The 60,966-nt window shown below is 36.8% G+C and overlaps 1 protein-coding gene across 2 annotated transcripts; it reads right to left on the reverse strand.

The window, feature by feature from the left end:
• Positions 1–4,023: 4,023 nt before the first annotated feature.
• Positions 4,024–60,702, reverse strand: COG6 (component of oligomeric golgi complex 6). 2 transcript variants are annotated; one of them, XM_086771921.1, is made up of 19 exons: positions 60,561–60,702; positions 59,782–59,925; positions 59,379–59,450; positions 55,815–55,873; positions 43,868–43,979; positions 41,775–41,857; positions 41,469–41,539; positions 40,202–40,295; positions 36,744–36,872; positions 36,549–36,640; positions 32,122–32,186; positions 27,963–28,054; positions 26,126–26,243; positions 17,331–17,462; positions 16,610–16,777; positions 14,449–14,556; positions 12,881–12,934; positions 10,268–10,347; positions 4,024–6,556 (listed from the first exon to the last, which is right to left on the reverse strand). In XM_086771921.1, the coding sequence occupies exons 1-19, from the start codon at positions 60,690–60,692 to the stop codon at positions 6,409–6,411; spliced, it is 1,953 nt and encodes a 650-aa protein (XP_086628047.1). In that variant the 5' UTR covers positions 60,693–60,702; the 3' UTR covers positions 4,024–6,408. The 2 variants fall into 2 exon arrangements, with proteins under 2 accessions (XP_086628047.1, XP_086628048.1); XM_086771922.1 differs by lacking the exons at positions 10,268–10,347; positions 12,881–12,934.
• Positions 60,703–60,966: the final 264 nt, after the last annotated feature.

The following is a 60,966-nucleotide window of genomic DNA, read 5'->3' on the forward strand; positions in this document are numbered from 1 at the left end:
GGACCTATGAAACTGCTGGATCAGTAATTCAGGACTAGAAATGTATTTGGATAGTTTCTACAATGGAAGGTACAACGAGAATCAAGGAACTGGGATGACCATGCAGAACTGATACAGACAGTGGGGACAAGACCTTTCTCTAATAACTTGGTCCTTCTGAGGGGCATTTTCTGAGCCATTTCTAAGGGAGAAGGACCTTTAAGAGCTTAGCCAGTCTTTTAAGAGTCATCTTCTGAAAATCATTCATAAATTCTTATTAAAAATTCATGAGGCTGCTAGGCTACAAACAAGGACACAAAAAACACTAAGGAAAAAAAAAAAAGCTTATAATAAAGTATGTATCCTCTTCTGACTCCTACCCACTTCTGCCTCTGATCTTTCAAGGTCAACTGCAGATCCAGAGAATGAGCTCATGTCCTGCCTCTGCAGCCTGGCACCACTGCTGGGACCTCTCGCAGAGCCAAGACGCGGCACAGCTTCAGCCCCATGCTCTGCCCCTGCGAAGCCTGCCCTCGCCCAGCGAAAGGCGCATGGCTGGACAGGGACTGGCACCAGATGCACCCAGGCAACTGTGTTTCCATCCCTTTTGGCTTTCTCCGTGACTCCTGGAATGTGTTTGCACATGGTGGAAAAATGCAAAAAGCAGAGCAAAGCTGCCAGGAGAGTCACCCTCCCTGTCACCCTCCCTGTCGGCGCTCGGCTGTGGGGCCAGCAGGCACGGTGGCTCATGCCAGCATCGGTACCCAGGGAAGCTGGGGGAGCCCCTGATGCCTGTAGCAGGTGAACTGCCCAGAGATGAGCTGAATTTTTAGGGTAATCCATTTTGGAATTAAAAAAGGAAAATGTACTGTCTGCATAAACTCAGTTAACGTAGGCTCGGAAAGAAAGAGGCAAAACCTGTTTTGATCAGAAAACTGGCTTGCAAGGAGTGCAAAATAATTCACAAACTTTCGAACCCGTCTTCTCCTCCCCATTTTCGTTAATGGGCATCTTTTATCCTGTCCTAAGCAACAGCAACGAGACTAATTAGTTTAACAAGTACAACAAATGGTTTTATTGATAAAAAAAGAACCCTTTGAAATATACATTACATTCACAAAGGATTACATTACACCCTATTACTCATTTTCCATAAAATAAAGATTACTTTGATAAATCACGACTAATGTTATCTTTGGCTGATAAGACTCCGTGCTTATTTGCGTGGCTTCTATAAATAGTGTGTTCTGAATATTTTTTTTTCTCCCTAAATATAGTCAATGATACAGTCTGCCAAGCATTTTCCTGCAATTTGACAATACCGCATCTGTGAACTCGGCAGCAAATGAAAGCTTCGTTGTCTTTCAGATGTGTAACAGTCGTCTTCGCCAGCTGCTCTGCAGTCATGTATCAAACACCTTTCAGCCATGTCTTGCTCGATCAAGGTTTCCTTACTGCTAAAGCAAGGTAGTCAAAATAAACTTTTTTAAAAGAGATTTTTTTTTTAAGCCTTTGTGGTTCGTCTTTTCACTGTCTGCAAAGTCTGCGTGACAATTTAGTGTGAGCTCATACCCTGATTTAAGCATTAACCTAGGGACAAGTGTACATTTTCAGGTGTAAAGGGTTCCTTTGCACCCTGTCTTTCCTCAGCTTTGCACTAGAGGACTCTGCAGAATACTGAAGATTTACCTGCATCATCTCTGAGGGGTTGAACCCCTCAAGGTCGAGGACCAACACAGAAGCAATGTCTTCAGTTTACTTCAGCCCCACACCACCTCCATGGAAAGTGGCTCTTTGCTCAAGGATGTAGACAGCTGGGATATCGGAAGGCGGACTTTGTGACAAGAGGTTCACCCAAATTCCGAGCATTCAGTAATCTACTGGGCTAGTGTGAACATTCCACTGGAGCACCAGCCCAGGAACCTAGCTGGGCAGCAAACGCCCAGTTTAGTACAGCACAGGGGCACATGCTCACTTTTAAAATGCTTTTTAAAAACTTTTGAAGAAATAGTTTGATTCTCATGAACTGAAGTTGGCTTCCTACCATGCAGCAGACGTGTGGAGAAACTTGCCCCGCCATAGGAACAGCATTGCCTCTCCTACCCTTCAGGACAAATATCCAAGTTCAAGTTATATTAATTTCCCCTTTTTAAAAATGATTTCAAGAAACAAACTGTCTCCGAGTTCAACTACTGCTTTGTATGTCACTGGATGACTCAGAATTACCCAAGGGTGAGAATTGTGCAAACTGAACTTCAAGGCAGTCTTGCAAAAGTGCTTAAGAGCGGTGAGGAAAAGACGTAGAGATTCTGGAAACCTTTAACAAATAAATCTGATATGCGAAGGAGTTCAGTGATACGACGTACCTTTTACTTCCACTGCCAGTTTCTGACAATCTCCATTTTAAAAATTCTCCAAACTATTCAAACAGAGCATCAATTTACGGTGTCTAACCCAACCATGGCAAGTTTTGGATTGGTGCCCTCATCATAAGCAAATGGCTCTTTTGCTGCATTTTCCCCTCAGAAGCAGGTGGCATTAGATTTCAAACAAACCCACACCCATGTCTGTGTTGCTTCCGGAGGGTGTGTTTTACTCATGGAAATATGTCTAACCCCTTTGTCTAATTTTCAAAATTTTATAATCTTCCCACCCCCTGGGTTGCCTGCAAAGTGACTCAGCACGGCAAGAAAAGGGATCAAAGAGCAACTAGAGTTTTTTAAATGAATGGAAAAGTTTAGCGGTTCTGAAAGTATTTTCCTCCAACACGTATTTCAAAAACTTTAATAGAAGTAATTACAGCTGAGTCTATTAACAGACAAAATGCAGGGCTAAAGTCATAAATCTCAGAGAAGGGAGGAACACTCTGAAATGCTGGGGAAAAAAAAAAAAAAAAAAGTATTATCACCTTTCCAAACCTCCTTAAGCTTCTTTTTTCCTATACTAGAAACAAACAAACAAAAAAATCACTGTGTCTGGGCTGCTACGTGCTCGCTAGAATGAAACCAACTTTTATATTTTATTTCCATGGTGGTGTACATATTGACAAAGAGCAGAGGAGAAAATTATACACATAGGATTGAACGCAGAGGCTTGGTCACCAGTGCAGATGAAACACTTTGGGTCCAACCCAAACACAACTCTCTGTTGTTGCTGTTTGCTGGATATTCTGTGGGTGATAAAATCCTGGGATCCTGATTCTGTTTCAGGGACTCATATATTAGAGGTCAAAGATAAGGTCCCTACGTAACAACTGGAGGAAGATCTAGACCTTGGAGTCCTCAGGAGAGCCCTCTCGTACATGCCACACGGCCAAACTCCTCCTTGCTTATTTCATCTCATCCCTCTCGTATTTTGCACTGATTTATGCACGATGTTAAATTCAAAAGAGAAGAAACAGAGCTGTCCCATCTCATGCTACACAACAGCCAAGGGTTTGGGTGCTCTCCAGAAAGGCGGGACATGTTGATTCCAAACTCCTTTGGCCCAGAACCCAGCTCTCCCACTTCCCACAAAATTGCTCTTTGCATCAGACAACGATGCAAGAAGAGGCCTTTTACGCATCTGTTCTCAGAACTGAGTTGTCAGAGTGTCAAATGCCGAGAGCGCTGCCTGCTATAGGTAGTATGCAAACACCTCGCTTCACCCAGTTTTCCCAAGCATATGCTGCCCAGCAGAGTAACGGACTCACTCTTGGAAGGCAGGTCCCTCCATAACAACGTGTTTAAGGCCCAACAGCAGAAGTGCTGACTAACTCAGCCCCGCCCTGTGAGCATCTCTTCATGCACTGTGACTCTCAAGTCAGACCTGCAGTAACTGGGCTCAACACGGACCTGGTGCCGACACCCAGAATTATTCAATTTACTGCAACGCTTATGGGTCATTCACCTAAGTGAGCAACTAGAGGACTGCAGCTTTACTGTTCCTGGTGTGGAAATCCTGGGAGTTTGTAAAATAAAAGGGCTAGAAAAGGCAGGTCAAAATCTAATCACCTTTTCCTTCACCTTTCCAAGCAAGAGGAAATAACAACATGGAAGACAGAAGTCAGTATATCAGCTTTTATTGACATCCTTTCTCATTTGTGACCCTTTGACATTTACTTTAATTGCACAGACCAAAATTAGTGACTGACTTTAATTTTTGTAAGTTACAACTTTTACAGCTTTTGCGTTTTTATTAAGAGAAGATAAAATCATGGCTAAGTCTCTACATGGACTCCAAGATAGGAAGCAACTTCTTACTAATCCTCATGCAAACTACTGGCTGATTATTGGAGACTGAGGTGGAGTGCAATTTCAGGAAAAAGTTCACTCTTACGAGTATGTTAATCTAATAACAAGCTAATTTATAATCCTTTCACAACTGATGTAATTTTCACATATTAGATTATAATTATAGGTATATTAAGCAATATTAACATTATTAAACAACAATGAACAGCCTCCTGAATACATACTACTGTAATGCAAAATCTGAGTAATTTCAAGTGCCTTACCTAGTAAAAGAGCATAATTTTCCATTAGAGCTTTTGTAAGCTTCTAGAATTTTTTGTCTCACAGGTCTGGAGTTCTTAAACAGAATAAATCTACCATTCACATTTACAGAAGAATTTATGCCTGATCCAAGAACTCCAGGGACACTTACACTTTCAAATCTTTTTCTATTATACCAACAAATTATGCCCATTTGGAAAAGGAGCTATTGCTTTATTGTGGTATTACCAAGGAAGCTGATTCAGAATGCACTGAATATATCTTCTGCAATGAGTTTTCTGAGAGAGTAGAAGGTATTGCTGCTGCTCCTCTCTACTTCTTGCTCTTTTGCAAGCATACACTAAACTGCAGACTTGGTGGCCACTACGTATCTATTTTATATGGGGAATATTGTTACTGATAAAAATAAAATATGTAAATTATTCAATATGAATGACTGCTCATCTCCCCCTTGATGTATATAAATAAGCCACATCTAACATGAGTGTAAACTCAGGCAACTGTAATAATTCTGTGGCACCCATACAACAACGAAGAGGAAAAAAGAGTTAAATGCTTCCAACAAAACAGCTTAAATTATCCTTAAAAAAAACAAAAACAAAAACAAAAACCTAACTCCAAAACATCTCAAATTCTTTTTACTAACTTTTTGTTTCCCAAAGGTTCCTCTATAACAAGGCTTTCCTAAAATAAGAATATATTTAAGGAATTTGCAGAAAATTATCACAAGGCCCAACAGAGAACAAGTGTCCTACTTATCTATTTTCCTCTTGTACTGGAAGCAAAGGTCCCCTAAATCCTAACTATCTGTATAATTAGGGTTTCTACACAGATCAGGTTCAGCTTTGCACTGAAGGAGGAAAAAAATGAAACCTTCTCTCATGGCTTTCTACACATCAGCCCAGAACAACCACACTCCCCGGCTCTCCCACATAATTCCCAGAACAACCTGTGGTTGCCACAGGTGAACTTCACTATAATTTTTAGGAGCATCATTGCAGACATATAAACCACGAAAATCTCTTGGTGAATTATTAACTGAATAAATGTCTGTACTGGAGCAGAAGGACTTCTTCTGTAATTAAAAAAAGCAAAACAAAAAATATGTACATGTGAAGGAGGAACAGTCATACTGCTGTGCAAACCATTTCTCTAACCTACATTGTTATTGGTCCCAGCCTTAAGAGATCTGCAAGTTTCAACTGATACAAGGATTCCTACAGAACGATTGCACTAAAACAAAATCTTTCCAGTAAAACAAAATTAGACAAATAATTTAAAGCATTAAGTTCCAGGTTATATACACACATATGTAGTTCAAATTTCTTTTTCTTACAGAAAATACCAGAACTAGCAACAAAGATAATGGATTCCAAAAAACACACAAATTTTGCCCCAAATATTTAATCAACAGGATTTGAAAAATAGCATCAAATATTCCAAATTTGTGAGCTGTAGAAGTGACAGACTTGAGACATTCAAAGTATATCCGTTGTATTAGAATTACAGTTATGAGCATTTACTGATGATAGGATGAGAAAAAGAGTGAAAGAAGAGGGAAAAGAGCAAATAAAAATACTGGTGATGTCGTAAGAGACACTGGTTCAATCTTTAGTTGAAAGGATTATGTGCAGCAAGGAAAAAGCTTCTTTCTCCTTTACTCCCTTTTTCAAAGAGATTGCATATTGTCAAGGTCCATTTCCATTAGAGGAATACATTTAAATAATTTTTAATCTATATTCTATTTTCTGGCCTATAGAGGGTATTCAAAGATACAGGAAAGACTAGACTTCTGCCAAGCAGATTAAACAAAACCGCATTCCTACATATTTTAACTATACAGTTACACATCAAAATTCAAAACAGAAAAGTAACTCGATGCAAATACTCAACAAATACAGAATTATGGATTCTGATAAATCTGAGGGAAGCAAAACTATGAAAGGAGTGCCTGAACTTGATGAGGAGATCTGTGTAGTATTGTTTCTGGATCCTTATATTCATTTGAAGGATTCATCACAGCTGCATATATCTCACTGTAAGCTCTGCAGACCAGTTCTGTTGACTGTTTTATTATCTGCTCTCTAAAAAACAGAAAAGAAAAACATAATTTGCAAATTGTAGGGAATATAACTATTACATACAAAGAATTAAAGATATACACTGAAAATGCACATTAAAAATCAATGTCAGTTACATTAAAAAGCCCTTTTACTTCAACTGTGAAAACAGCTTAAACTTTTAAAATATCTTCATCTCTTGGTATCGTACACAGATAGACTCACATATATGATCCCGATAACCAAGAAATTAAGTTTCTTTATTTCTGCAATCATGAAAAAAATACTAGAAGGATTTTATTCGCATACATTAGTTTTTCACCTGCACTCCCTTGCATTTTTTAAAAGACTGATAGACTTGGTGATCTACCTTCCAGCTCCAGTGGCCACTTGCTGTCCTTCGTAAATACACACTTTTTTTTCTCTTCCCCACCTACCAGCAAATACATTCTGTTTGCTTTATCTCAACAGCACCTAGTTCCATAATCAGTCAAAAAGGAAGAGCTGAAACAGATAGTGGTCAGAGATTGAAAACCTGCTACAGCCTTTTACCAACAATGCTATGAAGTCTGTATCCTGTTACTTGTCTGGATCTACATAAGTAGCAATGCACAGAGATTGGATGCTAAATGTAACTGGAAAGTTTGATATTCAAGGCAAACTAATATTTGTATTTTACACTGACCATTCAATCAGTTTACTTTAATCACCATGGTGATGTGTTTGCAGTTGTACATGCATTTTTATCTATCAAAAACAGCAGTTACAACTATTTTACAGTCAAACTCATGCAAGTGGAACACCAGGAGAAGCTGAGGAAACCAAGGTAACCATGAACCCAGACTCGGCCCTGCTGTAATACGCAGCAAAAGAATAAAGACACCCAAACTGCATCCACTAAAATCAAGTGATTTTCAAGTGAATTTACCAGATGTTGGGAACTGACAACTTAAAGAAATCTCAAAAATGGATAGAACTTTGTGTTTTCAGGAAATATTAAGAAATGGAAGCTATGAGAAAGAAGATTCGGAGACAAAATCTGCATTGTATTCTGATGCAAAGTTCTGATGCAGTTTTTTGATATACAAAAATCAACTGCCAGTATCACTAGATCATTAGCATACCCAAAAACCAGACTGGCCTTATAAGAGCAAATTTAGAAACGCTGTTGTAAGGGAAATATAGTCAAGGTGTCCAGATATAACAACTGTCTCTGAACACAGTCTGGGATCACTAAGCTACTGTAACATGACAATCTGTTAAGAAAGTACTGCACACAGAATTTGTACAAAATTAACAGTATTGCACCAAATAATATTAAATTAAAAGAAAAGGTTCATTACAATATTCCAGAGGATTGAACGATATCAAATGAGTCTTTCCATCACATAATGTCAGTGTCATTAATCAGTACATTAGGATTTCAGTTGCCATAACAACATGATACATTTTATCACTAACACAAATGGCAGCATTTTCTAAAAATAGTAATTCCAGCACTTAGCTTCTGTGATCTAACACACATGAAAAGAGCTTTTCAAGACCAGCATCAGACAAATAAATAGCTTAAAACTTTTTAAGTGAGCAAAGGAATTTGAAAGACAAGAGCATGCACTGGCAAATGTTGCAAGGAACGTTCTTCACAGTTGTAAAGCTTAAATGCTATTGCCAGTGAGAATACCATACCCTGGCCCCTTATCAAAAGCACGTGGTCTGATTTTGAGAACCAAAGAACTCTTTGGTTCCAGCTCAACTGCTGCAACAGCGGATTACAATTATGCAATTTCACAGAAGACATCTTAAAAACTGTGATCAAACATCCGCAAAACTAACTTGAAAATTTAAACTATTATAGTCAGAGATTAAAATTATAGTACTAGTTAAATGTTTTGCTTGAATTTTGAGAAACTTTTTAATTTTGAAGGTTTATTTACTACAGAAATATTAAGAACCTGATTCTACAAACATGCATCTCTAAATAGGTATCTATAGGTATCTTAATTTCAGAAGAATTGTTTGTGTTTAAAGCTACGTGTTTGAAGGCTAAGGGCTAACAGACTTTTTTTTTTTTAATTTCAGAGTAAAACCTGACCTATAGCATTGTGTTATAGCAGGTTAATAAACTCCTGCATGTTAGCTGAGCTGTAGCAGCTATAGCAATCATCCTCACACAGGCTCCGCGCACCTCCCAGCTGCCCACTGTTGCAGGAGAACATGAATTCAGCTGAAATTGTGCTAGGAGAGGTTTAAAAAGCTTATCAATGGGATAAGGCTAAGAGTGCATACATGACCAGTTTATCTTGGTTCATCTGGCAGAAGAAATTATTCAGTCAAAGTAATTTCACTCTCTCTGAGTCTTTATGGTAGCATAAAGTCTACCTGTGAAAAATTGCTTCTGTGTTAGCAGTGAAAAATTGAGGCTTTCAAAATACATTTACTGTTATTATGATTTTTAAATAGACCTACATTTAAAAAAAAAATACCAAAAGCTAAAATACAGGTTTAATAGCTTGACACCTACAAGCAGAAGTTGCAATGCTTCACAGACATTACTGCTCAAGCTACCCTGTTTGATCTGTACTGGAGCAGAACAGCTCTCACACAACAGGGCCAGCTCTGCTGGCTGAGCTGCAGGAATGGCAACCCTAGCAGAGAGACCACATTAACTACTGAAAAGGACCAACATCCCCCATGCCAAGCCATGCACTAGGTATATGGCATGAAAATGGAAGTCTTTGGATGAGGGGAATCTGAAAAATACAGCAGGAGAACCTGGCAGTTGGACTAGCTGATCATTGTAGGTCCCTTCCAATGGAACTATTCTATTCTATTCTAATAAATTCCCAACAACAAATATTTTTCCCTTGACATACATCATTTTTCAATTGCACGATGCTGTAACACAATCCCGCTGAGGACAGGTACCAGTAATGAGACTCCAAATATTGTTGCATTACATGAAATGTGATGTGCTAGTTTCAATTTCTTGTATATTCTGTAACCTGCATTCTTTACAAAAGTGTGAAAAATAATGTCAAGAAAAGTTTTTGATCAGTGCAGCATATAACTCTCTGAGTTTAAGTATCAAAAAATGTCTTCATATGGTTCACATTTAATTTGAAAGAAATTTGTGGCACTTTGCCTAGCCTTAGGGTTCAGTTATATTCAAAAAACAAGAGAAAAGATAAATAATAAAAGTTCTTGTTTTCATCCTTCAAAGAAGATATCATTAAAAAAACGCCATATTAAGTGAAAAGTAAAGTAACCTCAGCAGAATATTCAATGAGCAGAATGCCAATGCCCTACAGTAGAAGGCAACAAAGTTGAAAATTCTAGACCTGACGGAGCAGTGTGGATAAAAGAAATCTTGAGTGGAGAATTACATATTTCATCTGTCTTTGGAATGCTTACAAAATAGTTCCAAAACAATTTACAACTAAGTTGACAAAAACTGCTGACACAGCAGAACATGTTGAAAATAGGTGAATGTAATTAATTTTGATGGTGTCCGTTAAATCAAGAGTAACTACTTCAGAAAGTTACAGAACTACATATTCCTTACTGCTTGTTCAAAAAGAGGAGAGTCAGAACAAAACTGAATTGTGACCGGAAGGACAAAGCAAATATGATCACAGCTGATATCTGAATTCTCACCATGATTCACTAAAACCTAAACAAATTAATCTTTCTGATCATTATGCAGGTATAACAGAAATTCAAAGGCAAAGTACTTACTTCACAGTGGCACTCAGAAGGAAATTCAGCTGGGACATTAAGAGACTATCTGGAGCAGACAGATAGCGATCAAACTGAGCCTAGGGGTGGGGGGTGGGAACAGAATATGAGATGAACATATTAAAAACTTGCTGTTATATGAAAATAGGTAGAAACAAAGATCTCTGAAAAGTGATTACATTAAAATGGCACTTTTAATATATTTAAGATAGAGCCTAACAAAATATACAAATGTTTAAGGCAGAACTTAATAGTCCAAAACAAGTGTCTAACTTCAGCATCTCTGTCACCAAAATTTTAAGTTTCTGACTCTGAGGAGTATAAATGGAAGGGGAAATAATGAGAATCTAGCTCCCATAATTATCCATCTAAGTTTCCTATGCAGCTGGTGCACGTATTCATGCACCACTGAAGATGAGACCTAGTCTACTCAGCGCACAGGGAATACAGTAGCCTCCAGACAGAAATTTAGTCTGTCCAAGTTAGACATGTTTCTTTTTACATGTTTCTTTTTACGTTTTGGCAGGGAGTCACTGCTCAGTAATCTAATCAGCACTTATGCTGGGAAGAAGAGGAGCAAGGGACTTAGTTCAGGCTCCTCAAACTGCTTCTAAGCCCACTTCTCCTCCCTCATAGAATACAGTGCAAAAAAATGTGGTGCTTTGATTCTAGTAGTTTGCAGAGGAAAACACTAAGAAACAACAATACTGCTGTCTTCAACTATTTATCAGAGAAGTTGTGGATGCGCCATCCCTGGAAACGTTCAAAGCCGGGCTGGATGAGGCTTTGAGTGACCTGGTCTAGTGGAAGGTGTCCCTGCCCATGGCAGGGGGGTTGGACTAGATTACCTTTAAAGGTCCCTTTCCAACCCAAACCATTCTATGATCAAATGGGTGACTACAGAGAAGATGGAGCCAGGTTTTCTCACAGGTGAAAACATGAGGAATACCAAACATATATTACACAAAGGAAAATTCTGATTAGATAGCAAGAGGAAAACTTCTCATCAGGAGTGTCATCAAACACTGTACAGGTTACCCAGAAAAGCTGTATGATTTCCATCCTTGGAATTACTCGCTCAGGCAAGGCTCTAGGCAACTTTATCTAATGATGGCAACCTTCCTGAACACTGGATGAATCTTCTCAAGCTGGTACACTCTAAAATCCACATCCATCCATCATTTAAATGTGCAAAAAGTGGGCACATATGACTAATGAAGTCACAGTAGTCACTCACAGTTCTCACAAATTAACGTTTTGGGGTTATCTTCCCTCGTTCAGAAAGCAAGGGAGCTTTAGCTGAGAGACAGGTACGGACTTTACTAGAACAGCACTTGCAAGCACACGAACAACTTAGAAGGCCAGGACTTGGAAAACGTTCAGGTTAAGCTGAGAGGCAGTGAATCTGCCTGCAAGTACTCCCTCCACATGGTTTAAATCCTGGAAAGCCAACAGATTAGGCTGATAGGTGGGATTTATGTGGGTTTGATTTCAGCATACTGGGTTCCATTCTGGTTAAAGTGTGTTCACACAAGCAGACATTAAACAGAGTTATGAAGAAAATAAAACAGTTGGATTCTTCTCTAACTATTCAAGTGAAATTGTAATGCACTGCTATATATAACAGCTACATATATATAATTTAAGGAGATGGTCCCCAAGCTGCAGTCTTTAAATTCCTCATTGGTTTACAAGACCATGATAAATAGAAGATACTTTAAATACAAAATTTCTAGATATTGATAAGAATGCATGTTGATCTGAATAAGCCTCTGAATGCTCTGTGCCAGAGCTCTGTTCATCCAATCATCTTGGGAATCACTGGTTCAAAGCCTGAACAGAGGGAAACAGGCTACACTGACACAATCAGGATGGATTCAACATGCAATTTTATTTTTTTTTTTTTAATTATTTTAGAAAGACCTTTTTTTTCATAGGAGTATACATGTACTGCTGGATGAGGAGGCCTTATTTATGGTGAAACTTTCAGAATAAATCTAAACTTGGCTAAGCAAAAAGTGTGACAGATCGTACATTATTGCCTACTGAACTGTGATATTGCTATCTCTATGCAAAATAGCCTTCACACACCCTAAGAAAAAACATGAGTTGATAATTTGTTTTAAAATATATTGTAGCTTTCAACTTGAAAAATATAACTGTGACATATGCCCACCACCTAACTCATGAGTTTAGCTGAACTATTTGCATAAAATCAAAGCCTTAGAACTAAAATTATAAATGATAGCAGAATGTATATTTCAAAGCATACAGGCAAAAAAGAAACTTTAGTGATTAAATCTAATTAGAGCTAAGTATTTGCTTTTAGCAATTTAATGTGACTCATGGGATAGCATTCTTGTAAGTAAAGTTCTGTTTCTCAAGGCTTAGAAACTAATATTCTATTACTACCCGTTCATAAATAATTTATGTATTTACTACTTCAAGCGGTCAAATTACTACAAATGAAGAAAGTATTCCCAGACATGTAATTTAGCTATTCTTAAAGAGTATGACTGGTTAGATTACTATCTACTACATCACATAATTAACAGTATTCTTTCCCATGTCATAGCATCACCACCATAACATGAATTGTAAAATGCTGCTTACCATTGCAACCTTCAGGGACACTGCATCCATACTTGGCAAATTTGAAAGAGGACCCTAAGAATGAGCAGTCAAAGGGGAGGTAAAAAGTCATACTAGCATGTGCAAAAAGATAAGAAATAATAAATTCTACAATCAGTTCAGTACTAAATTGTTATTTGGTCCTGCTACAGTCTCTTAATTGTTTGGAAACTGAATCACAATATCAATACTGAAATGCTGTAACAGTTCATTTGCATTCTACTGCTCTCTTAAATTAAAAACCCAAAATACTGAGTTCTTAATATATCCTTTCAAGTCCTTTTCTTCTTTCTTCACCATTAATGATAAAGCCCCAAAGAAGCCTTTCACAAGATCTAGGATAAAAACTGAACTCCAAAATGGCAACATCCCCTTGGTGTTCCAGAATTACAGAGGACAACTTCCCTCTGTTCACCATGAAGAATTCAAGTCTGCTTCCCCTAAGTCTTCTGTGCTGGCACAGCATTACAAAGTTGCCTAACCCCCTAGCAAATCCTGTAACATCACCACCTCTGCAGCCAGGCAGCTGGAGAGACGTATACGAAAACTGCTGCATTCCATTAACAATCTGCCCTGATCGATTTGAAATTTCTTTTAAAACAGGAGATAGACTTGTGAATAGGAAATCAAGCTGAGCTATTAATCAGATTATTTATACATTTATTTATTCATCTTTATACATAAAAATCTGTTGAGTTTGGGCACTTTATGCAAAATTACTGGCTGAAGAAACAAAATAAAGCTCTCCGACAGAGTTCTGCTTTCTCCAGAAAACGCAGTTCTTCACCTTCACATAAGATCACAAAAGGACAGAGGTAGAGCTGAAGGGAAGAGGGGCTCTGTTAACACCTATATTAACACCTGTGTCTCCCAAGAAAGGAAGAGCATGAGGGCTTGAATTACAGTTTCCAGCTCCCTCTAAGGAACCTAAAATATTACTTTTAGAGTCTCACCGTCTTGGTGCTAGAATAGCTACAGCAATAAATAAGATAAAAGAAGAAATTGTTTCAAATTACCACTAAACTCATCTGTCAATTTTTTACAGAAGAAAAAAACAATATTTATCTAATGCATGCAGGGTACCTATCCACTCCATGAAGCTGCTATAGCATGCAATGGAACAAACCTGAATGCTATGTGCATAGCAGGTCCAATATGTTCTAGGTACCGTGGTACACAAACTCAGTATCTTTGTTTTAAAGCCAGCCTGACTCTGACACTTTCTGAGGCATATTAAACTACCTATACGGTTATTCTGAGAACGTACAGGGTGTCTGTGGTGTATAGAGCCTGCTGATGGTATGTGGATAAGCTGCACAGAAGGATTACTGCATACCAAACCTGACAGGCTTGGTGAACATACAGTGTAGGGGAAATCTGCATTTGCAAGGTGCCTTTGTCTAATAGTCCTAGCCCGGTGTGAAAAATCAACAGATATTACTGACTTTTTGTTTTCAGAGGAAGCTTAATCTGCAAAAATACCAGTGCCAAAATTATTCCAGTAGGCAGCTATGTAGAACCTCCTCAACATTTACATTACATCAGCTTACCTGTTCCGGTTTGTGTTGCTGCACGGAGTTGTATATGTAACTTAGACCAGCTCTTGTTAACACATAGGAAGCTTGTTCATTTATGAGTGTATCTAAATGAGCTTCAATCTGAAATTTTAAGCATAAGTGGTTTATAAAATGTGCATGAGAATTTTAAACAGAACAAGGTCTAGGGTTAAAAGGTCTAGAAATATAAATGAGAAGAAAAAAATAAGACAAAAAAAAGAAGAAAAAAAAAGAAAAAAAATAAGAAAACGTGAGTGATCAACAGACAAGGAAAACCCACAGATACGTACAGCATAATTATTTTATCCATTTACATCTTCCATATTATAAAGAGCCAATAATAAAAATATTGATAATTCTTTCACGTTTGACTAACAGAAGAACCTAATTTTTTTTATTTGTAAATTCAACAGCACCAAAAATTAAGAATACCAAAGCTCTAATCTTAGAAATTGCTATATGATTTTATTTTGCTATACTTCTTTGAAAATATGTCATAAAAATCATTCAGCTCTTATTTAAAATATTTACAATACCATGGCAGTTTTACAATAAACAAGAGAAAGAGACAGGTTTTCACAAGGAAAATAAAACTGAAACTAAATCATAATCAGTAATGCTTTTAAATTCAATACTGACAAACATATATTTGGAAAAAAGTTAACTGAAAGAACAGTTAAGTAAGAGTTAAATTAGAATTTCATTAGACAATGATATTACAGCTATCGATTTTGCTTTAATTATCTTCATATGAAAAAAGATATAAAAGTATTTTATGTTCTTAGTATAATCTTCACTTTGCAGAGAAACCTAATCACTAAATCCAGTTACAGTAGTAGCTATCATTTTTTAGTTTGAGTACTCTTGAAAGATATTTGGGTATATATACATTATTACTTCATTTTTACAGAAGACTACTCACAGTTCTTTTACTTTTCTTCCTAAAAAAACCCGAAAAATTCATAATGTATCAAACTCTAGTAATATATTAAGACTTCCATGTCTGATATATTAAGACTTCACCTTTTTACTTCCTGAAATTGTTTAGAAAAATGCACTTTTTTTTTTAAATCATGAGGGAAATTTAATATTTCAATTTGGAGATTTTAACCATCTTAGAGAGTTCTTTTTCTCTATGAAAAATGTTTCTCTTATTAAATATGTCATTCTAACTCCACTTTAATAACCTACTTATGTATAATCTTAAAGATATTTTTTCAGTCTGTTCCTGTATTTGTAAAATGTTCGAAGAAAGTAAATGGTATTAAATGCATAACCTTCAATTCTACTGCTTATTTGAAGAATAAATCAATTGCAACATTTACTGTGGAAAAAGGAACTCTGATAATGGAAATTAGAAATGCCCCAGACAGTTTGGTGGGGTTGTCTGTTTGGTTCAGAGCTAAAAGGTGTTAGAAATTCTAATTAGGAGTAGAAAGTGAAAAATGGCTCACAATCAATCTTAGTATACTGATGCCTTCAAATAAGAAGTTATAACTTTCTTCCAAGCCCCCCACCTCCAAAAGCTCTCCTGAGACATTGCAGAGATGTTCATGTAGCAAAACTATAAATGGTCAGTGCCTAAGTTTTCCAAGGTCAATGGTTTATAAAACACATTTCCAGTCCAAAATGTTACCACACAGGAACTACTACCCTGGGACATTAGATGAAATTACACAAATGAGAAAAGAAAGGTAGAAAGAAGGACTGAAGTAGTAACTTCAGCTATACTATATTCTAGTATAAACTAGCTGATAATTTAGTGTTAATGATAAGATGAAATATAGTCAGTTATTTGATTGTTTGAGCTTTCAACTTTCATTTGCTTCATCTCACACAGTTTGCGGATAAGTATTAGAATGACTAGGACGATGAACATGTTCACTGATATGGGTTTATCTGCAACTAAACTAAAATAATAAAACAATCTTCTAATAATTTTTTGTCTGATTAAAATAAAAGATGCTGTGTATTAAAAGCTCTGATACCTGCTATTTGTTTATGGTGTCTGATAAGAACCCCTCTAATCCCATTTCCTTGATTTAGAATTGACCCAAAGCCAACATTATCAAAGATAAATATGTTCACATCACAACTTATAGTCTGCCAAAAATGAGTAACAAGTTCATTTTTTTTTCAGGTTGTTAAAGCTTACCTGAAACTGTAACATTTCTAGACGTTTGTCAGTGAATTCAAAGAGAGCCAAAGTAGTCTTCATCATATAAAGCGAATTTACCATGAAGGTTGCCATATCAGCTGTGCCCAAATTACTAGCAGACATAGTACACATCTGTAGCAATGGATCTAGCACACAAGACAGAACCTAAAATAGAAAACACATAGAAAAGAGGGAGGGGAGGGAGGAAATCATGTCACACAAGGCTTCTAAGCTCATTCTGTCTCTATCACGTATTTATTCCCCAAAGTAGAAGAAGGAGAAATGAGAGTTTCCAACTGTGAAAGCAGTTTTCTACTGGATTTGTCAGCAGGTGATCAGCTACCATAGTGATGGGAAAAGTATAAAAACCTGAGGAGAATAGAGTCTAACCTAGCAGGAGGAAGAGTAACCCAGATTAGATAATTGGTAATTGTACAATCTTAAGCGTGTATTTACTTAATGGAGTAGTAATTGGATAACAGAATTTAGATACTGTGTTAAGAGTAGCAATCCATACAGTACTGTAATTATCCACTTTGTTAGTCACCATCTTATTCACATTACAAATCCTGCTTTGGTAGAGAGCTCCAAAAAGGGACCAGACAAAAAAAAAAAAAAAAAAAAAAAAAAAATGTTTCACCCGTCTTTTTTTGTACCAGGACTAATCTACACATACTTCTTTTTCCCTCCTCTTCAGAGCAGTCAAGCATTCTTATACCTGCACAAAGTCAGCTTGACGGGCATCAAGTGGAACAACAGATGAGTCGTGAGATGCCAGAACCTCCCGCAGCAAGTTAAGTGTCTGATTTAGTGCAGAGCTTGGGCCAAGATCAGGAGGTGGGAGTTCAACCTAAAGAACAAGAATATCTGTTTGTGGGGGGTTTTAAATTTCATTTACAGCAAGCACCATCCAATCTGTTAGCACAAATGCAACCAGCTAATAATAAAATTACATGTAGCCATGCAGAGAAGAACTTTAATTTGACACTGAACAAACCCAGCATACTTCAGATAATAATTGGATGCAGGGAGAACTAAATTTGGCCTGGTACTAGCCTGTGCGTCTCACTCAAGGTGTTTGGGTGCAGCAAAGCAAGGCAGTGTGCACTTCTGCAACACTCCTAAGACTCCAGCTTTGTGTCTTTTGAAACATTTGAGATGCCATACATGTCCCCACTCTGTTACCAAGACAGATCAAAAACTTTTTCGCATCCTTCTGAATACAAAGTGTTCCTCTATTCTCACTTTCCAAGAGACAGTATACTGAATTGTAGGAATTAATGGAAAACTAAATCTAATAGGTTCAGAGAAGAGTAGTTGTTCTCTGAACATGTAGTCTTGAAAGCATTAAACAAATATTCTAGCAATGAGATAAGAGTAATTCAGAAAGAGGCACTTATTCAGTGCTGATCAGTCGCAAAGTTTACTGAAATTTACAGCACTGGGTGACTTCTTGTTTATTCCTGTTATTATTAGGGGTATTGATTGTGCCCTGAACACACTGTTCTCAGACTTGAACTGGACCGTGTTCAGGGATATTTGGACATTAATTTGAGGCTACAGTTTGATGGGGTTTTCACTTCCAACACACACATAGATCATGGCAATGGTAATTTCAGGCTTCTTTGCACAGAGTTTTTGTCTCCTGAAGTAGCTCATGGTCAGAAGCTTCTAAATTAGCTTCATCTTTCATTTAATCTGTTCTTTTGAAATCCACTGTCTTCTAGATGGGAGCAAGGAACATTATGGAAGAAGAAAACACAGCAAGGAAAAAAGGTTTAGATTGTTAGATTCTATTTGGTTTAGCTTAAAATTCCTGACTACTGCCAACAGAGCAAAAATTATCAGTAAGTGGAAGGAAAAATAATGCAGTGCTATATTAATTTTGAAAATTCAAACTTTTTGCACAAGTATAGATTGGAATTTTTTTAAGAAATAAAAAGGAAAGTTTTAAAACGGACATCTAATTTACAGAGGAACCTATCGACTTTGTGAGAGCTAAATCGCTATTCTAATTTAAAAAAAAAAAGATGCCTTCATGTTTTACGTGCACTAAAAGATTATCATAATCGATCCTACTTCCAGAAAAACAGATCTGAAACGCATGTGGAGTTCTACTTTTGGAGTACCTGTTTCAGATGCAAGCTAGACAGGAGGTAACTAAAAAAATCAGGGAAGTTCTGTAGCAACTAGTTCAATAGCACTAAAACATACTCTAACATAGTATGGAGTGTCTAATGAGTTATAACCAGCAGTTCAGTCATGCAGAAACGAGGACAATCAGCCATTCAGCCTTTCAAAGACAACAAGAAGAAATTCCCAATTTTTAAAATCCAATATACAAAACTGAAATTAATTCTCCTAAAATTACAATGGACACTAAAAGTGCTACAACTAGCTCAAAGGATGACTTGAAGGATTTAACAAACAGCAAAGGAAAACAGGAAAAAGAAAAGGCAGTATCATCAATCAAGAAGAGAATGCATGTATGTCAATTGTTTCCCTTTTTCATTTACAAAGAAGGTTAAATTAAAAAAAAAGTGCAACTTTTGTTCATATTAAATACAGCTAATTCCATTAAGGACTGGAGCAAATACTAAGGAGAGAAGCTTTGTTAGAAGCTCATATGTGCACCTGCAAATAATAAAATTATTGTATAGGCAAGCAGTCAAAACTATTTATATACTATCCTACCTGAACATTAGAAAGTTAACAGTACAGAAAGACATGGACATACTGGAGTGAGTCGAGCAAAGGGCCAGGAACCTCATGAAGGGACTGGTCAAAAAGAGGTTGTGTTCAGCCCAGAGAAGAGAAGGCTCAGGGGGGATGTTATCAATGTGTATAAACACCTTATGGGAGGGATAAAGAAGAGGGAGACACATTCTTCGTAGTGGTGTTCAGTGCAGGTCAAGAGGCAATAGGCACAGATTAAAACATAGGAAAAAATTTTTTTACTGTGAGGTCGGTCAAACACTGGAGAAAGCTTCACAGTGAGGTTGTGGAGTCTCCATCCTTGGAGACATTTAAAACTCAACTGGAACCAGTCGTGGACAACCTGCTGCAGCTGATGCTGTTTGAGTAAGACAGTTGAACTAGATGATCTCCAGAGGTTCCTGCTGACCTCATCCATTCTGCAATTCTCTGATACTAGTATTAAATAAAACAAGACAGTAATTTAAATCGTAGAATCACAGAATAGTTTGGGTTGGAAGGGACCTTTAAAGGTCATCTAGTCCAAGCCCCCTGCAAGCAGCAGGGACATCTCCAACCAGATCACGTTGCTCAGAGCCCAGTCCAACCTGGCCTTGAACATTTCCAGGGACGGGACATCTACCACCTTCTCTGGGCAACCTGTTCCAGTGTTCCACCACCCTCATTGTAAACACAGATCTCCTCAGAGAAAGCATTGCTCAGAGTGACAAACAAAAGGTTGGTGGCTTTTTAAAGGACCTAATAAGCTTTTAATAGCTTTTTTAAAGTCTTTTTGGAAACCTCACTGGCAGAGGGTGGAGACAAAGCACTACAGACGTGGACCCTTGTAAAAAGGCATCTGGATATTCCATCCTGTCAGTTACAACCGGTTAGTGTCAACTACAGAAGGTCATTCTACAAACTGAAACAATATTCACCATAGTTAAGCAGTAGTAGCCTAGAAAACTTGAATGCATGTCTACAAGAGAAGCTTCAGAGAAACTGTTCTAAACTCTTTGGAGCCCTGTTAGGATCCTACAGAGATCACTATGGGCTCCACAGTAGAATGCTTAATGGCATGCTTTTCTTTTCAGGTGTCAAGTTGGTTTTGAAAGAAAAGACAACAGAAAAATTCTTGCTCGGTTTGTTTTGTTCACAGGGATCCATTCAGACCACAACATCAACCAGTCTCATTTCATCTATCCCATATCTGGTTTCCCAGAAACCTAACAGGTTTCATTCTGACAGGAATCAAATTACAAGGGATAAGTGTACAGTTTTCTCATGCAATGTTTCACTACCTCTCCCACTGACAAACATAACAGATAATGCGATCACAACATTTTATTTTCACAGATCTACTCTAAAATGAACAGCACTAAGGAATAACAATCCCAAAGCTTGGTTTGCGGTACTCTACTAACAGTCTTTTAACAGCTCAGATAGCAGTTTGGCATCATCTCTCTTCAGTACTCTTACAATAACTCTCATTCAATTTAATTCAATGTTTGTAATTATGCTTTACTTTAATAATTGTTCTGGAGTACTACTGAAGCCAGAATAAAGACAAGAGTGCTTGAAAATTCCCACTCTCCTAATGTATCAGCTGATCCGATAAAACACGCTGGCACAGGTCAGCCGAACAGGTTTGTTAAAATGCCTCACCAGTGGACTCATGATTTTAAATGACCACTCTCTCAATATGAGAGAACTGAAAGAGCAGTCAATCCACTCCAGTGCATTAGGCGCTTTCAACTTTGCCTCCAGTTTCATTGGAACAGCTTCTATTGTTCAGATAACTATTTTCTTTTCGTATTTTCTCCTAGATTTGTCATTATCTCTAAAATGGTAATTGTACCAGGTTGTTCTTAATTAGATCCAGACAGTGAGGAACACAAGCAGAATCCCGAACCCCTAAACATTTGATTTTTTTAGTGCAGGGTCAAAGGAAACATATAAAAGGATATATAAGAACTGACCCTATAATTCTGATCTGCTTTAATAGTATGGCTGCTAGACCCATGGCTGGGTCCAAGAAAGCTAAAAAGAAACAAACACTATTTTTCAGTACAGGGACACAAACACGGGCCAAAAAAAACATTCTAGTTGAACCAAAAACCAGAATAAACCAATTGTTACCAGAGCTAGAAAGTACTGGCAAGACTGCCCAACACTGCCTTTGAAGGGTAACAGCCAACAACGCAAAGGAGAGACAGCGTTTGCAGTGAAAGCTGATGCACTGAACCTTCAGTGACACAGGAGAAGGGCGGTGATGCACAGCTTCTGTATGATGTCAGTGCTGAGCTCTACGATGACCTGAGAATCCCAAAGCTGTGAATGACATTCTAAACCCTGTAAACAAAGTGGCTTTGCAATTATTCTGTTACCAAGCTTCATGACAGGTTTCAAGGAGTATCAGAGCCAAAGAGAATCCCTTGTGTGTTGCCTTTCTGAGATAAAAATGGACTAATTTTCAGGCAGTACCCTGGATATTTCTGTTACATAGACTTCAGACTGTGAAGAGCTACCTGAGAAGTTCTGAATGAGAACACCATAAAAAGGGTTTCTCAGACTGAAGAGTCTGAAGTTGTGAAAACTGCTGACTACCTTATTTTCAGAATACAACCAGGATGCTTGAGATTTTCTGATGTAATGGAAAAAAAAAAAATGTTCATAGGAAAGTGCCTCTGAGCAAGTCCCTAAGTACTGTGAAGTAACCAGGGATTTCCCTGTATCATTTACACTGATGGCTTGACAACCAAGAGGGAGAATCCCGATCTAAGACTGCCTTTAAGTTTCCATACAGCTCCACGCTTGTAACGTTCCTTATGTAACATGGGACTCTTCTCAAAAATAGATCTGAAGAGGAAGCTATTTTCTTGTCCTAGAAAGAACAGCCTGAAGTCTCAAGTTTCCCACTGCACTTCACAAATCAAATGCCAGGCAGTTTGAAAGCAATGCTCAACTCAGAATAATCAATAACCTAGGGAATTAAATTGTCTGTGGTGATGAGGGACATCAGAGTTAAATTACCATCCTGTCATTCCTCCACATCCAAAGGAAGGGATCTTGAGGAGTTAGCCTATCTAATGAAACCTGGTTTGCCTAAAAAAAGCTCCCAAGTAGCTCTACTTAAGAGAAAGATTTGCTTAAATACTATTTGGTCTATCAGCTACTACCTAGATTGTAGATATTAAAAAAGCACACAATAGCAAGACATAGTAACACACCAGTGTTATCTAGACAGTTCTCCCCACACTACAGTACAAGAGAATTTGCACAGGGCTAAAGGGACCCCTAACAAGTTACAAATTCACTGGTAATGACAACTAAGTCTCCTAGAATTTTGCAGCTATGAAGAGCAATTAAGAAAACACTTATATTCTCTTTAAATTAAATAAAAAATGCAGAACTGATTTCCATTCAGAATTTCTTGCTTACCATTTTAAAATTATCAGCAACAACTGATACTGAGGGAATACTATTATTAAAATGGTGTAATTCACACAGGCTAGGTTCACCACTTTGTAATAATCTAAACAAAAGAGGCACGTAAGCTTATAGAAATATTTTTTTATTTAAGAACATCCTATTTGTATTTTAATCTATTTCCAAAGTTATTTAAATTGCCTTAAGAATCACATTTTAATCATAGTAAGACAGCTGATATTCTTTGAAACAGGCTTACCAATGCCTTAAGAAACAAAATATAAGTAGAAGTAAGGAACCGTGATTTCCAGACTGTCCAAGTGAAAAGCAATTTAATAATTTTACAAGTGAGTATTCTCTTTGTGCATAACAGGACATCAGCAATGAAGCCTTTGCAATCACATATGTAAGCACAAAGGGTCTTGTTTTCCAGTCCTTTCATCCTCTCTGAAGTAAAAAAAAAAAAAAAAAACCAAAAAAAAAAACCAAAAAAAAAAACCAAACTAGAAGCAGTTGCAGTGCACACACAGTTAGCAAAAAAACTGGTAAAAAGGCTGGGACGTGAAGAGAATCCTCCTAATATACATACACAATTTTGGTCTGAACACACACGAAGAAAAAGGATGGTAAAAAGCAACCCTGAGATTCCTCAAAATGTAAAAGCATTGTGACATTCACTGCTTAATTAATGAAGACATATGAAAAGGCATAAAAGCTGGTTATCTATATACTAACACACAATAAACTAAGTAATAAGAGAATTAAATTTATTATAAAATATAGTCTTTATCTCATGGAAACTAATGTTTCTCTGAGTGTAATTCAGTCTATTAATTTTGTATTTTTTTATGAAGCAAAACTAATTTCAGTCATGAGGAGATAAGACATCATTCTATTAATTCAGTAGTCCACTCATGAAAGGTAATAATATAAGGTGCTTCAGAGGACTGTCTAAAACTCTCAGTTACAAGAACTACACATCAGTACAGTAAGATTCCTTCTCACCTATAGAGTTACCTTGTCGTTAACTACTAAGCACAGAGAATAATAAATAATTGTGGATGCCTTTGTTACTCATATATCTAATCTTCCGAGTCTCTTTTAAGCTTTTGACTTCAATTATATTCTGAGGAAAGATCTTCATAGGGCACATATGCAACGTAAAATTGTCAATGTTTCAGATCTGATTTATAAAATGTGTTTATGAGAAAACCAATATTATGATTTTTTTACATTACACAGTAGGCTCAGTATGCCATTCATTATTTATAATAAACCACCACTGAAAGTGGTAGTGCAATCACTGCCTTTATTTAATGTCAGTACAACCAAATTTGACTCCTTTATAAAACAATGGCAGCATCTAGAGCCAGTTACATCCAGGCTGGGGGCTGAGGGAAGGGGAACTAAGAGGGTAAAGAGGATTACACAACCTTCCCATAGTGACAATACAAAGAACACACACCATGAACTGGAGGATCACAATTCCTTTATCACTCCTCCTTCTTCTGAATTCTACTAGTCTTCAAACTGTAAACAGCATATCACCCAAAACTAAAGTACAAAGGTTTTGAGTTACACAAGCAGAAAAATTATGCTGGATCCTGTTTGGGTATAGATTTAAAACCCAGCAGGATAAATACAACAGATAAGCACAACAGAGATGAATACAGAGTTGTCTTACAGTTTAAAGCCAAGAAAATGTCTTTCCTTAAGCACTACTGTGTCTGCACATTCTTTCTAAGTAGAATGCATTCATATATCTTGGCTAAGGTCTACCACTGATTTCTCCTCACAGAAGGAACAAGTACACAGGCATTTTATTTTAGCTTATGGATTAGGAAATAAAGCATTTTGAGGAACTTGTATACAATAGTGTATGCCCATAGCAAGCCATAAGCTTTATTTATTTATTTATATTGGTAAATTCATACTGTCCCTGTTCATTGTACATTTTAGGAACTCAAGCTTTAACGGACCCTTGAAGGAGCATTAGTAGCGTAGGAACTACTATTCCAATGACATCACATTCAAATGGAAATATCCCATGACATCAAACAATGTACTAAGTGGACTTCAGCATTACGGTGTAGCAACTAACAAGTAACCCAATGAACCATTCGTTAACACTGAAAGGAGTCACTGGGATATACTGAAGGGGAGAAGAGGAGGAACAACTGTTCCTTTGAGAAAATAATTCCTCAGCCCTTGCAGAAAGACAGGAAATTGGGACCAGATGCAAACTGTGCAGAATGAGAAAATTACTTTGAGACCACAGAACAACATTGACCAAACTCAGAAAATCCCATTGAATGGTCAGTGAACTACAAGGCTTTGCATAAAGAATAGTTTCTTTAAATCTATGTATTTTTTTGTCTTTTCTTGTAGGCTAAGTATAAATAATCTAGAAATACACTTACAAAACTTTGCTGTTTGTTTTCCACTTTCAAACTTTTTTTTTTTTTTTATTTTTAACTGGAAATAACAGTAATGTGAGGGCTTTTCTGAATTCTAGGGTTGGGCAATTAACTAGGAACAAAGAAAGGCATCTCTTCTTGGCTTTAGGACTTAGTCAACTAATCATATCTCAGACAAGGATGCTGGATGAAGACCAGATCCCTACGAAGCAGAAAGGAATGTGTAGCCTAACAATTTTCTTTGACTTCACTTAGATTTTAGAAAGGTGAGATTTAATGGGCAGATCCACCACCAGCAACACATACAAATACAGCGGGAAGAAATTAGAAAGAACTGCATTAGTTCTTGAACAATGGGAAGTTCACTGAAATGCAAATCGAAGAGATAAACAGGAGATGAAAAAATACCAGGAAAGTGACGCTGGCTTAGATACAGTTGTTTGGTGTAACAAATGTATATTCTGCTTTCTGCTTTTAACTGCAGCAATATTCATGTGGTAAAACTATTTTTATAAGAGACAGAAACCCCCAAGTTTTATTTTTATTTAGCTTACCATCTTGGGATATACTTCATAACTTCAAGAAAGGAATTATGCATGTAAGCAATTAACTACTGATCTAATGATGCATTAATAGAAATTATCTAGCTCCATCAGCTGACTTTGCTTTATTGCAGTCAGGGACATTTCCTAATGTTGTTCCTTCTCATAGATTTTAAAAATATGTAAACTGTTCTGTAAACAAATACAACAGTATTGTAGTCATATTTTCACAAAAATAGAACTATTAAAAGAATTAAAACATAAACAGGAAGTTTTTAAAGTAGTTCCATATCTAAAACACAGAAATTAGAAAACTTCAGTTTTAGGAAAAGTTGACACATAAAACAGCTATTCCTCTAATAATCTCACTAGACAAAAGAGAAATGAAAATGTGTTTTGAAACATGAAAGCTGTACGACTTTGAAACAAACCTTGTCCATTAATTTACTTGCATGAAGACTCAGGCTATTGAAGAATATCTTCTTGCTCAACAAATGCATTTCTTCAATTGTTGTCAACAGTGTGGCTGCACTGTTTCCTACAATACCACTGAAAACAAAATTAAGATTAATTAAATAATCTGAAGTGGCAGGGAACATGACAGGGTCAGATACTTTAGACAGCATTTCAAATATGACTATTTTCAAAGTTGAAAATTCACAACAAATGACTGCAAGGAACAGTTCTCCCTATCAGATGAGAGATTCACTCATAATATGCCTGTGAGAATAAGCATTATCAATCATGTTATTAAGCAGATATTAAGTACAAGCTATATAAAGCTTTGCACAATTTTTTTCACAGAATTCTAAAACCTGCTGTATTTTTGTTTTGTTATTCTGTAAATCTACTTCTGTTATAGGAAAAAGATTACATAAATAAAAAGGGTTGATAACTATTCCGTCATACTGTCCTTTAGGGATAGTATAATCTTTCTTCTCTCTTCATTGCGATGTTAGACGTCTCCAAAAATACCAGAACTCATACCTTGCTATTCCAAGTGTCAAGCTATTATGCTTAGCATGAATACCACGTAAACCTTAAATGGCACTACATGACTATGCTCCTCTCACAGATATACCTTCTGTCTAAAGTAAGAGCACTTTTAAGCTACAAAAATGACAGTAAAAATTAATTGCACTGTAATAGGATTAATTTAAACTTGTAGCTTGATTTTTTTATCATAATCTTGTTGTATTTGGTGTATTCATTTCTCAAATTGAATTTTCCCTTCATTAGTCAGGTGTACTTCCTCTATATAGAGGAAATTTTTCAGCTGACAGAAGGCAGTTCAATAGCCTTCAAACAATATATCATTAGCAAGACAGAAAGCAACAGACAAGACTGCCTAAGATCTTCCATTTTAACATCACATCGTCAATTGCACTAAGCTTTATAATCACTGGGAAACACAAACTTTGGAGACAGGAAAACGACAGCAAAAATCTTTCAGCTTTTTTTAACTATAAAATTAGGAATAGGTCTTATATGTGTCCTACCAGAGACCTGTAGCACCATCAAAACTGAGGATTTTAAATACAGTGGGAGAAGCCCAAGAAACACTTATCCCGGTCTGCTCAACATCTAAATGTCTTTTCAGACAGAAAAGAAGCTCAAGTAGTAGTAATATTCGCGATTCAAATTCTCAGCAATTCAGCTCAGGGCTGAGGAGGAAGATTTTCCTGCTATTGCTTTTTCAAACCAATATAAACTACTGCAAATGTCAAAATGTATAAAACCAGTGGTTCTGAGTTTTATCCAGTTTCTGTGTTCCCGGTGGCATCTGGAAGGTTACAAGATGATTCGTCCACCTTCAACAGCGAGATACAGAATAAGGCAACGATCTTCCCAATAGAAAAAAGTAAATGCATAATTAGAAAAACAATGTATCAAAACGTAGTTGTTTAAGGAAGAAAAGGAAAATTGAATTTCTAGAGATAATGTAATTCTAGTGTTTTTCTCAAAGGGGATTTGACTTTGTCATCTTAAATGTTCTGTGTAGTTTTTTTTGTATATTATTTGTATCTACAGAGAATAAACAGTTTCTGTGGCAAATTGATGCTATATTCCAAAGTAGATTAAATATGAATTGAGGAATGACAACAGAAAATGGCATCTGCTTGATATCATGCACATTTCTCCTTCATTCCATAGTACAGAGTATAAAACTAAGCCACAAAAATATTTTTTGCTATATTACTCTTTACATACACAAATTAAAAAAAAAAAAAAAAAGACATCTTAAATATACCTTGTAATTTTGCCTACCTGATTGTATGGTGGTAGAATTTGAGAAGATTAGAAATCTTGTACAGTAAAACTGCTCCTGGCTCAGCAACAATCACCTGCTCAATTCTAACCTGCAGAACAAAGAAATATAAGCATCCTTCGGGTCATACATTTCAAAAGTCAACCTCTATGCTTTTATATGCAATATACGCCTGTTTTTTAAAAAAAGAAATTTAACCAGAAATAAATTTAAAAGAAAAATGTCCAGTTAACTATAACATTCTGCTTGAAGCAAGTGCTTCTTGGTTGTCAAGCCTCTGTGTAGAAAAAAAGGTGTATGCGGTCTTAAATAAATAAATAAATAAATAGACCTAAGTCCCTATAGATTTTTATTGCAATTTGTTAGTGAAGATTTCACAATAATGAGCTCATCTGATGAAGTAACACCAGTACGTACTGGGATTCTCCCCAGCACTGAGTAGCAAGATCAGTTGCAAAGCTGCAAAATCCCCAAAGTACAACAGTTGATCATTAGCATCAATGCAGCAATTCGGAACATCCAAAGTATTAAGTATTTTACCCAAAAGATACTTGGATTATATCTTCTTCACTTAAAGGAGAGGATGTATACTTCCTACTGGTATTTAATTAGACATATTTATAACTAGTGACCGGCTATGTTGACTGTTTATCTCAACCAGGAGATAGACTACACAGACCAAAACAGTGCTGATTGTCTTTATAGTTGGACAGCTGATGTCTCATCTGCATCGTGCACACAGTCTCAATCCACTCATAAAAGGCTGCCCCAGGGTCAATCTTTGGGCACTCACGAAACAGTGATAGACAATGACTTACCACTGCCCAGCTCTCCCACATGCCTGTGTGTGAAAGGGTTATACACAAATCACCAGCCGCCACCCGCTCTCCCAAGTTATTTCTCTACTGCTCAATGGAGAACAATGTGCAGCAATTCATGAGACCCAGTTGCAGGGAGAATTAACTAAGATTATGCTTCCTCAATCCTCTCCCTTTGCATCTAAGTCAGAGACTACAAACGAATAATATTTTTTGACTCTTGTTCGCAAAGCTCAATGCACAAAGCTAATTTCAACATTCAGGTGAACTTTGCTCTTCAATGTATGCACAGGCGTATATATACAAATGCCTATCTCCAACATTGCATAAAAGATCATTTGGGCAGGGATACTGAGTATACTCTAGGTATACAGCAAAAAGAAAATAAGAAAGGTAGGGGAAAAAGATGAAAATCAAAATATTGACCAAAAAAAAATAGCAATAACTGAAAATAAAGACTAGAATTAAGAAACAGAAAAAGATAGAACAGGCAAAAGGAGGGAAAGAAACCCAAAACATTTTAGAGTTAGGAAACAAAAATGAGAATTAAAAAAAAACAAAGCAGGAAAAGAAGCATTGCTGCTTCCCATACAGAAATCTTCTACAGGGGAACCAATATTTGCAAGTGACTAAACCTAACCTGCTCAGGGAAGTCCTGGACTTACAGCTCTTACTGTTTCCTAATCCTATGTGTCCTGTAGTCAGTTCCTCATAAAAGACTATCTGAAGTCTACGTAAGGCATCAAAAACGTTGTTAGTTTTGACGTCATCTTAAGTGCTATGGAAAAGATGATGACGTTAATTTAAATGTTTTTAGGGTCCTCCTATTTCCACCTGAAATGAAAGGCCTGTGCTAAGTGAGTACTCAAGATTCACTTGGAAACCTAAAACTCAAACCAGTATCAATAAGAAATCTGGACAACTTATATTGCATATAAGCATAATCCTTCTTCAAAAGTAAAGAAACTGCATCATACTGTACAATCACACAAAAAGACACAAACCAGTAAGAAAATTCTATGTAATTCTGAAAGTATTAAAAAGTGCTCATGGAAATTCTATGGCTAGGCTTTAATCAGGCTACTTTGTACTTCAGCATCAATTCAAATTAAAGTGACAGGTTTGCAAATATCAGCAAAAATTCACTAGAAAAGCAGTATACTGTGGTGCCATACAACTACAACAAAGAGTGTTTTCCCTGAACTTAATGTAGTTATTTTTCCTTATTGTGAACAATCTTCAGAAACAACAATGTACTGTAGAAAAGAGTCCTCCAAACTAAGTGTATTTTTGTTGTTCCTCTCAACACGATGGCTTGCAATCATCTAACTGCATTGTATGAACGCTATTCTGCTTGGGGGGTTGGGGGTTTTTTTCCTGCTTTTTTGCTATGGAAGATTTCCCCAGGGGAAACAACAAATACTGCACATTTTACATTAGGAAGTCTAGACTGGCAGTGAATTAACATAAGTTGCATTCTATTAAAATACAAAATACAATGGGAAGTCTTTAATTGTTCTTTTAGTTTTTTTTCCATTTATTTAGCACAGTAACTAACTACCAGCAATATTCTGGGGATATGTCCACAGACAGCAGAAGTGCACAAGTGTAAAGTGCTTGGCAATCAAAATGGAAGGTATTCTGTACCAAACTCTACAAATTACAAGTCCTCAAAATAAGATCAAAACTCCCTCTAGCTTACACAAAGGTTTGATTTTATCCCTAATTACTTTGCTAAAAAGCACAGAAAAAAACCTGAATTCAGCATTCAGTATTAACAGAACTAAAGCATGCAAGAAGAACACAGAAAGCTTGGAAAGGATCTTCCCAAAAAGTTGTGGTAATAGCTTCTTTGTCTAATATGACAGGTGTTTTTCAACAGGTGAAAAACCTAAAGGCTGTGAAGGATGATCATAATTCTATGGTAACAGGCACATACTGAAACACAGGAGGTTACCTCAACATCAGGAAACACTTTTTTATTGTGAGGGTGACTGAGCACTGGCATAAGTTGCCCAAAGAGGCTGCGGAGCCTCCATTTTTGGAGACATTCAAAAGCTGTCTGGACATGGTCCTGGGTAACTAGCTTTAGGTGGCCTGGCTTGAGCAGGGGGTTTGGACCCTGATGATGATCTCCAAAAGCCCCTGCCAACCTCAACCCTTCTGTGATTCTGTGATATTCTAAACAGCACTTTCTTGATTTTTACCTCTCTTCAGACCATATCTTTTTCTTATAAAGAACTTACGTATAGTATTCAGAACTTACCTGTTAACATTTGAGACTAAGTATTTGGCAACTGGACACAGCTTATAGCTATAGTATCCTAAACAAAATTTATTACAACAGTACACTAGTTTTTACTTTAAAAACACCTGGATTTATACACTGCATGGTCAAGCAATTATTGGTATCAACTTCATCATGTCTATTTTATTTTTTGCTTATGTGAAGCACATCCAATAAATAAGACAGTGAATCACCTGACGGAGCAGTATTGATGACTTCTATCAAATAGGTCCCCTAAACTGATTAAGGCTCTAGTTTGAAAAAAAAACCAAAAAAAAAACCAAAACCAAAAAAAAAACAACCAAAAAACCACAACTGTGCAGGGGTGCAATAAAAATACAGCAAATCAGAGTAGCATAAGGATGGCAGGTAGGAAACAATTTTTCATGGTCTCTTTCCGTACAAGAGCTGGAGTTGCAAAACAAAACAAAACCAAAAGGAGCTGGCTTGTCGCACAGCATACAGTTAAAACATGCACTTCCTTCCTGCAAGATATATTGTGAATACTAATAATTTATATCAGCTTGATATATTCATGTAAGAAAAATCTATCGAGGTCTAATAAACACAAAAACAGTAACTACGGCTCAGTAACTCCTTAGTAAGTTCATAAACTGACGAGGAAACTATTCTACAGAAGTGTCATGACACAAGTGCGCAACTTACACACTCTTCCCTAAGCATATGCTAATGGCGACTATGAAAAACAGAGTACTAAATTAAATTGATTTTTCATTTGACTTACTACAGTCATTCCTAGATTCTTATCTCAAAGATAAATTTTTATACATAAGAATTCCTGGCCTTTAAGGAAAGTGAAAGAAAACCAAGATACAGATTTACTATCCTAGCATCTCTCATTATATGACTATTTAAACCAGGTATCTGTGACCTCTGGAATCTTTAATTTTGAAAGGTTTTATGACTCTCAAGGTTGAGAATCGAACTCTCAACCAGATGAAAATACATTGCAGAGATGGGGACACAGGTTCTGGAAAAACATGACAGCACAATTTTTGTATTTAGAACGCTAAGGAAAACAAAATACTTCACCTTCAGAGGCCTGCAGACACCTTCTGTGATATGCCCAACTACTTCTTGAATATTTTCTTCCACACCTACAATTAATGCAAACACATGCCAAGATTATGCAAATGTAATTCTCTTTTCTTCAAGACTATGAAACAAATAAACAAATGTAGGAGCTACTGCTCCATAAAAAGCATTATGAACCGCATGTTCTTTCTCCACAAGACTAGTTTACACCTCCACTGAACTTCAAATCTAGCCATTGAGATATAGCTGCATGACAAAACAGAGTCCTGGAGAGTCATTACCTTATGCTAGGCAATTGCTTCTTAGCACAACATAGTGCCTGTGGATTTGAGGGAGGAGTAAGGCAAAGAATAAATGATCTAGCAAGAAACTGCCACAGTAAGGCTCAATATTAGCACTTCATGAAACTAAACGGAAGAAAAAGGCCAGTGACATGCTCAAGAAGCAGTGGTACATACCACTTTGGAAGGCCTGAACTGTAAATACATGTGTCTGTCAGTGTTCAGTACTGACGTGCTCACGGCACTGATACAAATTAAATCACATATGTACCTCCACACAGCCGTGTGCTGTAGCACTAGCAAACGCTTCCTCCCCAGCAGCAATTGAAACTCATCTTTCACAGAACTATATAAAAAGGAGAATATTGCCCTATCTTATCATGGAACACAAATGAATTGTTGCATGGCAACCGGTACTGTCATAAATCAATCAAACTGAAAGCAACAGATCTTCAAGCTCTCACTTCAGTAACAACTCAGAATAGATTTATGGAGACAGCAATACTTTAATTCTAATTTAAAACTTGTCAACAGGAGTTCATCTTCAGATAGGACTCATGCAATGAACAGTAAACAAACTGACTGTGACATGTGACAGAAATCAGGTGACCTGAAGCTCTGTTTTGCAGCTCTTATTTCAGACTAAAAGAGATTACCTCTGAGAGTAAAAATAACAAAAGATCAGAGATGTATACCAATGTCTCTTTACACCAAGATATATCAAAAACCACATAAGGAGAAACAACTAAATTCAGTGTGGTGGATTTAAGAATTTCAGCATACAAAATTGGTACCATAATAAAAATATGTTTATATATCTGAGTATTGATATCAAGGAAGAAAGTAGGATTATAAACCACAAGATGCATGGTGTGTGACTAGTTCCCAGAAACACCCTAACAATTTACACATTTTTTTAGTAGGAACAGTCACACTTTTACTGTTCATCAATATAACAAGCACCTAGCACATATTTGCAACAGTGTATCTAAACCAGATTGACTTAACAACAAGTTCTTGGGCATGAAAGTTTTAGCTCAAAAATATACAAGTTCAAATTCCACGGGACATAGAATTACAATCTTGACAGATCGCATGCCTGTGCCTTCACATATACTTTCATGTCTAGTTAGAATATTTTAGATTCAGCAAACTGTAAAAAGAAACATAACCAATTGTGCTACAAGATAACTGTTACAAGCAATAGCACATCATGCTGACATAAAAGAATTATGGAATAAAATCCTTAAAGATTCAAAATAACTTTTAGAAAACAGTTTATTACTGAAGATAAGCTTCTGGCTGCCTGCTACATCACATATCGCTTTTGTCTGCATACTCTTCTACAAGGGAGGGATCTTTCTTGGACTTTGTTTGGATTCTGCTCTCCAGCTCGGTTCCTGTAACTCCATAAAAAATGGGTTTCTACTGCTTCTCCTAAAAAGAATGTTTGCAATTCTCCCTTCCTTTCAAATGCAAGATCTCTGTAAGACTGGAAGGCTCCTGTTAGTAGAATATCTAAGCTCCACAGAAGGGAACCAGACGTTTTATGCCAGTATAGTGCAAAATAGTTAAACTTTTCTGAACGTGTTTTCAGTGCTTAAAATTTTAATAGCCTTTTTGGTCAGATTAATTTTAAAGAGTTAACATTTGCAAGCTTAAAATTTTAAAACTTTCAAAAAGCTCTTCTTGAATACTTGATTATGGGCTACACAGTTTGTTCTCTTTAAAGTAAAAACTGCGATGGGAACATTTCTCAAAAAATGTAGCAATGTAGCATTCACACAATTTTTCTTCCACTGGGACCAAATCCTCTATCTCACCCATAGCTATACATGGGGCTTTTTTTTTTTTTTTTTTTCTCCTCAAGAGAAGGGAAGTTTTTGTGTAGCTGTGATTTACCACATTCTCCACAGTCCTGAAATGACGAAAGAGCTTATAGGAGAATTTAAACAAAAATCTGAGCTCAGAGCAGACTCCTGAATTAAAATAACAAAACTAGTTCCACCTGAAAAAAAGCTACTCAAGTTGAAACTAAAGTTAAAACTTATTATAGGGAAAGATTCGTCTCACCTAACTTTAGACTCCCAATTAGGTGTCTAATCTACACTAGTTGCTTGGGCTCCCTCTACAGGGAATGAAAAAAAAACCCCAACAAACAACCGTGATCAAAATCTCCAGGAAAGTCTACTTTAGAGCTAACTTTTGTTGGGACGATTTGCTCTCTGGAGATGCAAATCTCTGTTATTATCTAGAACTGCAAACAAACAAGATGTTCACTTTTTAAATGGCTAAGTGAAATTAACCCAGTATCTGCTGTAGCCCACACTACCAGACACCTGATGACTGTACCATAAAACACTGAATTCAACTTCAGTCTCTTGGTACAGTAGACACTGTACTCACCGATTAGCACCATCAGCTCAGGATCTGTATTTATATAAAGCACATAATCTCAAGGTACTTCATAAAGCTGCATTTCTCATAAATGCTTCTTGTTGAACTCAGTGCTATCTCATAAAGTATTGTTTTGTCTTACAGAACTTATCACATAACCATCTTTGTCATCAAAAATACTCCCCAAAGATGCAGAACAACAATTAACAGACAGAATCACCGAGGGCTTTCTTGCTCCCAGTATGAAGCTAAGAATCACTCTTTACATTTCTTGAAAACTGCACAACAGTGACGGCAAATCCATTCCTGAAGAGCTCAGGAAAACATTTTTTTGCTTCAGACAGAAATACTGAGTCTCTTGTTTATACTAGTCTCTTGGGAAAAATGTTTTGGCTTGGTGGGTTTTTTTTGAATATTTTTCCCCACAACATTTTTATTCTCTGTATTCTCAAGTAGTTTACTCTGATCTATGGCTGAAAAGGTCTAAATATATCTAATTACGTAGTCACAGCATCTCAGCCTGACTTCCTGCCAGAAGGTCAAGGGATTTAATAGTTAAATAAAGAACTGCACAAGGAGGTGGGACAATTTCAGAACAGAATGCAGGCCTGGGCAGCAACAGTAGTACAATCAAGAGGAGAACCAGATAAAATAATATCCTCCATGGGGCTAGCTTTTCATGAAGGACTCCCCAGGTACAGCAGAAGCATCAGATGGTCATCTACAAAGAACTGCCATGTCTTTTTCTGTACCATACAACCATCATGAGGCCTGCTTTCCTGTCTCCCTGAGACACGGCAGTAAATAATATTAAATTCAATTCTATAGTATGCTGTAACTGCGGTTAAAAATCAACAACATTCCTTCAGTTTGATTTACAACAGCCTCCTTGCTCATATAACCTTAATTAGAAAAGGCAATTAATACATCTAGCAGTGAGGAAGATGAGAATGCATATTAACTTTAAATCCCAGAGCAGGACGCAATTAAGGTGTACAGTCTGAAGAGCTCACTGGATCCAGATCAAAAGTAAGTTCTTACACTGAGTTTGTTACAACTGAGTACGTGTGTTTAATTTATTAAAAAAGTCTTTGACTGAAGCTATAGAGGCAAATCATACTACAGCTTCTACAGGACAAAGGTCTTAAAAGTAGAGGTCCAATGTACTTAAAAGAGAGCAAAAGGGCTGAAGGATAAGTATGATAATCTGTAGTTCTGTCAATGAAGGAGAGCTTTGATATCAAAAAGCTTCACACGCCCATGCACAGCTTGCTTTGACCTCCATAAATCTCTTACATGACAGAAGAAAACTCCATTTTATTTGTAGCATAGAAGGAAGAGAAGTATAGAAGAAGAAATTATTTTTTTTTAAATTAATAAACAAATGAGCAAGGCGTAACAGGAATTCTCAACATATCAATAAGCAACCCTACAAGAATGTATTCATATACATGAGAGGCAATTTTTGAACTCTCAACTACAGTCTAAAATGTCACCTTGTAAATTTAGTGTAAATCTACTATGAGTACGGTAAAATGAAAAGAGTGCCTTTTTAAATACTGTTCTTCATTAAGGGCTTTCTTCTGGCAAAATGCTACCATTAGCTACTCTGAAATTATCTCCAGGAAAATCCAAGATCAGGGTCTCATAGATGAAGCTCAGTCTAAGAAATTAATTACACTTTCTGACTTATCACAGACTTACTTGCTATCACTTCCCAATATATGTTTTAAAATCTAGTACTACCTTGAATAGTTACAAGCTTTAACATAGCTTCTAGGTGTTCTTTTTCAGAAGCTGTAGCTTGATGCAACCAGGCCAGCATGTCTCCTACGTACCTAAACAAAGACAGAAATTTCTGTGTAAATCAGCAGTTTATGGTGCCAGGGATTCAAAGTCAAAACAAGGATTATTTCATATACATTATTTCTAGTACCATACCTCAGAGGATCGTGAGAGTGCATTTCAATGGGGCGAGGAGTGCCTCCCAGACCTCCTCTAGTAAGAGCATCTATAAAGCCACGGACTACAGCGCTCCTCCTAGCTGTTCCAAACTCATCCAAAGTGTACCTGTTATTGAAACATTAAAATGGGTAAAACGAAACAGTTCACCTCATCACAGCTTATTAGCTCAGCTTTACAGTTAATACAAGTAACCATTTTTATAGTTCTAGAAATCTTGTATCAATGCTTCTACTGTGAAGCATTCAAAACCATCTCATTTTGACTCCTCTAAACCGATATTTAAGATAACTTTTCCTTGTCTCTCCCATTCCCATAGGCCACAAAAATAAATAAATGAAAAATCAGCTTTTCTATTTTTTTACATATAAGCATGTATTGACAGGTCTAGGACTCCTGTTCACATGTCACCCAGCTGACTGACAGAAGCAGCAACTTACTGCACCATGACACAAGGTTTTCTCCTTCTTCAAGGCTTCCACATGATGAGTAGCAAAAAAGTAATTTTCATTTGATAGCTGTTCATTGGTTTTAATCAAATCAGTCTTAGTTAGATATTTAATGGATGGACAATTACAGCCGAGAGTGCATAATCTCAAATGGCTTGCTGGTAGTCGATGAGGTACAAGGAACATACACATGGCTCATTTTTGGAGCAGTCTACCTTCCTGCTGGGGCTGAAGCACAATAGCAAGTGAAGGATGGGAAATGAACACTGCTCACATTCCTGTTACATCTGCTTAGAAACAAGATTTTTGCAAGCCATGGAACACTTCAATATTTTTGAAAAACTGAATTTAAGCATTTTGAACAAAGCATATAAATTACAAAGGAGAAAAAAAAAAACAAACAAAAAACCACATGACAGTTTATTTTTCCAATACAATTGAAGAAATGTCAAAGAGTAAGCATGGTGTCACTTACCAACGACACCCAGCAGCTGAATAGTTATAAAAATAATAAGCATGTTACTCGCTTAAAAATATATATATACTGTTTCAAGTATGTTCCAAGCTAAGTTAAATTAGATTTTTATTATGCTACGAAAAGTCCAAGGGATTCTTTGGTTTTGCTCTTTTCAATCTACATTACTATTCGAGGGAGGAAAAAAGCACATCCTGAAATTTGTTTAATTTTTTTTCTTCATACACTGTACTTGTTAATATGTAAATACCTGCAATTCTTATTTAAATGCTACCTGAAAAAGTCTTTAATAAATTACTATTTACAAAATTTATGCAATTAAAAGTGGGAGAGATGTGGGATCTGCCGACTACCTGCAGCCCAGGCGTACCAGTGTTGCAGTGAAAAATCTTGAGTGTTTGTCGAAACCACCTAAACTTTTTTTTTCCTCTAGATATAATAGATCATTAAAAATATAGCAGCAAAACAAATCTTGTGATCTTGTTATTAGCTTAGAAAACAGCATTTAATAATGATAATTTTGTTTTAAAAAGAAAAAGAAAACTAATAATTTTCCTTGTGCTCTCAGTAGAACAAGGTATAACTATAACAAAATCCTGCATTCTACAAAATTAAGTAATAACTACTATTTACACTAGAAACACAGTATTTACTACTATGTTATTACATGTACTCATGTTAGGGGAAGAAACAACATTTGTATTCTTTTCAATCCAGCTTCAATTTTTTAAACACCCGGTAACGTAATGATCACTGGGGGGAAGGAAGTGTAGAAAAACCTTTGAAAATCAGAGTGGCGGAGAAGAGAAGCAACACTTTAAGCTATGACTCCATGTATTTTTAACAAAACGGTTTTCAATTCTCCTGTTAGAACCAGGAACTGAAAACCAAACTGAAATGTTTATTTCAGATCCCTACCAACCGCAGTTCCCAAAAGTCCATCCACAGTGCAATCTTTCTGACACCTTAAAGTTAACATGACATAAATCAATATAAGAAACAAGAATTCATAGTTTTATTTCTAAACTCCCACCCTTCCCCTTACTCACTTTCACCCAATCAAATCACAGTCCTTATCAGATGCAAGGGCAGTGATTTAGAGGAAAAACATTTATATGCAGTGCTTATATGCACAAAACCAACCACTTAAAATTACTTTATTTTATGACCTATTTTTTAACATTTTGAACTCAGCACTTTCTTATGACTAAAGGTATAAAAAATTTTTTGGAAGGGACTAAATTACACCTTGAGATTTAAAATGTAAAGCATCAGTACTGCTATTTTGACAATACTGCTGTATCAAGTAGTTAAATATGATAACCTATGATGAGAGACATATGGCTGCATCTTCTATAGTAATGTTTACTTTTGCCTTTGGGTCAAAAGTCCTACCTACCAAGTTCTACCTTTGCTAATATCAGCACTGCTGTTTGTAAGAGAGAAGTCAGAAAAAAAAAGATTCTTTTGCAGATTCATTTTAAACTGGCCAGCTGTGGGTTTATGCAGACGATGGAGTTTCTTCCATAAACGTTAAGAAAGCAAAACAATGGTTTTACAAAGTTTGAAAGTAACATAATTTAAGAAAATAACTGAAGTGACTGAGAACATCAATATGCGCACTCTCTCGTATACTGACAGAATTTTTAACGTCCACTTGCACTATGTATTTTTCCTGTGAAGAGCTCCATGTCACATCCCCTGACCTTGACATATCTGACACACTTAAAGACAAGGCTAGCCTTTGAAAGACAGTCTAATACTCTCCTGTCCTGGATGCTCGTGGCTAAAAATAATTTGCAATAGTTGCAAAATGTGATGAATGCATTTTTCAAAAAGAACCCCCTAAAAAGCAAAGAAGGATAAAAAGTACCGCTTCAGGTATGGTCAATCCAATAAAAACAGTTCTTACAGTGCCACCTCGTGGTTAAATTGTCTCTACCATTTCATTTACGTTAAGTCCCTCCAGCAAATTCTAAACAAGAACTACACAGCACTATATATAAGTACTCCTACACTTTAGAGGCTCATATGCAGTAAATTGTTTTTAATAAATTACTGTACAACTTGTAACGGAAGACATTCTTACTACGAGGAGCGCTTCAGTAAAAACTAGTTAGCCTTTATCCATTTCTTACTTTGCAAATTTAAATGAGAAAATCTCATGCTTTGGACAGCATTTTTTTTTCTTAAAAAAAACCCTACAATGAGAGCAACAAAAATTCACAATTCGTTTAGATTAAAACAAAAACATTCTGACATTTTACTTCAATTAGAAACCTGTAAGTTCGAAAATGTCTAATGACATTTACTGTACCATAATTATGTCAAAAAAAAGTTTTCTGAAATTCAAAGAAGTTGAAATTCGATTTTTTTTTTTTTTTTTTTTTTTTTTAAATCTGATGCAAGACTAAATTGCCATCATCCTTGGCACTGTAATTCATGCCCATCTTTAACTTTTATAGGCTGGAAATACTCATTTCTGTTAGAGATAATTATGAACATTTACTTACTTATACAGGACAGGTCTATCTTGTAAGGCTTCCATGGCTTGGGCAAGAACTGGAGAAATGTCACATGATTCTTGTGTCAAAGTCCTACATTCATCTACCAAATGACAACACAGACAAAAGTACATTCTTTACACTGTAATACCTTTTATAACAGGCTATCAAATGAGAAAATTAGTTAAAAACTCCAAAGTTTTTCATTTTGAATTTAAGCCTTCAGAATATGCTACATGGCCTAGTTTGTGTTGATGTAATTAAATTCCCCCATAAGCAGTACTTTGCTGTAAAATGGATGCCCACCACAAATCTCAACAATAAGAAAAACTAAAGGAAGCTTTGTATCTGGTTGTGCCCACATACAAATGTTAAATCATTCAGCCATTGAATTCTGTCAGGCTCCACACTCCAGGTAAACTACTAAGAAAAGAGGGAGTAAGTATTTAAGCAAGCTGTGGGTTTGTTTTGGTTCTTTTCTTTTTTTTTTTACTTTAATCACAATAACTACATAATCTCGTATATTCCATGCAAGAATGTGGAAATCATATAAACTAAATCAAAGATCAGCATAAAAATGATGAATTTTCATTAAGGTGAAACCACAACCATTATCTGAGGCTTCAACATCCATTGAAAAACAGCTAACAAATATAATATTGCATTGCACCAGTTTTTTTTTTTCCACAAATCTTCCTGCCACCGTCTTGGGAGAAGAGAGAATACAAAAGGATCTAGATTTTACACTATCAAGACTTTTCACTGAACACTGTCACTTGGATCCACAGTACATATGCAAAAAAAAAAAAAAAAAAAAAAAAAGTAAATCACCTACTGTAATTCAAAAGAGCATAATGATAAAATAAGTTTGTGGTTTTTTTCTCTTTTTTTAAAGGTAATAAACACTCTTCACACTAAACCAGATCTTACTACCAAACTGTCATAATTGAGAACTTCCCTGTGACCTGTAAAAAAAACCAAATTGCAACAAAGCTAACAATTTGCTTAGACTACCAAATTGCAGTTGATGTTCTCTGTGGAAAATCAACTGAAAATACAACTAAGTAACACAGTTTTACAGAGATAAGATTGAACCAAAAAAAGGAGAGAATCTCTAGAAAACTATTTGGTTCACAACAAATCTTTCACTAAGAAGGAAACCCAAAGCTGTTTTAATGAATCTTGGAAGGGGTTTTTGCTGAGTTTAATCCACATAAAGGAATTAAAGGAATCATCATAATAATATTCATAAACATAAAAACATTCTTAGTCCTACTTTGAGTCCATCTGTAAAGTCGTTCATAAGATGTCTCTTGCAGTAAAGCCATCTGTTCCATAATTTCCAAGCTACAAGATAAAAATATTTTATTTGCAAATACTATTTTAGGTAGTACTAGCAAAGGCACATACAAATTATGTAAAACACATAATTATTCAAATTATAAAAAATTCAAAATAAGTTACATATTTTTATGTGAAATAGTCTGTGTAGACTTATGAAGCAAATTATGAGGCTTTGCTGTAACTTCTGGTTTTAACAGGTAAATGGTTATCATCTCGCACTCATTTAAGTAGCACTCACCCAGCCCTCTGCTGATTTGTCCGGAGGAGAATCTTGACATCATCGTGAATTTGCTTCACTCTTCCCAAAGCCTTGAAAAAATCCTAAACCAATCAAAAAAGAAAATAAAAGCAGCATTCAAAAGCAGTGACTTGTCATTCAAATCTCTAGCACTTTGTATTCCCCATTTCAATTCCACATTTATGTTCCTTGCAGGTCTCTGTTCCAAGTACTGCTTTTAAAATACAAGCTCCCCTCTCATCTCACCCTTCATTCCACATTGACAGTTTTAAGACTTTTTTCCTTCCCATTGCATCATGCCCTTCTTCCACAAAAAAAAAAAAAAAAGGCAGCAAAGACATATTCTTAATCTGTCTTTTATGTAGCTTGTGTGCATTTTACATTTACCAGTTAACACTTTTGTGAGATTTTGAGGACACTATTATGCATTCTATCATCTTTTCCTCATTAATGCCAGCAAATAAAGAGCAGATTGAGAAATGATGAAGTACAATGACTATAGGTTGATTTTTTGTTTTTTGTTTTCATATAATGAGGTAACAACTTCTAAGAAAAATCAAACATTTGCAGTAGACTAGACCAAGGTTTTCCAGGACAATCTTTCCCTCTAAGTAACTCAGCAGCAGTAGGGAAAAATAACCAAAACAAAAAACTGACAGAAGATGTGGACACAGGGCCAACAAGTTATTTTGTTACTGTTTTAGAGAGCAAATGGAAATCCATTGACATTTTCAAACACAGGTCTTACTGTGGAATCATCTTTCGAATATCATGGAGAAGACTAGGCAATTCAGATAACTGTTTACTATACCTTTTCTGACTTGAACACTGTTTGCCTCTGAAAAGTAGAGGTCCATTCTGGCTCAAGTCATATACAAATATACATATTCTAAGTGAAGTAGTCAGATGATTTAACCTACTGCCTTGTATGAACTGTGTTGAAGATCATATAAAAACCCAAATCACTCTTTCTTCAGGAAAAAAAAAAATTATAATAAAATCACCAAAATAGAAGCCTTACTAAAAATGTTTTAGGCACACTGTTTGATTCTGTCATAGAAGAAAAGCACACATAAGATTTTACTGAAGTCTGCTGTTTCAGTAGCACAACTATGATATCTCAGTTACTTCTGTACATATTTTGGGCAGATCAAAGTATCAAAAGGACTATCCTTCTGCTGTGAATCAAGCATTGAGTAAATAGTGCAGTGCTGCTGTCATTGTTCCCTGCAATATGTGCTTTTTAGAAATCTGAACATTCTTTCAACGGTAATAGTTGGTACAAAAGCATACAGCAATTACTCAAGTGCACAATCATTTGAGACATTCCATTTATGCTTTCATTAGCACTGTTTATGGTTATATGTTCCATGTCTTTAATAATGCTGTAACTGCAGACAGGATGCCTGTGGAAATGAGATAGTATGTCTCAGTAGGTAGTCTACACTTAAGTGAAGGTTTCTATGCAACTACAATAATAAAAATCTATTAAGTGTACTCACTTCTCCCATTATTCAGCTTGCTTTTGCTGCAGAAGAATGTGCCTTCTTATCCAAACCAAAAACATATTCAAAAACTTGTTTTGGAAGGTGGCTAAAAACGAATCAGCACCTAATGTCTTCATTAACCAAATAACAATGAGGGAAAGTCTCAACTTACATTGTTTCAAGTCACTGAATACCTATATATACACATATGCAAAATGCCCACATGCATGCACAAGCGTAGTACTACATATTACTGAAGCACTGCAGATCTCTCATTTGCTTTATGTGAGTGTGATGTTTCAAACTATCTTCACTGAAAATTCAGGCTTCATAAATGTCTTTTTGAAGTGCAGAACCAGATGATAGCTCATTTGCCCCTTAAACACATTACACAAACTAGAATTTAATGTTGATTTTCTTTCTTGTTACTTGAATCTTTCATCATACATTTCAAACTCATCAGAAATTAATCATTTTGTTAACAGGTACATTCCTCCACAAAAAAAATAAATTACAAACTGATAGTAAGACCTCACGTAGAATTCAGTTAGGATGATTCTTCTACATTTTAGTTCAGGGCAAAGCTTTTAATCTTCACTGAGTTACCTCAGTAATTGGCTCGTCTTTCGTGCCCCGAAGGAGGTTCATTTCATCTGGTGTCAGTTGGAATTTTGCTATGAATGCGTCTGCAACTTGTGCCTTCATTTCTAGTCTCTGACTGTAATAAAAAACATTAAAAGAACATTACCTTTTTATGCATGTCTCTGATTTATTTTGCATATTCACACTTTTGGAAATATAATTGGCTTTAGAAAGCACTGTTATTAAACTCTAATAGTACATTCTTGCCATCAAACACTTGAGTTGCATCTTCACATACCATTTTCTACTAAGCTTACATAGATTACTGAGTAAAGACAATATAAAGGTTGAAAACTAGTAAGTTCTTTAAAAAAAAAAACATTCCTTTGGCATTTGTATCACAAGTTACCTAATCCAGATACTTTCTGCTTGTACAGTTATAATGCTTGCAGCTATTTCCTTTCAAATTAATCAAGGAAAGAACACAGTTTCAACTCGTACTGTCAGAGAGAGACAAAAAACTGCAGCATCCAAAACGGGAAAATTATCATCAGATTAATCTACTTGCCGGTAGAACAGATACATTTCTTTTTAACAACACACAGTTGGGATACAAATTTACTAATCTCCAGAAGCAATCAAAAGGTAACAGCTAATTCCCTCCCTGAAACAAGCACAGCAGGGATGTAATACACAAACGCCATCTCGTGGGCATTTGCACGCGTTTTCTCACACACCTTATAACCACAGAAAGACCCAAATGAATACAGTTGTATTCCACAGGAAGGGACCGGAATTCCTGTAGCAACAGAAAAATTGCTCAAACTGTGGTTTGAGCACGCAGCATTCCACAAAATAAAAACTACTTTTTCCAGACATCGAGAAGACATGGATTGGTTATTCGTAGAAGAACAAGCCTCAAGTATTTTAAGACCATTTCGGCTTCCAATGTACTTACTGCAAGATAAACACACTGCTATTACAGGGCAGTGAAACAGGCAAGTACACTTCTAATACTGACTGTAATAATTAAATTTCCTTGCAAGATGAAAGCTTGAAAAGTAAGTTTTTACTTATTTACCATTTCTCTACTATCCAACTAGTGGCTGGACTGCACTCAGCTGAAAGCAGCATGAAAAACTGGCTTCCCTTCTGTAGACATGGATGGCCTTCCCATCCTGCAGTTCCACAAACTCTTTCAGAGATCACATGAAATGCTTCGTAATTGTCAATGCATATTACATATTGCACAGCGAGCATGAACGTAATATAAAATCCAACAGTGTTTTAAGAGCAAAATTTGTGAAAAATCTAAGGGGAAAGCACAGAACACACCTAAGCAAAAGGGAAAACCAAAAACTTACATGCTTTAATACCACATCTTTAATTAATAAGACAGGTTTCCCTAGGCTCCTATGTAGACATGGATGTTTTGCCTTTATACTGACAGTTTGGAAATGCTTAAAATCCATCTGTCTGTCTATTTAATTTTCTCTCAGTAAACTGTACAATCGCAAATTCAGTCTCCACGAAGCTGAATCTTTCTCAGAAAGGAACAAGAGTGACAGAGGATAATTTTGGACAACTAAGCAAGCAATGAGAGCAGATGCATCCATAAAAATTATAGCACTTTCCAAGCAACCTGGTGGTAGCTCACTGCAAGTGAGGACAGGGAAGAAGTCTAAAAAGGGAGGCTCCTTGGAAATAAGAAAACTGAGGCAATGAGGCACCTTGGAAACGAGAAAATGCAGGTCAGGAAGAAAAGGGGGGAAAGGTATTTGGAAGAGAGGAAAGAGATTGAGAAGTATCATGACAGTTTGGCATGGAGGTGGAGTCAGTTTTCTAGCACAAGGAATGGGGCATAGGGAGGAAGAAATTTGGAGAGCACAGAAAGTACCAAAAGGCTCTGGGAACAGAGAAGGGAGATGTGCAAGTTCCAAAGGATTGAAGTTGCCTCATCTTCTCTTTGAATAACTTCATATAAATCTCTTATATCAGGGTGAGGACACAGCTCTAAATAGAGCTGGCACTGTTTTTCAACCCCACTGATACGCTTTTCTGACACAGAACGCGTGGTAGACCTCAACATCATGGAAGGAGAGTGGAAGAATACCATTTTGAACATATTCCATAAATTTTCATCAGGAAGATTAAACAATAAAATCAGAATAGAGGAAGCTGTAGTGTAACTTCAGTGGGAGAAAAAGGAAAAATACCAAGAGAAGCTGTCTACAAAACATACTCACAAGAATTAACAGTCAGGAGGTTACTAACAAAAGAGTATTTTTAACTAAATACTGGGCTAGTCAGAGATTTTCTTATGATAACTACATCATTCTCACAACACAGCTGAAAGATGGATCAGGTTGGCTTTGCAGTAATATACTCCATCATTGCAACGATGCCTGAGCCATGCTGCTCATCCTCAGCCATCCTTGCTCATCCCTAGTCTGTACTGCCCTTTCCACGGTGCCAGAACCACTGTTTACAATAACATGTAGTGAATGAGATCAGTGAACAAATCTGGCAGGGAAAAAGTCAAAAGGGTCTTTTTTTTTTTTTGTTATTTTTTTTTTCCATGGAAAGAGGTTACATGTATTCTTGAATTCAGTTTACCACAGGCCTGTACTAAGGGACTATGGGGTACCAAGTTCTGTACAGGCACATCCCCTGTATTAAGGGGTATGCTAGCACAGCGAGTTGCCAGAGGCAAAGGGGTAATGACTACTTAGTTCACTGCTGCTATGAAATCCCTCACGAAAACCACACTTCAGAACACACTGCGAAAAAAAAAAGAGGTCATTTCAATAGTCAGTAACAATAAATAATAACAATAGCAATGATAAAAAAAGTATCAGGATCCCTCTCAAACCCATGAAAAACCTAGAAGTATATAACATAGCTACTCAAATTGAAAATTAGGCAAGGACACTTAAAATTTCACCCAATGATGGTGCTTTCAACAGCGCATTCCTGTTCCACACCATTGTGCTGAGGAAGTCTAGTACATCAACGTCACTGTCATTGGATTTGGTTGAAACAGCAGGCAACGTAATTTAGTGAATTAACTTTATTTAATAGTTGCTCAGAGTTTCTCCTCTTGTGATGAAAATCTCAATTTAATATAAAACCACAAAGCTGAGAAGATTTACACTGGATTATCCCTCCCTTTAAGGAAAAGAAGAAAGGTATGAAAGAGACTGCAGAAAGCCAGATCATCTTCGGTTTCAGCAGAAACAAGATCTTCTAGAAACACAGGAATGTATGGGATGTTGAGAAAATTTTCTGTTCTTTGAACCTTTGTATCTCCTGTGTGCATAACTTTTAAGTGCTCTTACAGAAGATCTCCATTTACTACTATCTCTTGTTCTTCAGATTTTTTTAAATGTATTTTTATATGACTTCTCAGCAGTAGCTCATACACTCTCACCAAACTGAGGGCAGGGAAAAGTCTGATTCCAAGAAGTGCAATATACTGGGCATAACAGTTTTTCAGTTTGCCTTGCACGTTTGTTGGAATTCGGGTGGCAAACTTAGAAAGAACAAGGGCCTTAGTCACAAACTGTACAAACAGCACTCTTGTTAGCCCTCGCTGGACTTCTGTGCTCCCTTCACTCCCGTGGTTATAAAAATGAACAATCACAGAAGATCTCACTGCTGAATCTTTCTCCTCACTCTGCACAGTCCTCTCTCCATTCCTTTTTTCCTGCTACAAAGAACAAGGCTCAATGAAACATCGTGCTTTAGTCATTCCCATCCCTGGCTGTGTCTTTGGGCAACACCTGCTGTAACTGCTCACTGATCCACTCTCCACACTTCCAATAATTAACTTTTATAAAACCAAGTCAATAAATTACACTCTAGCGCACTGCCAAGTTAAAAATTCCACAATGTAAATGCAAAATAACAGCCTCCAGGTGGCAGCAACGTTTCATCTATCTTTCTCAAGTTAGTGATTCGGAAGTGGTGAGAAACATCTACCCTAAACCTAAAAACACGCATCTGAATTTTGATAAAGCTATTTCTTTTGGACTCTTTACGGAGGACACAGGATTTCAACAAGCTACTCAGTTTAAAAACCCAGGTTAGCCACCTCTGCTTATGCTGGCTATAAAAGTTGCCTTGGTAATCAATCTGCATGAGAAAGAGATTGTATTTCCTAGATGATGGATCAGGAACAAAACATGTAAGTGCTACGTACCTTTGATATCTATCTGGCAGTATACAGTATTAATGAGACCAATAAATTTGCATAGGTATTTAATTTTTTATTTATCTATTTCCTCAGACATAAGCTAACAGCTATTTAATTAGAATTTAATCTTACCAAAGCAGGGAAACAGATTAAATTATCGCTCAAGTTTGCTAGAGCTATTTCACTGCGGTAAGCGCTACGCAAAGCACAACGCAGGTAACAACAAAAGCTAGAGTAAGGCCATCTCACATACAACTCAAAGCAACCAGTACTGTGCAGACACTGGGACATTTCAAGACTCACTGGTCTTTCTGTAAACATAATCATTTCTAAATTGTGTTCTAAGCATGTTCAGTACAGCAGAGGAAAGGCCACACTGTGCTGCTATCCCAAAGTGATTTTTTTTTTCCTTTTCCCTGCATAAAGGAACAAAACTAACAGATCATGGGAACACGGCAGCAATGCAAAGGGGGAAGTGCTAAGCGCTGGTAGACTTTTGAGCTTGGGCAGGGGATGGGACTCCAACAAAGAGCAATTTCCCCAGTTTTAATCGTTACCAGGGAGACAGAATTCTTTTGCAAGAGAACTCAAAAGGCTGGGAAAACTATGCACTTCATGCACTTTTCCCTTGAACCAAATACAAATGTGCACTGTTTGTTAGGATTATCACCTAGACAGCTCAAAAAATGAGGTGGAGGAGAAACAAGCTTTTCCAAAGTTTAATTTTATCTTGCAATCAAGTACAGCATAAAGATATGCTAGCTTCCTTTACCTAGGACAAGTCATAACAGCACATTCTGAAATTACTTTCAATTTATGGTACTGAGGATTCAACACACTTTCAAAGCCTCAAGAACACTGAGTATTTTTAACTCAAATAAATAAAAAGCATATTTAACAGACATGTATAAATGCTTCTCAGCAGCAGCTGGAAAAAAAAATTATTTCTGTGACGGTTTTTGTGGAAGGTAAATATACAAGACTCTCTAACAAAACATTTACATACAAGTAAGTGTTAGGAAACCATTTTTAAGAGTAAGTACCAGGTGCAAAAAAGCATTTGTAAATTCTAAGAACAAACAGTTTTATTCTACATTTTGTCTGTTAAATACGTCTTTTATTAAAGGAGAACTGAATTACTATGAGAAAGTATTCAGTGACCACTTCCATCTAGAATATAATCACAAAATTTTCTCCTTAATTAAAAAAAAAAATAAGAAGGCACAGAAAATCATGGTGAATTGTCCAACATTCCCAGAATGCAGGAAAATAGCAGAAATATTACAAAAGGCTTCAGTGAGACCTCATCTGGAAAACAGATCACAATCCTGGTCATCTGTGCTCAAGAACAATGGACTCCCATTAAACCAGAGCAGGTAGGATGATCATGGGAATGGAGAATCTAATTTATGAGAGGAGATGAAGGAAGCTCTTAAGATAACAGACAGCATGAGAAAACAGCCAATTAATATCCAAGAATTAGGTTGGAAATCAGGGAAAGGCTTTTACTGGAAAGAACAAGCTTTTGAGGTGAATGTTCCAAGAACAGTAACATGTACAAAATGCAAAAAATAATTAACTAGTTTTACATTGAACAGTTGATGAGTTTATAAAAGTCATCATGCAAATGATAGCTGGTAGCAGCAGAGTGGACTGGAAATTAGAAGTGTCTCCCATCTGGAATCCCTTATTTAAAGACAGCTAGCCTGCAATGCAATACATTCTGCTCTAAAAATAAATAGGTAAAAATCAAAAAGGCTAAATTAGAGGTTTGGCAACAGAAGATACTAAATGCACTGAAATGATTCAAACCTTGCCAAATAGATTACTAAACACTAGAATAAAAAAGCTTATATGCTGTAAATAAATTCACAGAATTCAATAACCTTCTACTTAGATACCAATCAGGTTTTCTATAAACACCATTGGTATGTACCTACAGAATATTCTGGATAAGTAATTTTCACATGCAAAACTTCACAGCAATCATGTGATATACATAGAATCATAGAATGGTTTGGGTTGGAAGGGACCTTCAGAGGTAATCTAGTCCACCCTCCCCGCAATGAGCAGGGACATCTCCAACCAGATCAGGTTGCTCAGAGCCGCGACCAACCTGGTCTTGAACATTTCCAGGGATGGGGCATCCACCACCTCTCCGGGCAACCTGTCCCAGTGTTCCATCACCCTCATTGTAAACAATTTCTTCCTTATGTCCAGTCTGAATCTACCTCCTTCTATTTTAAAACCGTTACCTCTTGTTCTATCACTACAGATCCTATTAAAAAGTCTGTCCACATCTTTCCTGTAAGCCCCCTTTTAAGTACTGAGAGTTGCAATAAGGTCTTCCCAGAGCCTTCTCCAGGCTGAACAGCCCCAACTCTCTCAGCCTTTCTTCACAGGACAGATGCTCCAGCCCTCTAATTATCTTCGTGGCCCTCCTCTGGACACTCTCCAACAGCTCCATGTCCTTCTTGTGCTGGGGGCTCCAGAGCTGGATGCAGTACTCCATGTGAGGTCTCACCAGAGCAGAGTAGAGGGGCAGAATCACCTCCCTCAACTTGCTGGCCACGCTTTTTTTGATGCAGCCCAAGAAACCATTGGCTGTCTGGGCTGCAAGCACCCATTGCCAGCTGATGTCCAGCTTTTCATCAACCAGTATGCCCAAGCCCTTCCCAGGGCTGCACTCAATCCCTTCATTCCCCAGCCTGTATTGATAGTGGGGGTTGCCCTGACCCACAGGTGCAAGACCTTGCACTTGGCCTTGTTGAACATCATAAGGTTCACATGGGCCCGCTTCTTGAGTTTGTCAAGGTCCCTCTGGATGGCATCCCATGCCACAAGTGTGTCAATTGCACTACTCAGTTTGATGTCATCTGCAAATCTGCTGTAAGTACACTCAATCCCACTGCCTGTCATTGATGAAGACATTAAACAGTACTAGTCCCAGTACGGACCCCTACAGGACACCACTTGTCACACATCTCCATCAGGACATTGAGCCGTTGACCTCTGAGTGTGACCATGCAACCAATTCCTCATCCACCGAACAGTCCACCCATCAAATCCATATCTCTCCAACTGAGAAGGACGTTGTGGGGGACAGTATCATAGGCCTTAGAGAAGCCCACATAGACAACATCTGTAGCTCTTCCCTCGTCCACTGATGTAATCACTCCATCATAGAAGGCCACTATAAGAAGGTGGCCACTGTACTTACTAGGTAAATTAGTGTTTGGCAATGGTTGAGATATAAGATATGGTTTCTAACTTGTGAACAGGGATTAAGTTAAGGAGTGTATTTCCAGTAAATAGATTATTTTCTATCTTGTAGAAGCAAGCTAGTCGATACTGTCGAACCAAACAGACTGATCTCTTCAGCACGTATTTATACAGTCTGATATACAGACATTTGAAAGGGGACTGCTGAGTCTAGCTTCAAATTCACCAAATTAAAAAATGTTGCCAAAGGCATGAAAATAGCACACTGTTCTCTATGTTCACCTGGAACAAGAGCAGAACAAACGAGCTTAACCAGCAGCAAAATGAGAACTAAACCAGAGAGTAGGAAAATAAAGAACCAAAATAAATTTCCAGGGAAGACCATAGGCTCTCTGTACCTGGGCTTTTCTTCTAAGAGCAGGTTACACAAACACCAGTCAGGAATGGTATCATGTAGCTGATTCTGCCCTTCTGATGTATGTTTCTTGACCTGGAAGACCATGCCTCACTTCATATTAACCAAGAGGACTGTGTGCCTCAAGAAAGTACATAGTTGCCCGGTAGAAAAGCTGTCAGGAAATAAGGCTTTGCACTTTCCCTGCTGGTCATGGCTAGAATATGACAAATTAGAGGTTTTTTTCCTGTAGATCCATTTTAGCAATTTTGATTGCTGTGTTATGCCCTGTTACCTACATTTTACTTTGGTACAAACCAGGAAAGAAAATTAGCCTTGGAATTCCAAGCCCTTACCCTCACCCTCCCCCACACTGAATTATACTTCAGCTTAGGCAATCACTGCTTTTTCTCATGAAGCATATTCACAGAAATAAATGTCATTACCAGTTTCAAAAGGTCAAGACATGAAATACATCTCAACAGTGCAAGCCATCAGATCAGCACTTTTCCCAGCATCTGCTGATAAAAGCAAACCTCTCTAACCTCCTGTAAGTACTGCTGAACTTCCTGCATCATTTCCAAATTGACTATGACGAAAAAGATATTTCTTTAAAAAGCAAAAAAAAAAAAAAAAGAAAAAGCACCACCAACAGACAAGCATGAGAGATCTGTAGTGCAGCACTACTGAAGCATCAGATGTTCACTAAGAAACATTTTTCTTAAGACTTTTGACCTTGTATTGAGCACAGAGGTGACAGTCAAATCATTCACTGAACTCCAAGAACTGTGTTTGTTGAATTTAAACAAAGAGCAAGTCTGAATGCAATTCAATTAAAATAAATTGAAGTACACACTGCTGCATTCCAAAATACATTTAGGATTGAAAAAAAAAATATTTTTAGGAAGTGAAACAATCCTAGTACTACTGAAACTCATTTTCCAGAATCAACGTAACTAATAAGGATTTTGACATCAAAACACACATTCTCCTCTGTTTAAGAACACAATTAATAGAAAATAGCAAGACAAGATAACAGGTAAAAGTTTTCAAGTGGATAATCTCAGTGAAAGCTCTAAAACTTTAACCTGACTCAAAGATGTCTGTCCAAGCTATTCCCATTCCCATTCTTTCATACAGTTTTCAGAGTATGGTGGTCTTTACTTCCAGAAAACTACTTCTGACTCTCACCAATTTTCTATTTCTGCAGGCTTATTTTTTGTGATCTCCCTAAGCACATACATACACTCACATAATCGCTCTTCTTTAATTTTATAATAACTATTATTATTTATAATAACTATTCTAACCATTACCTTCTGGTCTCTTTCTTCAGTTGTTAGATCCACGACTGTCATTTATGGCCAACCTCAAAAACAACCTTGCACAATACCTTACCATTAAGTAGCTGGTAGAACTACTATGAAGTCAGGCTTCTGGCATTCTGCATTCAGTATTTTGGAACTGACCTGTTACTTCTCTGGTGTGGGAACCACTGAACTCCAGGACACTTATTCCCAATGCAAGGTAAGTTGTTTAGTATTGCAAGTAGGCTTTTGGCTTCACACAAAGAAAACAGAAACTAAACTCAGGTACAACAGGAAAATCGACAAGTCATAGGAAGCTTCTACTAAAATCTCACTTCAAGGAAGAAGATCCTTTTTCTGTCAGCCTATTAGCAAGGGCAATAAACAAACCCAGATCTTTCAAAACACGGCAGACATCTGAAAACAAGTTGGTCTCCCCATTACTATACATAAAAAGCCTAATGCAACCCGAAAGCAGTATTAGTGTGCTCAACTAAATGTATAGAAATCTAGTGAAGATACTGAAGTGGATTTTTTTGCAATTCACACAAACTGTCTAAATCAGCTACCTCAGTTTTTCTTTATTATCAAAGATTTTTATGAAATACATTAAAATAAACAGTACTGAACAGCAATAAATTAATCTTATGTTAAAAAGAGATGAGTTGAATGGTTTGAACTACTTTATTTCACACTACTTGGTCCTATTAAGTCATGATAAGTCTCAATTTTAAGGAGAGAAGAGGGGAAAAAAAAAAATCACTCTAGTTCCTATGTTAAGTAGATTCCATAATTTAAACAATGTGAAGGAAAGCTATTCCGCTTCTAATGTACAGTAGAGCTATTTTAACTAGTCTTTACAGAGAAAATAAATTCAGAACAAGCAACCTAATTGACCAAAGAAATGCACCAACTCTGACATATTCACAAATTTTAAAATGCAATTGTACTAAGGGAACATTACTTTTTAAATTTGTTATCTAAGTAACGCACTCTATTTAGCATTTACGCCAAATCGAGTCTAAAGCTCACAAACTAAATTACAAGAAAAACAATGCTGCAAAGCAACAACCTGAGAATGCAGAAGTTTTAACTTAAATCTCAGAAGAACATTTTATTTTCTACCCCAACTATTTAACAAAGTGTCTTATATTACACATTTTACCAATATAGGAAGTCCCAAATAGCTCATCAGATGCACTGCAGGTGCACCAGAACAAACTGCTGTTTGAGGAGTCAAAAGAAAAGGCGATTCAAATGTCCCAGTGGAACAAAATGGCCTTCCCATTGTAGCTTTTGTTTAAATTTTTTGTAGGTTTAGCCGGGAAAAAAGTTAAATTTATTAATAAATGGCACTATGAGTCTTCCACAACCATTGTATTCAAAGATCACAGTATTGTTTGGCTTCTGTTGGTGGGTACTTCATGGTATACTTTAAAAAAAAGCCTTTCAAAAGAGAACTGTTCCCTACATGTACACTCTAAGGTCACACAAACCCTCAGAAGGACAAGCCACTTCCTAAACCTATTTTCCTCTTCACACTAGGGGATGTTCTGTCTCTTCAAGGAATTAGCAGAAAGTAAAACTACTGTGCAAGTAAGGACTATGTTGTAGAGGTACTGATGTACAGTCTGCATAATCTCCTTTAACGGAATTTAAGGCCAATTAGACATACATCATTTGGGATTGGTCTTGGTATCTTCCATTCTGCTTCAGAACAAGGAATCAAAGCAGTTTTCCTTTTCTTGAGACTACAAAAAAGATGAACACTTCTCTGTCCTACTATTTCACATACTCATATTTAAAATAAAAAAAAAAATTCTAAGACTTCTGCTTACTTACTTAAACTGTGACTTTGCTAAATCCTCCATTTTGTACAAAATAGTATGGTATTTTAAGCAGTTACTCTACATTCAACTTCTAAAATCTGTAGAGATTGCACTCTAACCTTACATTCAGACTCTCACAGGACATAATCCACTTCCCGAAGTCCACAACATGAGCCTACTGATTTTGAAAGCGCACCCAGAGCCATCCAAAAATCATACTTTCTACTAGAAACTTATCACTGGAAATAATTACTCCTCATCTCCAGTGAGCTGTATAAAACTTTCAGAAAAAAAAGCTCATAAAGTAAGGAGATTCATTCTTCTACACTGACAAAGGCTAATGCTGTAAAACCAGATGCCCTAGCTATAAAAATGATAAAGATTACTTGAATCTGTCATAGGCTATTATCCCCTTCCCACGAACAAAAATACTGAAAAGAGCAAAATACAAATCTTTTCTTCCATAAGAGGCTGAAGAACCAAGGGAAAAAGTGGTCTGTGTTAGGCTCATTAAACGGCACTTACGTATTTCACAGTTAGCTTTAAATATGACAGAGTAGGTTATAAGCCAACATTTTGTTTCTACGAACAGTCCCTGAACAAGAAAGTGATTTCCACTGGATATGAAGCACTAAAAACAAGAAGCCTGTGAAATTGGTGAGACACTGAGTAGGTCCACACCTATTACAAAACAATATAACTTAGATTATCCACTGACATTAGGTAAAGCACATCCATATTCAGCATGCTGTATCACTATAACTGATTTTCTTCCCAAAACATCAATTCTTACGACAACAAGCACTTAACATATGTTCTTACCTTTCTGTATCTTCTACTAATAAACTAAGTTCAGTATTTTTATTCCAATTGAGTTATAACAACAGATAGCGTTAAAAACAAAGTACAAACAGAAAAAAACCTAAAGTCATTACTCAAAAGTAAGAGTGGCAGAATCAGATATAAAAGAAAACTTCATCAGCACCGCCATGTCTTCAAGAAATAAACAAGGTGGTATACATACTTTTCTGCCTGGAGTTTCGTGGTTTTTACTATCAAGTCCTGGGTTTGTTCCTTTGCTGCCTAGAATACAATTAGAATCATTAAGCATGTGAAAACCACAAACGTATCAAATGCATTACACAATCTTTAAAATATGTAATACTTTTGAAGCTTTTTGACTATAAGAGGTTTAAAAAGTATACTCTTTGAAATGAAAGGCCTTCTTGAAATAAGCATTCATTAATTCTCCCTATTTTCAGGCATGAAAAAATAAATTAATATCCTTATCCACATATATTTCCATCTTCATATACATTTATATTCACACACAGTTGACTTCTTATTTACATTTAATACAAAAACAATCTTATAAATAGTTCTGATTACTTTGTTTGTCCATCAACTGTAAGTTGTTTGCTGTTACAAAATGAAAAATTAGCAGCCTTCAGATGCTAAACTGCCCAGTACCGGTGTCCATCCAGCCATTTTAGACAGCATGAATACAGCTGTGCTGGTCTTAGCAAGTTCTACTGTCCAGGCACCTTACAGGGCTGTAAGGATCAAGGGCAAAGCACTTAAGAAGTTCATCACAGGCCTAAATTTTCAGTGATGACAACATAAGGAAATCCATGCAGAAACAATTCTGCTACAGACACCAGCTGTATGACTAAAGCAATTGCTGCAACTGAAGTTAAAGAGTTCTGAAACTTATAACTCAGCAAGAAGATAAAAGACATTCGGAATCCTGGTTTCCCACTGGACACCACCAGTATTTAGGCAGAAAAATAAGAAGATTTAAAAAAAAAAAAAAAAAAAACAACTGAAATCAAAATGCATTCAGTATGGAATAATACTGTAAGTGAAGAGGTGGAAACAGCTACAAAGATATTCTGTGTTAATAATTTCAAGACTGTAAAAGGTATAAATCACAGTGTTTGGCAAAATGAAGATGCCAGTCTTGAAATCCACGAGAGGTCTAATGCAAGTATACATACACTGATTCGTTTCAGCCTATCTATCTGCCACACTACATGAGCTACATTGGAAAAGCAGTCAAGGCACAGGAACACTTTGAAAGGTGAAAGTAGGACCGCAATTGCTCAAGTACGACTTTGGTCATCAGAGGGAGCTTGAGCTGTTCTATCAATACAGACAGTGGGCACTGCTGAGGTGCCAGCTGCCCAATTTTCTAAAGTAAACTAGTATAGACTAGCATCAAACTTAATAAAAACTCAACAAAATTCGATGAACATTTAGTAGTTCCAAAATAATTTAAGATCTTTTAAGTTTCTTGTATCTTACATAAATAATAATATTTAGATTTTAAAATGTATTTGTATTTTAAACTGTTTTTAAATAATATTGATTTTCAATGCTTCAGCCTAACACAAAAAGACTATTAAAACAAAAGACTGGACCTGAACTATTCAGTATGGAAATCTACTAATTCTAGACCTTTTTTCCCCCGTTCCTTCAGAGTTGCAGATTTTAATAAAACGAGATGACAGAAGAAGAAATTTGCTTCCTTTCCAGTACTTTCTGGGCAGAAGTACTAATTGCCAAGAATAACACTAGCAGTAGGACAGCAGAAAGGAAAAAAAAGCAGTTTTTCTGTATCTAGAAAGCCACATCAGAAAGCCAATATTTATTTACATTCATTCAAATACATGCTAGATACTGTTATTACTGTATGTACGTAATGCAAGAGCTTACATCTAAGCAAAACAAGGTAACTGGCAGAAAAGTTAGACATGCCAGAAAAATCAGAAAATTGATATTTGATGTTCCTTGCAGATCCAAAATAGAAACATTTTCCTCTTCCTCACCATGTCAGTATACTAATTAAAACCATAATTATCCTTGAACTCTGCTTTATTCCATTCCAGCACTTGCCTCCTTCTCTCCCTTTCAGCTATTGCATTTATCAAGTCACTGTCCTGAAATCAGATCTGACAGTATCTTGTTAAGTGGATTGGATAGTATTATAAACTTACAAAATAAAAAAGCTTTTTGGCTTATCGGTATATAGTCCCTTCCATATCTCATATTTATTCTGCTCTGTTAATACACTGCTCTCTTAGCACACTTTTCTGCCTTATATGCTATGGATACTCCTCTTTGTATCTTCTATTTGCTCTACTTAGTTCCTCTGTCTTCTTATTCAGCTTGAGCACATGCTTGCAAGTCTTCGTGTCCTATTACAGATAAAATACCAGAGTATTTGACAACTGAGTGCTAGCTCATGGGCTTATTAACTTACTTTACATTCCTACAGACAAAAAAAAATATCAGTTGAACCGAGACAAGTTAGGAGTTATACAGGGCTCTAGAGGAAATCTCCTGTTGGGTACAGAACAAAACTATCTACTGACTTTAATAGAAAAAGATATCACTGCAGGGTGGCTCTACTCTGGGGGAGGGAAAAAAAAAATAGTCACAGATCATGAAGTGTAACCACCATCTAAAGACAGAAAAGAGCAAAAATCTGCAATGGACACTTGACTCATTTCCACATCTAAGAGTTTAATCAAACAGCTCCTGAACTGCGCTAGGGAATACATCCACATTAACAGTGTTCCAAGAGATCTGAGACCTCCAAGGTGCACTACCAAAAGTTTGGTTGCCTTCCAAAACTGAAAATTAAGTACTGCAGTGGGCTACACTGTACTCTCACACTTTATGGAACAAGTTCATCAAACTACAAGCGTTCTTAAGGGAATTACATACCACGACTATGAAATCTATTAATCTAAGTAGGGGGACATCTAATGAGGGGAGGGGCGACACGCATTAGGAGGGGAAAAAGAAACTCTTTTCACAGGAGTTTTTAGTGAAGGATTCTCATTCACATACTATAACTTATGTGCTGTATTCAGAACAGATTTGGTTTGGCAAAACATCTACACTTCAGCATCCATAAACCTTTTAAACTTATCACTGCATTGAATATTGAACTTGTACACTAAAACAAAGACAGATTTAGTAAAGCATTACAAAACACAACTCTTTTTTTCCCCCTAGAATATTATGGATTCAGGACTAATACGAAACAGAATTGGTTTTGTTCATATTCGCATTTTGAGACAATGTTATGAAACAAAACCAACAATGAACATGGTACACTAGATTTGTCGTCTTCTTTGGATTACAAGATACTTTCTTATGAATATACTTGAGGCATTTATATGAACACGTAACTCAACAGATGTGGTCAATACGAAAGACATAAATTTTAAATGGAAATACACAAAAGTAATCAACTCTTTAATCTCACACACATTCAGTCTAATAACATATTTTTTCTCTGCTCACACACAAATGGATAACACATTGCTATTCTCAGAATAAGTATATTGCTGCATTCTGAACTGCAATTTGGAAGAAATTAAAACAACTTCCTCGATACATTTTCTAAATAACTAAAAAGAAATCTATTAATATTCTAAAGTAACATAATACATGGAAATACTATGGAAACATCTCAGTGTCACTTTTAATCCTCCTAAATAATTATCTGTCCTTTAAAAAGAAAGTAGTTGCATCTCAAAAGGAAAAAATATACAAAGCACATCTATTTATATATTACCTTCAAACGGCTGGACATATCTTCACAGCAGCTGCTCATCGCTTGCACATCTTCATTTATACTCTCAAGCTCCTATAAGTTCAAATAATAGTAACTGTGTTTTAATTCAGAAATGCATGCCTAGGCTCAGCTTCACCCCACCAAAATGAGATGCCCAAGTTACAAGGAACACAGTTGTTCTAGGCTCCCTGTTAATCAATGGAGAGAATGGACCTCTAAAGATCAACGTTCACTTTAAATTTTTATCTGTTCAAAACACCACCTCTCTCTGCACAGGATTTTCATCAAATGAAACAAATGATGGGACAATCTTACTGTAAAAGTATATTTGTCCCAGAAAGTCAACTTTAAATTACATAGCAGTACTCTTGCAAGATAGGTAGTCACACTGTAAAAATGCTACCTCTTTAACTTGCTTGAATATGTGGACAAATTCCTCATTTATGGCTAAGCTTCGCCGTTCAATGTCTCCGCGCAAATTTCTTCGGGTGCGCAAACTGTTTTCGACGAAAAAGGTCGAGAGAGCCTTGAGTGCTTCCAGCATTTCCTAGAAAATAAAAAAGATGTTAACTTTCCACACAGTTACAAAGAAGCAGGTTACATAGTCTGTAACTGTGCCAAGTTTATGGTACTAGGAAAAAAAAAAAGAAAAAAAACCTACTGCATGGTTTTACAGAAAGACTACCTAAACACACTCCAGATCAGCTGGTAAATAACTAAAATAACTGCCGAGTCTTTCTTCTTGTATGTTAACATAAACAACTTTGTCTATTATTTTAGAATAGCTTTATTCAGTAACAGTACATTGGGTTAAAGCATGACCTATCCATAGCTAGAAAACATTTAACTCAGAAAAAGCTTGAGAAGTGCCCTCCGAGCTGAGCAATATAAACCTCCTTACGACTGGAAAGGAACGAGCAGGTGCGTAGTAAGCCACTAAAAAAAAAAGCAAAAGTGAATTTTATTTTTCATTAACACTGCAACGGTCAGCTTGTGACCCCGCAGCGTAGCAGAGGGTGCGACAGGGCTCGCTTCCCAATTTCGGCGCCACTCGGGACTCGCAGCCCCTGACGGCTCCTACGGCCGATTCCCCTCCAGGCGCTCCCCGCAGGGCAGGCCCCGGCCCCGAGGCCCGGCCCGGCCTGACCCCCGCCTCGCCGCCTCGGCCGCCGCCCGCCCCACCTTGTCGTTGTCCAGGCGAGTCTCCAGGATCTTGTTAAGCTTGCGAGACAGTGGATTGCTGCCAGGGGCAGCTGGGAGCCCCGGAGCGGGGGTAACAGCGGCCGGCGGCGGCTGTGTGGCAGTGTCGGCCATGGCTGCAGCCCTCCGCAGCCGCCCGCACCCAGCGCCGCGGCGGCGGACCGGCTCCGGCGGAAACGCGCTCCCGAGGCTTTGGTTCCGGCCCGGCCCAGGGCACAGGCCCGCGGCGGGGGGCTGAGAGATCTGGGCGTTTGGTACCTGGTACAGGTGGCACTGGGGGGAATAAATAAAAGATTCTGGGTTGGTGGTAAGAAAGAGGGTTCCTTTCCTGAGGTCGATAGCCACATTTATTTCATGAAATAAATGCTTTAGTTATAAGCATAAAAAG

This window comes from Chlamydotis macqueenii, chromosome 1 (assembly GCF_036417535.1).
Source record: "Chlamydotis macqueenii isolate bChlMac1 chromosome 1, bChlMac1.mat, whole genome shotgun sequence".
NCBI classification, from domain to species: Eukaryota; Metazoa; Chordata; class Aves; order Otidiformes; family Otididae; genus Chlamydotis; species Chlamydotis macqueenii.

Excerpts from the sequence above, each read along its gene's own strand:
- COG6 (XM_086771921.1), bottom strand. The coding sequence starts at position 60,692 with ATGGCCGACACTGCCACACAGCCGCCGCCGGCCGCTGTTACCCCCGCT. Across the intron at positions 36,641-36,743 it reads CACTCTCACGATCCTCTGAG|GTACGTAGGAGACATGCTGG; the intron begins GTATGGTACTAG and ends GTCTTTGTTTAG. Across the intron at positions 10,348-12,880 it reads TGTCCCTGAAGGTTGCAATG|GCTCAGTTTGATCGCTATCT; the intron begins GTAAGCAGCATT and ends CCCCACCCCTAG.